The sequence below is a fragment of the Quercus lobata genome, chromosome 5, assembly GCF_001633185.2.
Source record: "Quercus lobata isolate SW786 chromosome 5, ValleyOak3.0 Primary Assembly, whole genome shotgun sequence".
NCBI lineage: Eukaryota > Viridiplantae > Streptophyta > Magnoliopsida > Fagales > Fagaceae > Quercus > Quercus lobata.
In genome coordinates this window covers 55,670,808-55,742,896 of record NC_044908.1, presented here as the reverse complement: position 1 = coordinate 55,742,896, position 72,089 = coordinate 55,670,808, and the positions used below count along the sequence as shown (strand labels likewise).

The 72,089-nt window shown below is 34.4% G+C and overlaps 2 protein-coding genes and 1 long non-coding RNA gene across 3 annotated transcripts; 1 reads left to right on the top strand and 2 right to left on the bottom strand.

Annotated features, from left to right (window-relative positions):
• Nucleotides 1–40,943: 40,943 nt before the first annotated feature.
• Nucleotides 40,944–51,567, top strand: LOC115991796 (50S ribosomal protein HLP, mitochondrial-like). The gene is made up of 4 exons (XM_031115723.1): nucleotides 40,944–41,031; nucleotides 41,176–41,228; nucleotides 48,466–48,554; nucleotides 51,040–51,567. Exons 2-4 carry the CDS (start codon nucleotides 41,195–41,197, stop codon nucleotides 51,412–51,414), a joined length of 498 nt encoding a protein of 165 aa, XP_030971583.1. The 5' UTR covers nucleotides 40,944–41,031; nucleotides 41,176–41,194; the 3' UTR covers nucleotides 51,415–51,567.
• A 4,466-nt stretch (nucleotides 51,568–56,033) lies between these two features.
• On the bottom strand, nucleotides 56,034–57,566 carry LOC115992387. The gene is made up of 2 exons (XR_004092499.1): nucleotides 57,192–57,566; nucleotides 56,034–56,131 (listed from the first exon to the last, which is right to left on the bottom strand). It is a non-coding gene; the product is annotated as an uncharacterized LOC115992387 (long non-coding RNA).
• Nucleotides 57,567–60,937: 3,371 nt separating this feature from the next.
• LOC115992385 (probable inositol transporter 2) lies at nucleotides 60,938–66,042 on the bottom strand. The gene is made up of 6 exons (XM_031116570.1): nucleotides 65,754–66,042; nucleotides 65,578–65,648; nucleotides 63,028–63,363; nucleotides 62,600–62,707; nucleotides 61,899–62,501; nucleotides 60,938–61,759 (listed from the first exon to the last, which is right to left on the bottom strand). The coding sequence occupies exons 1-6, from the start codon at nucleotides 65,884–65,886 to the stop codon at nucleotides 61,274–61,276; spliced, it is 1,737 nt and encodes a 578-aa protein (XP_030972430.1). The 5' UTR covers nucleotides 65,887–66,042; the 3' UTR covers nucleotides 60,938–61,273.
• Between the last annotated feature and the right edge of the window lie 6,047 nt (nucleotides 66,043–72,089).

Here is a 72,089-nt window from a genome sequence, read left to right as displayed (position 1 = left end):
CCGAGGACCAGGGTATCCTCGGACGGATATACGATCTCTGATGGGCCGCTGGCCCAACAGTCCTAACCCCATTCTGAACCCTAGGGGCCCATCAATCGAACGATCCCCACATTTACTAAATGTAGAAAAAGGAATTCAACCTATCCAAACTCTACAAATAAATAAATAATTGATGACATTGATCAGACAAAGTTTGAACTTACAGCATTTATTTCTAATGATTACTATTTATCATCAAATTAAAATACCAATTGATTTTTTTTATGTAGGCAAGAATCAAATCACAAATATTTTATTTAAAAAAAAGAGATTTTAAATAATTAAACTAATTGAAACTCACTGGTATAAAAACAATATATCAAATAAAATCCTTATTACAAAAGTAAAAACCTTATTTCTCTCCCACAAGGAAAAAGGAAAATTTATTTATAACTTGATGATGGCTGCATTGTAAATGTAAGTGAATATGGGGGTTCAATGTAAAGGATGATGAAAAGGAGAGTACTAAACTCCCTCCTAGTGATGTAAAAACATTTGGGTTTTCTCCACCACCCAAATGGCGAGTTGAGAACTCAGTCAGTCTCCCAACTTATCACAAACTTTTTAAAAAGGTGTTTTTGGGGGTTATTATTTTAACTTTGTTTAAAGCAAAGATTTGAGGGCATTTAGGATTTAACTAATGTGATCAGACTTATTGGTCCGTACCAGCAATGATGTGTCTCTTTGCTTCCCAACCTTATTTTATTTTATTTAGTATATAATTAATTTACTTATTACTCTATGAAAGGTACTAGCATTTGATGGGCCATGGAAGCAACAGCATAAACCCACTATGATCCCTTTACTGGCAAACAGAATGGGTACAGAGGAGACCAGTCATTTGCCCATTTTCATATATATATATGGAGCACTACTCTTGTTTAATGGTGATATATATGATGATTAAATCCAATTACTTGCGAAGGAATATCTATTTTTCATTATCAAATCTGGATAGAAGATATACTATCAAATGTTATTTCTGTACTACAAGCCAATTTTAACGGCCTCCTTTAATTCAATGCACTGTCTTTTTTTTTTTCTTCTCAAAAATAAAAACTTGGAAAATTAAAAGATATGGGGATCATTGCTGCTATTGAGTTTAGGGAAAAGTTAACTGTTATTTTAAGAACACTATTTTATGAAATAATTTTATATATTTTTTATGAAAAAAATAATAATTTTTAAAATTTTTTATAAAAATACTATCAAAATTTTCTTATAATAACTTATTACTTGAGGGTATATGTTAACTTGACCCTTATGTTTATACTCTCATTTTTTCCCTTTGGATTTGTTCTGTGCTGCTTCTGTTCAATTCTTTTTCAAGTAAAACAAAAACATAAAAAAAAAAAAAAAAAAATTGAACAAGATATCACATAAGAAAAAGACAATTTATTTATTTATTATCATGCGAAGTCTTCTACGTTCTATAATAAATGATATGGCAGGATAATTTAAGGGGGGGAAAAAGAGTAAAGAAGAGAAAGGCCAAAGACATGAAAGTTAACCAAAGCCTTGATTAAATAATATATATTATATATTTTTTTTTTTTTATAATTGAAAATAGGTTTTGATAATTTTTTTTGGGGGGGGGGGGGGAGGAGGGGGGAAGAGTAAGAAGAGAAAGGCCAAAGACATGAAAGTTAACCAAAGCCTTGATTAAATATATTTTTGTTTTTATATTTTGTTTTTAATAATTGAAAATAGGTTTTACATTATGCAAAGTTGGGTTTTTAAATAGTTTTGGGAAAAAATGTAGAGTGCATTATTTAAGAGTCTATTTGGATATCGTTTATTGCTGAAAACTGAAAATAAATATGTGAATAGTGCAGTGGGACCAAGTTTTAAAGAAAAATTTATTGAAATCCGTACTTGCGGGTCCCATGAGCAATGCACGAGACTTACAGAAAAAACGCAAACGCGCATTTTTTTTCCTTTTCAATGTGATCCAAACTCAACCTAAGTTTGACCAAAATTTATTTCAAGTCTTTAACTTTGTTTTCATCTAATCGAGTCATCTAAGTTATATGTTTATTCAATTAAGTCCTCTCCATCGACTTTCATTAATTTTAAAAAAAAAATTATGGAAAATATTTTTTAATTAAAATTTTTTGAAGAAAATAATAAAAAATTGGACAATTAACAATAGCTTTAACGGATTTTCGGCAACAATGGTTAGCTCGAAGGACCATTCAAAAGAATCAAAACTATCTTATAAGATCTTCCTTGAAGTTTTGAGTACAGAGCAAGTTTGCAAAAAAGTAACATTAAATGAGTTTGGCAACAAATCCATCTACAACTGTTTTTTCAGTATGATGGATTTTCATTCTGAATTTCAGGACATGTATCAGCATATATAGTGAGAAAAAAAATGCAAATCTAGATTAGTTATTTTGATAATTTCTAATAACTAATAAGTCAGTGTTTGATTGTGATTATTGATATTCTTATATATTTTCACATGCAATAGTAAATCTCTTACGTACTAAAAAAACAATTCAATAAATTAAGGGTCTGATATGAAGATTGAAGAGTACTTATCTTCAAACAAAAGATTCAAATATATATATAATTAATAAAATAACTCATTTAATTTTCTCAATCAATTTGAGAAAACTTTAGAAATACATCCTTTTCTTGTACTTTTTTTTGTGCTAATACATCCTTTTCTTGTACTATGTAACATATTAGATCTATAGAATGATATTTGTTATATTAAAACCATTGAAATTAGTCAATGCTGATGAGACATTACCTACACTTTATTCAAATTTCATATTCTAGCTTTCTAACCTTTGATTTAAATAGCAAAGTTGCCTAACTAACCTAAATGGTCCAAATTTTCATCATAAAGCATAAGAAAACACATGTTTGACTTTTACTTCAAGGTCAAAAAATGTTTTTTTTTTTTCAAGTTTATCTATGGTCATCTTACTTGTTAAGTCAAAGGTGTCAATTTTCTTACATTAAGTAACTATCTTTTCGTACGATACAATCCATAGACTAAATTGAACAGATTGGTATGAACCTAGGATGAGAAAAACACTAAAATATAGTACTACACAGTAGCTCCTATTATGGTGGGTTTGAAGCCAATAGCTTTCCTCATTGATAAGACTTTTTAGTTTGTGCATACTATTTTTTGTTTGTTCTAGTACATGCTACTCTCTGCATATTTCTTATTTTTGGTTGAATCCAGATCATATAGCACATATATATAGTCTTCAACTACTGCATGGTACATGCATAAAGTTTGAACATTTTAGATGGACCTAAACTATGTTCATTTATATGCTTCTTTCATGATTTTTTTTAGCATACAGGCTTTATGAAAAGGCTAACAAGGGGCTCTTCGAGAAGCACTGAAAATCAAACCACTAAAGTTTCAATCAATGTCTTATATTAGTTAATTAATTTTCTAAACAAATAGTCAAATATATGCAACACCATACAAGGCGTGCTTGCTTAAATTTCTTCCAAACGCATGACACCTGTAAAGTTCTATCATCTATGCATACATTAATTGATTAGCAATTTCCCTAAACAATTGGGCTTAATTGGGTCACTCACTCTATGGTTGGTACAAGGCAATAAAATCAAGCACTTGGTATTCATTTAAAAAAAAAAAAAAATCAAGTCCTTGGTAGATGTCACTCCATAAGTAAAAATTAAATTGAAGTGTTTGGAAAAGAAGAAAACTTTCAAGCCAGTCCAGGACTTAAAATCATCCAACATACATAACCAAATCTATTTGCTTGAATTTAGAATTTAGTACATCAAAATCGTACAATAATGGTCCCCAAATTGAGTGATAGGCCCAGAAAGATCTTTAAAATAAAATAGTGAAAAAGAAAGGAATAAAAAGGAAAAATGTGAAGAATAAGGGAAATGGGTGGGTGTACTATGATACTCATCCAAATCATAGTAATGTCTCCTACCCCAATTACCAACATAGGGTATATGAATGAGTCACCAAGAAGCGTGTTCTCTCGCAACCCCATACTCAATCACTTGCCGGGTAAAAAGAAGCCAACATTAAATTAATACCCCAATAAAACCCACTTTATTAAATCCACCAAAGTTTTTGTTTGTTTGTTTAATATATAGAAACCACTACCATAACAAGTAATTAAACTATAGGTTATAGCTATTAGGTAGCATGGCATACTATAATAGTAGAACGTGGTGTGAGGAACAAAGAAAAAGGGTAAAGAAGTTGAAAGATGAGAGGGAAAAAAAAAGTAGTATATAAGTTTGAGTAGTTCAATGCAAGTGAGAGAGAAAAAGGTTATTGAGGGGCCAAGTTGTTGGGTGACAGAGTTTGTGACATGCTCGAGAGAGAGAGAGAGAGAGAGAGAGAGAGAGTATTGGGAGGCAAGGGCACGTGTCATGGTTGAGAGAGAGAGAGTCTGGGCTGAGATATCGATATGAGTGAGTGAGTGAGTGAGTGAATGAGTGAGTGAATGGTAGTGATGACCAGAAGACCAAAGCATGTGTCGCGGTCTTCGTGAAGGGGCATCAGCCCCATAATGCTATAATGCATTATATGCTTCTGTTGTTGTTTGTTGCTTCTTGTTGTTGCTGTTGCTCGATCTACTATACTATTTACTAGTTTACTACTGTTGTTTTTTGCTTTGTTATTTGGGGTACGTGTACTTCTTTCTCCTACTACACCTTTACTTCCTCAGTACCCTTCGCCCTTTTGTTTTCTACTTTTTCATATTTCAATTTCAATTCGGTCAATCTACTGTGGTCCATGTCCAAATTGCCATTCTATCATTTTCTCCGCACTTAACCACAACTTACATGTGTCAAGTTGTGATTGAATTACTTTTTAATAATGCTATGTTTACCAACTGCGCACCCTTAGCGTGATGATTATTCTGCATGTAAAAAATTCTTGTAAGGTGAAGGAGTAAGGGCTGAGATTCAAATTTCTAAAAATGAGTTTAACATACATATATAATACATAAAAAAAATATATTAATCCAATATAATAGATCGGAGCTTAATCTTACTTTTGTGTGCAAGCCAAGTCTTCTATTATAATTTATACTACAAGCTTATTAACCATAGTTAGTGTATAGTTAGTCTTGGGTTTGGCCTACTTTATATACTCATGTTGGGTTCATTATAAAACAAGATTTGTACTTTACTCTTATAATAAAGATATAACCCTTCAAGTTTTCTTTGTAGCTATAGGTCGTCAAGCTAAACTATGTAATCCTTGTATTCTTGTATTACTCTATTTTGTGTTTTCGCTTTCACATCTATTTCAACATATTTAATAACAACAAATCTTATGACAAGCTATTATTGATTGGTAAAAAATAATAATATTAGTGTTGAGACAAATTTAAAACTAATAGCAGTTTGTCATCTAGAATCTGTTATAAAAATGTTTTGAATATAGCATCGATCTTACTTTTTACCAAATACTTACCAAGAAAGGGAAGGAGATGTTCTATATCAAAGCTCAAATTATGTCACAATCATCATGGTGAGAAGTTGAGAAATTTTTTATTGGTAAATTTTGGGGGATTACATTTTTTTATCCCAAATTTTCTCTTCAAAACTATCAACTTACACGATTGTCTGTCCTATTTGAAATGATTGTATCAATATGACCCTTGTAGTTTAAATTAAGAATTAAATTAATGAGATGAAAAGTTGGTCTAATTATGAAATTACCCTCATTGGTTGCAATGAATTTTTTTTTTTTTTTTTTAATTTAACTCTCAAAATTTGAATAGTATGGTTTGGTATGATGTATATGATATTATGATTATTGATAAACTCTCTTAAATCGGGATTCAATCAAGCAAATTAATTAATAATCTGGATGACATTAGGGTGTGAAATTTGCCCTTAAATTCTGGAATTTTAATTTTATCAATATATATTCCAAGGGCAATTAATTTACTTGGTTTTTGAATTAAATTATTTAACAAATAATGCTTGCAAAAAATTTACACTGCAACAGAGTCTTTTTTTTTTTTTTTCTTTTTTGAGAAGGTGCAACAGAGTTAAAACTATAATTTTTTTTTTTTTATCAATATATATTTCAATACCTTGTAAAATTTTTACATTGCAACTGTGGGGCGCAAACGACTTATGGGCCAGGCCCATCTACCCAGGGAGAGTCCAAAGGCTCAAGCCGAGGAGGGTTATGGCCCAAGTTCAACGAAATAGCCTTTGGGTACCGCCGAGGGTAGTTCAGTCTTCGGCAGACCCACAGTACCCCCAAAGGGAAGGGTAAAAACGGTATAGGACTGGAACATGGAAGAAAGATCTAAAATATCCAGGAAAAGCTGCTGTTATTGTCATTTAATGTTCTGAACCCGACAGGGCCGCATTCTTTGGCTCTTACAACCACCCCCAACGACTTTGGGGGATGGACTGATGGGATAAGTATCAGCCATGTAAAGATTGACCCTACACGTGGATGAAGGATAATGAATACAGGCGAGTATAAAAGGAAAACTAAGTAACTTTGGGAAGGGGCTGGGAAAAAATGGCCAAAAACGAGAGCCTCCCAGCCCACCTCCAGGAGAAGTACTCTAGGGGTGACGATCGTTTAACCTTGTATGAACGCCATGAAAAACCCATCGCCTATCGATCAAGGCCTAGCCTTTCAAACCCACGCTCTACAAATGATATTGTTAGGGCCGTTTTACGTGCGAACCCGACACTGTTACGGTCCGCCACGAATCGTGACCCTACAATTGGCGCCGTCTGTGGGAAAGGCTTGCGTGTTGGCGCAGGTGGTAGGTTGAAACAGTTCCTCTGTTATTTCTAACCGTTGGTTATAGAGTTCAGGTATAAAATCTCACTAGGGGCTACGTTTCTTGACGAGGGGCTTGGCTGAGGAGCTAATTCCCCTAAAAGCTAAAGCTCCTCGTAAAGAACAAACTAGGCGCTTGGTAACGTTAACCGTATAGATAAACTCAAGGGGCTTGGCTGAGTAGCTAACTCTCCTAAAGCTAAAGGCCAGCCAAGGCCCCGTGCAAAGAGAAAACTAGGTTTTGGACAGAACCAAGGCATTGTATGGTCCACGGACTCAAGCCTCTGGGGAAACCAACTACTTGGATGATGGAAAACTAGGTTTTGGACAGAACCAAGGCATTGTATGGTCCACGGACTCAAGCCTCTGGGGAAACCAACTACTTGGATGATGGAAAACTAGGTTTTGGACAGAACCAAGGCATTGCATAGTCCTCGGACTCAAGCCTCTGGGGAAACCAACTACTTGGATGATGGAAAACTAGGTTTTGGACAGAACCAAGGCATTGTATGGTCCACGGACTCAAGCCTCTGGGGAAACCAACTACTTGGATGATGGAAAACTAGGTTTTGGACAGAACCAAGGCATTGTATGGTCCACGGACTCAAGCCTCTGGGGAAACCAACTACTTGGATGATGGAAAACTAGGTTTTGGACAGAACCAAGGCATTGTATAGTCCTCGGACTCAAGCCTCTGGGGAAACCAACTACTTGGATGATGGAAAACTAGGTTTTGGACAGAACCAAGGCATTGTATGGTCCACGGACTCAAGCCTCTGGGGAAACCAACTACTTGGATGATGGAAAACTAGGTTTTGGACAGAACCAAGGCATTGTATGGTCCACGGACTCAGGCCTCTGGGGAAACCAACTACTTGGATGATGGAAAACTAGGTTTTGGACAGAACCAAGGCATTGTATGGTCCACGGACTCAAGCCTCTGGGGAAACCAACTACTTGGATGATGGAAAACTAGGTTTTGGACAGAACCAAGGCATTGTATGGTCCACGGACTCAGGCCTCTGGGAAACCAACCACTTGGATGATGGAAAACTAGGTTTTGGACAGAACCAAGGCATTGTATGGTCCACGGACTCAAGCCTTGGGGAAACCAACTACTGGATGTGGAAAACAGGTTGGACAGAACCAAGGCATTGCATAGTCCTCGGACTCAAGCCTGTGGGAAAACCAACCACCTGGATGTGGAAAACTAGGTTTTGGACAGAACCAAGGCATTGCATAGTCCTCGGACTCAAGCCTGTGGGAAAACCAACTACTTGGATGAGGAACCAACTATTAAAAAAAAAAAAACTATGGCACGTGAACCTCAAAATCCATCCGAGGAGGATTCCTAGTTCACAAATGGGTTAATACCTCGAATGCACGGATTCCACGGTCTGCCCTCGGGTCCTTAGTGTCAAAGGGGTTGGTCCGGTACGACGCAATTCATTACCCAAAAGCACAATCAAAGTCCCTCGCTACTTGGCTACCCTTTCAGACGAATTATTTAGAGATTATCGTTCTCGGACATTCGGTCTAGCATGCATCGCGTAGTACTCAGCGCTTATCCCGGTTAGTTCCAAGAATTTAATTTATTGAAAGTTACCATTGTTATACTTGATAATATTTGTGAGTTTAAATTAGTAGGAACCTGTGTTAAAGCATTTTTTCTGCCTGGAATATCCTTAAGGGCAAGCTTGCATTTAATATTCATGCGTAAAGTAGTTGTTACGGAGAAGAAAGATATGTATGGAGAAATAGACACATATTTCATTAAGACAAAGGAACAGTACAGTGTACAATGAAAAGCTGAAACAAGTTTACACTAAAGCTGACTACATAAGTAAAGGAAAATACAAGCGAGTGGAGATAAGGCCGTGGGGACAGCTCAGAGGAGAGGTTGGCTACTGCGCCAAGTTATTGTCTAAGGAAACTATTCCTCGACACTTCTGCATGCCCATAACTCAGGCAGCCAAAGAACCTGACCTCAGGCTAACACCATCTACAGAAAAGGTGCTAGGAGCTTGAGGTTGGGAAGCCCCCACAAAAATTTGCCTGCTACAAGGCAGACAGTGCTGATGGTGGAAATTCCTTCTTTGGACATACCGAAAAACTGGCATGACCAGAACCTGCTTCGGATTTTGACTAAAAGAGGGAAAAAGACCCTCTCCCCTATGACGAAAGGGAATGCTCCCTTGAACTTGCACCTCCTTGGCCCGTACCTCCCTACTCTGAGTCTCGGGGGGACATGACGCCTTTGTGGCGGAGGGAGCTCCTTTTTCCCAAGCCCTGCCTTAAGCATGATGAACTAAGGGAGGAATCTGAAGGATTTGTGTGTGGATAGAGCAACTTTCTCTCCTATTTATGTTAAAAGATAAGGTGGTGGCATTTAATTCACGCAGCGTCTCAAGGAACGCTACAGACAAAACGTCTCTGGCACGATTTCCAATGTCGTCTGCAGCCCTGAAGATAAAGGAGTCTCGAGAAGGCGCACCTCGAACACCGGGACGCCCGAAAAATACCGCGTGACCTAAAATTACGAAAATACCCCCTAATTTGTGGGCCCAATAGATTCGCGGCCCAAGCCCGATTCAGCACAGGGGCCCAGGGACAGAACCAAGGCATTGCATGGTCCTCGGACTCAAGCCTATGGGGGAACCAAGTACAAAAAATAAAAGTTACAAGTGTCGGACAGTACCAAGGCCGTGTATGGTCCTCGGACCCAAGCCAATGGAGAAACCAAACACGACAGAACCAAGGCATTACATAGTCCTCGGACTCAAGCCTCTGGGGAAACCAACCACCTCGATGATGGAAAACTAGGTTTTGGACAGAACCAAGGCATTGTATGGTCCACGAACTCAGGCCTCTGGGGAAACCAACTACTTGGATGATGGAAAACTAGGTTTGAATTTAGTAAGATGGGCTACTTGATAAAAACGTCAAGTCACTTCGTCCACGGCTTAAACACCATAGAAGGTTAAGGCCAATAAGGGTGTAAGGAAGGTGGTGGAACGCCCCAGCATTCAGTCGTATACGAGGGCTATTCATTTGGCAGGTGATATGTCCTCGGATGGTTATTTCTCACACGGCATCGAGCCTTCGGTTCTCTCCTCGGCTAGTTCCGGGTAAGTACTATTTTTTACGGGTCGGCCTCATTGTGCTAAGCACTTCTATCAAAGTTATGGCGATATCTATTTATTATCAAGTATTTTGGTTTTAGTCGCCATTGATTTAGATGCTATATCATTGTGCCGAGCAGTGCTTGCGAATTTATGAAAACGTAAAGACATAATATGCGAAATAAGGTAGACAACAATCTTTATTAATATGAAAAATTGCTACAACATACAAAAAGGGGCTCAAACGAGTCTATACAAAATGTGAACTGCCTAAGCAACCATTACATCTGTAGTACAGAAAAGTAAACTGTCAAGCGTCTTTTAAACTCGTCTTCAAAGTTTCTCCAATCTCCGCCTCATTGCTGCTCATACTAAGAGAGGGACTCACTTTAAAAAAGAAAATGAATGAAGAAGAAGGAAATAGTAAGGAAGAAATCAATGACGAAGATGGAGGGGATGAATAAAGAAGATGGAAGACATGAGTAAAGAAGGAGGAGAAGAGGAGAGAAGAAATGAAAAGAAAGAAAAGGAGCAAAAGAGGGAGAAACAGAAGCACTTAGCCCCCGCCTCAGCCCTGACTCCTAACACGCCGGTGCCATATTAGGTACGCTCGTGAGGAGCCGGATGGTAATGATCTTGGTTGTTCTCGACTCAGTCACGTCGAAAGTTTGACGTGACGAGTCCCTGCTTCGGATTTTGACTGAAAAAAGGATGAGGTTGATTTTGAGTCTTCGCCATCCTTGTCCCGATCGAGCCATGATGAGCTTTATCGGAACGTGGCATTTTTGGGAGGGGTGGGGCTTTTGCATCCCTTGTTGTTACGGTAAAGTGTTTTACGATTAAGTGTATAAACCAGTGGGTAAACCGAATCCTAAGGGAGGCTAAGTATTTCAGAGTCTCAGGGAGATGAAAAGGGATTCTTGATAAAAACAATAACCTCCTCTCTTCCTTCTTATATAGAGGGGGGAAGCGGGAGGCATTTAATAGGTTCAGATCTCCAAAGGGATCTGTCAACACAAACATGCCGGTTCCGTTTCTCCACCCCATCAAAATAAACCGTCGAATTAAAGTAGTCTCGTAAATAGTGATCATTCAAAGCGCGTTTTGGATACCCCAAGCGATAAGAACGCATCAAGCGCGAAATTAAGAACTGTCTCGTAGACCGGTGCACCTCTTGGGCATATGAGGAGCCGCTAGCATGTTTAATAGGCCGAATGGATTGGGCCGTAGGAAGAAGTTTGGCGTCACCAAAACCCCCCTGTCCAGCCCAGAGGTTGGACAGCCGGGTTTTGAGGGGCTAATGTGGGGCGCAAATGATTTATGGGCCAGGCCCATCTACCCAGGGAGAGTCCAAAGGCCCAAACCGAGGAGGGTTATGACCCAAGTTCAACGAAATAGCCTTTGGGTACCGCCGAGGGTAGTTCAGTCCTCGGCAGACCCACAGTACCCCCAAAAGGAAGGGTAAAAACGGTATAGAACTGGAACATGGAAGAAAGATCTAAAATATCCAGGAAAAGCTGCTGTTATTGTCATTTAATGTTCTGAACCCGACAGGGCCGCATTCTTTGGCTCTTACAACCACCCCCAACGACTTTGGGGGATGGACTGATGGGATAAGTATCAGCCATGTAAAGATTGACCCTACACGTGGATGAAGGGTAATGAACACAGGCGAGTATAAAAGGAAAACTAAGTAACTTTGGGAAGGGGCTGGGAAAAAATGGCCAAAAACGAGAGCCTCCCAGCCCACCTCCAGGAGAAGTACTCTAGGGGTGACGATCATTTAACCTTGTATGAACGCCATGAAAAACCCATCGCCTATCGATCAAGGCCTAGCCTTTCAAACCCACGCTCTACAAATGATATTGTTAAGGCCGTTTTACGTGCGAACCCGACACTGTTACGGTCCACCACGAATCGTGACCCTACAGCAACAAAGTTAAAACTATAAAATTAGTATTAGTGAAGTTGAAAGTATCCTCCTCTTTCTTAGTATGATTTCTTTTTGCAAAATGAATGTTTTATGATAGAGAGACAATAATTTAGGATACGTTTGGTACACTGAATGTAGATTACATTAAGAATAGTAATCTTTATTACTGGAAATAGAAGAGATTGTAATGAAATATATAACTATTACTATTCATAAGTTTGGACCGTTTGGTTGTTACATATGGAAAGCTTGTAAAAGATGGTGTATAAGGAAACTTTATATTTTTGGAAATATATTAATTTTAAAACCTATTATATGCACTAAGAAATAACTATTACATTCATTTTAAAGATGAATAGCTATTCTTCAATTTAAAGAATAGTTATTCTAATGTAATAACTAATCCATGTAATAAAATGCAACCGAATGACTGAATTGATATTATATATGAATAATTATTTCATTACAAGAGTTATTACAATGTACCCTTAGGACTTATCAATGCTTTGCTTCCTCTCTCTCTCTTCTTTTTTTTTTCCCAATTATTTGATTATTAAATTGATTCGTTTTATTTGTAAAAGCATCTGAAATTGAATTTAAGAATCATGTGATCCTGGCTTATAAAAGATGAATACCCTGGTTGACAAAAACGTTTTGGTCAATAAAAGAAATGGAGTTAAGACTACATCAGTGATGGAGCTATAAATTTTGTCAGAATGGGCATTTTAAAAATATATATATATAAAAAAAAAAAAGATGTTCTTTTCTTCTTCTTCTTTTTTAATAGAAAAAAAAAACTATTAATGTTATATATATATTGCTTACAAAATATATATATTAATTACATGATTTAATATAGGTTACTTTTTGATATATAACAAAAATATTTACATCAAATTAGTTTTTAGGTTGGCCTATTTTGTTTCATTCAATCAATTTATAAAATTGTGAAATATCTTTTAAATGATATTGATTAATATTAATATTCTTTAAATATTTTATACCAATATTTTTTGTTAAATAGATTGAGGATTATAGAGTTTAGTGAATATTGATATTTTTTTTGGAATATAAAAAAGCTTCTATTAAAGAGATTTACACGTCAATTTTTAGGAACATATATCTTGAACATGTTTTAATTTAATGAGTTATGTACTTATGTCTAGTATAGGACTAATAAAAGGAAAAAGAAAAAAAGAAAAAGAAAAAGAAAAAGAAGAAGAAGATAAATTAGTCATTTATATACACTAATATTATTTTAGAAAAACATATGCCTTGAATTCATTTTGGTTTAATGAGTTACATTTTTTTTTTTTGAGAGAGTAATTATTTATATAAATAAAGTACAAATTTTTTTAAAAATTCTATATACTTCTTATTTTTTATAAAAATATTTAGAGGGAGAAGGGGGATTTTCAAATGCCCACCCCCTCTGCCACTAGATTATATATGCTATTATTTTTATTATTGTGAAAAACACAAAATAATAAATAAATGAAAACTAAACCACAAGAATTTGATCTTAATTTGATTCAATCAACTCCATGGCTATATTTATAGTTAACGTCAACATCAACTGAAATTTACTATTAACGATATGGATAGTTATAAAAAAGCATGGGTGACATAACTAATTCTCATAAAGATACTCATATATTCTCACAAACAATATTCATAAACCGTTAATACAAACACACTCATAATCCCTCACAAATGCAAATAAACCCAAATTCATTACACCCAAAACAAAACTCTCAATACTAACTCACAAATGAGATACTTACAATCTCAGAGTCTCAATGTACCCAATTGTGTTATTTCATTCAAACAATAGACAAAACTCTCAACTCAAATATTTAGGCATCTTTGTACCCCAAAACTATCAAACTACTCTTTTTAAAAATAATTATTATTATAATAAAAAAGCCTCACTACAAATTTTACTAATAGTTTTCTTTTTTCTACCTACATGTATGAGGAAGTATTGGACCAAAGGTCCAAAACCACCAAACCAATGATAGCACTATCCATACATAAGACTCCAATTCTTATTCTATGGTGAACAAGAAATACCAAATTACTTATTTATAATGAATAGACTTTTCATTTACAATAGGAAAAGTGGGATAGGAAATTTGGACTCTAAAGTAAAAGAAGAATTTAAAACAATTTTCAAACACCCATGCTTACTTCTTCTGGTTTGATTGTTGGTAATTGTAATTTTCTACCATGATCTCATTGAATATGATCAAATTAAGATGTTTATGGTTGAAATTATTACTCCTTTGTTAGAGACTATTAAACAGTTAAAAATATGTAGTTTCATATTTTATTTTATTTTATTGAAAATTTTAAGTAACTCCTATTGCATTTGTCATCTGTATTATTCCCAAATTAAATATATATATTTTTTAACTTTTTGTTATTTTTAATTTCCATTTATTGTCAAAGTATATCATTCTTGAAATAACTCTTAATCTTAATTAAAGTAGAACGGTTAGTGTAAACTAAACAAGCAGAACTGTTTTACCTATGAACCACTTCATAATTTGCTAACCTTTATCTCGAGGCTGTGTATTAAACAATTGAAATTTCACAATCAATCAGATAGTCTGACTTGCAAAAAGCCAATCCAAAGTGTCAAGAAGAGCTTTTCATGGACACTCGATCGGTATATGTTTTGATGGATCTGATACTGCAGAGATTTAGATTTACCTCTAGTGACTTCTAAAATTTTATATTTTATAATGACCTTCTCGCATAGTAATGCTCTATTTTTTTAGTCACTACAGGTCATATATGATGCAAGCAATAGAAGGGCTTTTATTTAAAAAAAAAAAAATAATAATAATAATAAAACTTTATTTGTTTAAACATTGCTGGAAAAAATAGAGCATTGTGTTCAAAATGATGGGGATAAATGGATAATCCTCCTGTATTTCTCCCATCATTTTTACTATAGTGTACAAATTAATGAGTCCAAAACAGTTCGACAAATCAAAATTTAACTAAGGCCTTAACTTTATCGGAGGTATGTTATGGCCTTATGGGTAACAAAAGACAAGTCCTGTGTGCATCCAAGCTTTGTTAGAAAGTCAGTTGCTTGATTTCCTTCACTAAAGAAATGAGTTAGCTCTAAATAGGATATGGAGCTCATGAAGGATCTATAGTTTATAGGATTCCATTCTTAGTTTATTTTGGCTTTAAAATTGTTTTGATTAGATTGTAAATTGTAACCTTTAAATTTAGAGAAATTTTGATTTTGTCAGCAAAATTTAAACATTTGAAAATATGTCCATAACATATCACTTTCGCTTGAAATAACGTGACTTTAATAACAAAACTATATGTTGTTTTGAATACCTATAAAAATTTAAATTAATTTATTTCATTTTTCTATTTTTAATAAAAAAATTCACATCAGTTCATGTATAATAGAAAAAAAAAATGTGTAAAATTTACTCTGTTTTGCTTAAAAATGACCTACATCAGTCTATGTATAATTTGTGTAAATTTATAAGTTTACTACAGTAACTGTGTAAATTAATACTGACACTATTAATTTTGTATTTAGTTGTTTATTCTTTCTTTTCTTTACGAATCTCGTGGACGAATGTGTATTTAGTTGTGTCAGATCGCGAGCCATGCCATTCCACCTCAAAACCAATTGGTGATGAGGAAGGCACATTCAAATCTTTTATGGCTTTTGACATCACACTATGCATATTTGCTTTTAGAGTGATTGTATGAAGTCAAATTGTGGTCCCCTCAACAATCATTCCCTCACAATGACACTCATGTGACTTGAACCCATGATCATGGCTCAATACCATTTGTCGAACCATGAGCTGTGTCATTTCACATCAAAACCAATTGGTATTAAGGAAGGCACACTCAAATATTTTATGGTCTTCAACATCACACCATGCGATCTTGTTTTTAGAGTAGTTGTAGAGAGTCAAATTGTGGTCCCCCCAACAAGTTGTTTATTCCTTCTTTATGAATCTCAAGGATAAAGAACAGAGTGGATGATAGTTGTTATGTGTGAAGAAAGAGAAATAACTTAAAAAATCAAGAAAATTTGATATTTTAATAAAATGTAGTATAAAATAGATAATTTGATGTAGACTGTTTTGAAAAGTGAGTATATAAAATTGAAAAAATAGATTCTTATGCTAAAATAGACATAAATTTTTGCATAAGTTGATGCAAATACTTTTAGCTTAAAAAAATATACCCATATCCGCATTGGTCATATCTATCAACCAAACCCTTTTAAACACAGCCATAACCGAAACCCAAATTTCAAAGCCACCCAGAAAGAAAGAAACAAACATCACATTTCATCAAAGCAAAATAATGAAATACGACGAATCAAGAAACAATTTCACATAATCGACATCTTTGTGAATCGTTTGTCAAACACACAGATCTGAGCAAGAGGTCAATCCAAATTCCAAAGCAAGTTAACGAGATTAGCTACAGTTAAAAAGCAATTGAAATAAGTCACAAAAAAGACAAACTCAGAGTGAATTGTAATTCAATGAAAGCCATAGAGATTGTATCTGCTAGAGAGAGAGAGAGATAGAGAGCGGAACTATGTTCGCGTTCGTTTATCACTGGAATTGTTAGGAATAGTACCTTAAAATCAATTTTTAAAAATATTTTTAATAATAGTGTTCAATTTTCTATGATCATATTGGACATTTTAATTAGAAATTCATTTGATAAATAGTCAATGGGTTACATTATATGTGATTTAGGTGCGTTAATGACATTAACATCATAAAATCTAAATAACAATTCTCCTGTAGCTCATAAATTTTAATATGTAATCAATGAAGAATTTGGACAATTCATTATTTTGGTAAAACTATATAATATATCAAACATGACAATCTATCTTCATTGTGGAAGTGGAGCATTTTGAATCTTGATTAATACGTTGATGCATTTAGAATAGGGACGGAACTATGTTCAAGAAGAGGGGGGCCACAGCCCCCCCCAAATTTTTTTAAAATATTAAATAAAAGGTATATATTTAAGATTTTAGAAAATAAGTTCATGAAAAATTATATTTTCCCCTCTCAAGAAAATTATATTTTCCCCCCTTAACTTCGAATCCTAGTTCCGTCCCTGATTTAGAATACATTGAACAAGTCTATCGTGAGTTATATTCTATAGACTATTAGTACTTGAATAATTAAACTCACAACTACTAAGATCATTCATTCTCAGTCATGAGAGGATATGATGGATTCAAGCGTGCATGAAATGTGAGTTGCTTTGATATATTTAATTAGAATGATATCTTGTATGGTCAGCTTTGAGTGAGATCTTGAATGGTCAAAACCTTGATACATTTTGCTAAAAAGAAAAAAAAATTGATACATTGGGTAATTATTGAATATAGCATTGTGGGAATACTATTTCTTAATAAAGATTCCATAATCTTGGAAAGAAACAATAAATATCCACTTAATATAGATTATTAATAGAATCATACTCCATCATTTTAGTAAAGATTTACTAAAATATATACTATATGAAATTGTATTTTATGAATATAAGAATAATAAAGAAATAAAATTGAAAACTCAATCATTTTAATTGATACCCGCAAGTTTGTATTTTGTAGAGACTATTTTTTCTATTTTTTTTAGAATACTAAGTATTTTAATACACACAAGAGGAAAAGGGAGAAGATTTTAAATAAACTAACAGTGGTATATATGTAGAGACTAGAAACCAACAAACACCACCGTAATGAGTTTGACACACATAACCTAGTTAAACTCATTTTAATTGATTTTTCTTCCTTTTTTTTTTTTTTTTTTTTTGGCCAAGCACATAGGACACTTCTTAAATTTTAAACAAGAGAAGCAATTTACTGCATTAATGATTAGGGATGGCAATTTTTCCCTGCCCTGCTTAACCCACCCCTCCCCACTTCGCCCCGTGCGGGTTTTCCCATCCCTGCAAAGGCGGTGGGGTGGGGATGGGGCAAGATTTTAGCTTCATACCACGAGGCGGGGCGAGGATGGGTTTAGGCTTTTTAGACCCACCCCGTCTTGCCCCTTCCCGTCCTCGCCCCGCCACGCGTTACTAAAGGTTATAATTGTAAAATTTTCATACCCTAAAACCCTACTATTTAAACAAACATATTAATATTAGCATATTTTATTCTACCTAATGTGATTCTCTACCTTTATTTTGTTGTGTTATACTATGAGATTTTTATTTATTTATTTTTTTAATGATTGTCTTGATAACACTTGGATATATTATTCAATTTTTTCTAAAAATTGATTTGATTTGATGGGATAAATTTAGTTGTAATTTCAAGTATATTTTTATTAATGAAATATGTTTCATTAAAAAAATTGTACTAGTTGTAGGGCAAATTAACAAAAAATAGAGTTTTACGAGGTGGGACGAGGCTTCATAGGGCCCCATGGGACCCCATGGGGCGGGGATGCGGTGAGAAAGTATTCCCCGTCATGTGGGGCGGGGTGGGGATGAAGTAAGATAAAACCATGCGGGGCGGGGATGAAGACCCCATCCTTCGGCCTCGTCCCGTCCCATTGTCATCCCTATTAATGATAATATGAGAGAGTTAACAAAATATTAAAATTTTTTAAATTTATTGAAGACGTGCATTGAATACTTTCTAAGTACAATGGTATAGTAACCCGTAGGCATTACTATCAACTTCCTGTTAGAAAATGAACTACAGGTTTCTCTTCCGTGTGTACTTGAAACTCAGCATAAGTTGCTCCTATTTTCCAAAAACAAGAAAGGGTGAAATTACAATTCAATCAGTGATGTTTTGACAACACAGTGTCACATCTCTTTCTGAAGAAACCTTTGACATATGAAGCAATTTCAAAGTCCACATGAGGTTTCTAGTTTGATAAAGATGGGAACCATGGAAAACCACAAGCACTACCTCTCTCTCTCTCTCTCTCCCCCAAGATTTTTATTCTCTGCCCGTTTGGTACAAAGCGCAATCGGTTCACTCAGGTTTTGCTTTTGTTATCTGAAGTGCAACATGGTCTAATCTTTCAAATATATATTATGTTGATTATCAATCATCATTGTGAAGTAGAAGAATTATATAGGCGTAAAAGCATTATACATTGCAGCATGCGGCATGCCCTAGATAGCGTGAAGGTTCAATATTCATTGAGGGTCCAAATTCCGTAAGAAAAATCTGTTCAGTTTGACCTACATATATAGGAAGACATATAGTCACTTTCACGTAGTGTTGGTTTTGTGCTGGTAAGATTTGATAAGTTGGTAGCAGCAGCAAAAAATGTTGGTAGGATCTAGCTCCTACAATCTTTGACTTATTATATTTCCAATTGTTTTACTTTTTAATTTTAGATAGAGGCTTTATATATACATGGCCAAAAATGGTTGGCCTTCAAGTTCCACTTTGAAGGAAAAGTTTCTACCCTAAGAAAGTGAAGTGCACCACTTATACTCAGAATATATAGATGATAATCGATCAAGCTCAAAATAATATGATTTTGACTAGTAAAACAAGATATATATATATATATATATATATCATTTCTTAATTAGAGGGAATGAATCTTTGATAATAATAATCTTTGAGAAAGAGATGCTGCTTAGTTACGTAGACAAGTGGTAACACCTCTAGTAGTCTAGTCACTAGTGTCCATCTCAATCTCATTGTTATTAATTAGAGGTTTTTGGGCTCTTAGTTACGTAAAAAGTAGTCATACCTATTGTGTCAATCTCATTGTTTGTTTGAGATCTTTGGGAAATGCCTGATGTCAATCTCATAATCTCATATATATTGGAGGTCTTTCCTCTTTAGCAAGTTATATAGGATGGCTTTTATTCTCTCACGTCCATTTTTTCCACATGCACCTTTATGTTTTAAATGTGGACTATTTTGTTTCCCATTTTAAAATGCGTACATTTTCGCTTCAATTGTGAATGTATGGAATAATGGATATAAACGAATGTAAAATAATATTTAGTCAATATAGAATTCAACATGAGGATGGTGGCCTAATTAGTATTGGGTTTACCCGTTAAAAATTTGGTGGCAGTAGGTCATGAGAATTCGTCCTGCGCACAATGGGACATGCTTGCATGGAATTATTTCCACACCATTAGCCTAATGTCCATTAGTATCTTAAGTAGGCTACGTTTGGCCACGCTCAACCAGTTCCAAACAAGTAAGATGCTACTTTATGGTCATGTCCAAGTAGGAATGTCACCTTTAGTTGGCCGGCCCCTCCTACCTTTTTGGTTCCTTACTCATGCCTTGTCATATGATTTTGTTTGATGTCCATGTAACTCATTTAACATGCTTTGTTAGGCTTTGTAACCTTACTTTAGAAATTACTAGCATTGGCTGCACGTGCAAGGCACGTGTTGCCTCCAGTAGTGAGAAAATTAATATAGATTTTATGTGTGAAATCGTGAATTTTGGCTCATTCAATTTAAAAAAAAAGTCCAAGAATACAACAAAATATCACAATATTTTCACAATATCTTCATTTTTAGGATCTGAATAGATATATTTTTTATTTTATTTGAGACAAAAGCTACATTCATAACATTTTTAGAACAAATTCTAAATGACAAGTTATTATTGGTTTTAAACTGATAATATTGTTATTGTTATTCTCAAAACATTTATTTTCAGTTGTGATTGGTCACAGTAGTTACAGTGTCAGTTGAATAAACAAAAGGGTTGAATAAATTTATTTAAAAAAAAAAAAAGGACACACGAAACCAAAGCACTGTTGCATCTACAATGCACGCATAGTGCAAAAACACTGGATGTACAATGATATATATAAAAGGGAAAAAAAGTACAAATAGAAGACTAAAAAAAAAATGTATCTACTGTAGCCACTTGGTACTGTAGCTATTCAAAATTGGAAAAGAAAAAAAAAAAAAAAAGTGGCTAACCAAAATGGAACTGTAGATGAACAATGAAAAACGCTGAATGAACAGTGGAAAAATATTGTAGAAAAAAGAGCACAAATTGATAACTGGGAAAAAATAAAAGTAAAAAATAAAAAAAGCGATGAACAGTACATATTGAACAAACCAAAAGTACTGTAGCTTTTACATATTCACCTAACAATTGTCACAATATTTTCACAAAACATTTCTTTTCAGTTATAGTTGGTCACAGTTTCATATTTTATTATTTTATTTTGACTTATAAGAAATTAACACCTCAATAATTGTGAAAATATTGTGAAATTTGTTGTCTCAGTATAACAATATATATGCGGGTTCTTATAAATATTTAAAAGAAAAAAAAAGTACAAATGAAAGACTGAAGGAAAAAAAATAAAAAATAAAATAAAATAAAAAAACTCTGTAGCTACTGTATCTACCGTGCCACTTGAATAAACAAAAAGTAGGGTAGTTTTTATACATTCACCTAATAAGTGTCACAACATTTTCACAAAACATTTATTTTTAGTTGTGGTTGGTCACAGTTTCATATTTTATTATTTTATTTTGACTTATAAGAAATTGACACCTCAATAATTGTAAAAATATTATGAAATTTGTTGTGTAGTAAAACAATATATAGATAAAAAGGAAAAAAAAAAGTACAAACGGAAGACAAAAAAAGAAAAAAGAAAAAAAAGAGAGCAAAGTGCCTCACCAAAGCACTGTTACCGCTACAGTGCTTGCACAGTGTCGAAACACTGTAACGGGTATTGGCGCTTGTTGTGTCAGTATAACAATATATATGCGGATTCTTATAAATATTTAAAAGAAAAAAAAAATAGCTACTGTAGCTATAGTGCACTTGAATAGGGATGGCAACAGGTCAGGTTCGGGCTGGGTTTTTACATACCCGGACCCGACCCGCAAGTTAGGATCCACGGTCCGGACCCGGCCCGTTTATTAAACGGATTTTTTTTCTGGGGCCCAAACCCGCCCCGTCGGGCCCCGCGGGCTCCACGGGCCCCGCCCAGCTAGAGCCTTGAAAACAGTGGCTCAATCTGTGGCTTAATAAAAAATAATAATAAAAAAATTTATTGTTTTCTAAGGAAAAAGAATCACAGCAGCACAAACAACAAATCCAAGTAAATCTCAAATCAAATCCACCAAACCCATTCAAATTTCCTATTCACAAACCAAATACATTTGAAATCAAACTATTTTTTTTGGGTTAAAAATGACAATATCATTAAACTAAACAACTACATCCAAATCAGTACAAAGTCCGTTGAAATAAACTCCATTACAGTCATCCTCTAAGGTCTTAAGCAAGTCCACAGGCAGACTGGAAAACAAAAGGAAACCCGCCTCTTGATCAACACCTATTCTAGCTAAAATCAAACTATTCACAGAAACCAAATACATTTGAAATCAAAATCTAAAACAGGCACATGCAAGGAACATCAAATCTTAACAACCAAATCTAAATCTACCATCCAAGAATCAAAATCAAAATTTCAAGATGATGAATGAGCATCACCACCACTGTGACGAAGCCGAATCCGAATCCGACAAGGCCCAAACCCTAGCCTCCTCACTGCCCAAGCTCTCCGCCTCCTCTCGCGGCGTACCCTCCGGCAAAGACTTTCACTTCTTCAACAACTTCGACGACTTCAAGAACCCCATCCGTGAAATCTCCAACAAATCAACGTCGATGCTCCACACTATAAACGATAATGCTCAGGTTTGGAGACAACAAGAAGGACTGCCCAAAGCTGCTGCTGCTTTCCCTGAAGTAGACATGGCCAACAACTACGGTTGGGAGAGGAGAGGAGAGGAAAGGAGAGTGAGTGAGAGTGAGTGAGAGTGGGAGGGGCGGCTAGGGTAGTTGGCTGAGTGAAATGAGAGAATAATTTAGGGTTTATAAGTTTATATATATACACTAGGGTTTTTTTTGGGTAATTTCAGTTTTAAGCGGGTCAGGCCGGGTCCGGGTTCGGGTCGGGTTTTGTAAAAACCCAGCCCCGACCCGGACCCGCTTCAGGTTTTTTTTTTAAACCCAGACCCGACCCTATTTTTAATCGGATCGGGTAAAACCCGGCCCATTAGGGTCAGATCGGACCGGGTATTCGCGGGTCGGGCAAAAATTGCCATCCCTACACTTGAACAAACCAAAAGTACGGTAGCTTTTATACATTCACCTAACAAGTGTCACAACATTTTCACAAAATATTTATTTTTAGTTGTGGTTGGTTACAGTTTCATATTTTATTATTTTATTTTGACTTATAAGACATTGACACCTCATTAATTATAAAAATATTGTAAAATTTGTTGTGTAGTAAAACAATATATATAAAAGGAAAAAAAAGTACAAACGGAAGACAAAAAAAAAAAAAAAAAAGTGCCTCACCAAAGCACTGTTACAGCTATAGTGCTTGCACAGTATAAACACTCTAAGTGCATAGTGCCGAAACACTGTAACAAGTATTGTCTCTTTTTTTCACAAAATATTTATTTTTAGTTGTGGTTGGTCACAGTTTCATATTTTATTATTTTATTTTGACTTATAAGAAATTGATACCTTAATAATTGTAAAAATATTATGAAATTTGTTGTGTAGTAAAACAATATATATAAAAGGAAAAAAAAAAAGTACAAATGGGAGACGAAAAAAAAAAATCCTCACCAAAGCAATGTTACCGCTACATTATTTGCACAGTGTAAACACTCTGAATGCACAGTACCAAAGCACTGTAGCGGGTATTGGCTCTTTTTATATGTAAGAGAAATGGTTTACTTATTGGGTCAGTAACGGAAATGAGACCAGAGCTCTTAAACTCACAATTCCAGCTGTTCTGGCCCATCAATTTGTTGTAAAGATTCATGACGAGTGAGGCGTGGTGCATTAGTGTATCGGGTAAAAAGCATGGGCCATCTTTTTATATAAGCCTACAGTCCACGGTCCACCTAATTAACAATAAATTTTATGAAGAATTCATAAGATGGCAAATTAAGATGAGTTTCCTCAGTCAAAAACAAATCAAATAGGACCTTCAGGTTAAATGGTGTGGGACGTTGGTCTTGGGTTTATTGGTACCTACGCATTTGCAAGTTAACCCCCAAAAATACGGAATTGGCCAGGTTCTACATTTCCAAATTTAAAGGGGAATGAAGAATGTAAGAGTCATAATTTAAAGTTGAGTAAATCTAAGGTTTAGAATCTAGATTGTGGCACTTCATTTAAAAACTTATAACTCGAGTTTAGTTTAACCATAGTTAAATTTAATTACATTAAATTTTAAATGAGTTGGTACAATCTAGACCTTAGATTTACTTTACTTTAAATCATAATATTTAAATGGACACTCTCCATTTTACTTTGAAATGAAGAGATCCTAAGATCCTTATCCAATATGGATTTGGCGAAGTTCTAATTTCTAAACGATAAACAAAGGGAGAGTAAATTGCGTAACTTTGTTGAGCTCAGAACGACAGAAATCTTTTATTAAATGCCAAATATAGTCATACAAAATAAACTTGTGCATACACTAGCGTAGTTGGGACATTCACTACAAGCAATGTAGTCCCAAATAAAACACCCCAGAGAGCCATTAAGACCAAAAGAAAATAGCGCCATGCCCAACACCTCTATATTCATAAACGTTGGAGTTGTGACTCCATAAGCCACTGATATTCCTCCAAACAGCACATTGCATTCTCAAAAATTACCTTCGGTTGGACCTGTACATGCTCAAAATAGAATTTATTTCTTGCATTCCATATAGCCCATGGCCATGCCCTGGTTGCCCATTTTTCCAAGTCCAGTTTACTGAGTTTCTGTTGCATCTGATTAAAGAGAAGGAAAAAAATCACTTGGCTCATTTTTGCTTTTTTGGATTCTCCCTTTGAACAAAGCCCACACGTTCTGTGCAAATGGGCACTCCCAGAGCAGATGGCTGTTTGTCTCAGGTTGTTGGTGGCAAATTTCACATGTTGACTCAACTCTAATCCATCTCTGGTGAAGGTTCTCGCGCATCGGTAAGCAGTTGGAATATGCCCTCCAGATTAAAGTACGCACTTTTGGTGGTACATTTAGCTTCCAAATTCTCCTCCATGTGGACCTGGACAGATGAGTGCTCAGCTTGGTGGGGATTTTTCAACCTCAAAGCCACTTGGTAAGCAGTTCGAACTGAGAAGGAATGAGTTCTATTCTCCTTCCAAATCAGCTTATCCGGGGAGTTTAACTGATTGAGTGGCACTGCCAAAATATCTTCTGATGAGGATAAAACTAGTTAGATAAGGGTGACGGGCAAGCTTGACAAAGCTGACGAGAGGGAACTGTACCGTCAGCATGTCTTCAAGGCTGACAGGGGAGTAAAGGAAGAGCACACATGTAACCGGGCATCCTGAAGCTGACGGAAGTAAAATTAGACTGACAGGAGTAATTAGGCAGACGGGAGTAAACTTGGGCAGACGGGGTTATCCTAAACTGACGGCGTGGGTCTACAAGTTGATTGAACTGCCCGTTTACGTATATAAGTAAAATAACTTGCTCTCCGCGTTTCAAGGAACCTAAAGACTCCTATATGGAAAGAATCCCGTAAAATACGCCCAATAAGACTCCTATAAGGAAAAGACTTCTACTCCAAGGAAGAGAGGTCAACCATCTACTACTATAAAAACCCAAGCACCCTTATAAAACACGGTACGCATAATTTACCCTCTCTAGCACTCTAGAGCAGTGAGAATAGTTCTAACTTGACCTTCGGAGGGTGTTTGGCCGGTACCACACCGGTACTCTCTGCTAGGTTCTTCCTTTTCGTTGTGCAGGTGCCGTTTGATCGTACGAGGAACGTGTGACTCACTGGTGATACTATTTTCGGCTTCATCATCTTCACATGCCCAACGATCAAATAGTGCATGGATCCCTCTGTCCCACTGGCGAGTATCCTCATCGATTAACTCCCTCACTTTCATCTCCCTTGTGGGGGCATTCACAAAAACAGGTGCATTTGGCAGCCAAGCGTAACTCATGACTCCTATGCTTTTGCAATCTCTAACCTGCCACTGTGAGCCAGCTTTAATGAGATCCCTTGCTTCCAGTAGAGAGCGCAATATGAATGATGGATTATTTCCCAGTTCAGCTTCTATGAAAGAGCAGCTTGGGAAGTACCTCGATTTATATACCCTATAAAAGAGAGAGCTTGTGTTACATATTAACCTTCAGGCTTGCTTTGCTAACATTGCCAAGTTAAAAGCATGAAGATCTCGAAAGCCCATTCCTCCTCTCTTTTTTTGAGTGCATAATTTACTCCAATGAATCTAGTGAATTTTTCGCTCTTCATGCTTTTGACCCCACCAATATTTTGCTAAAAGGGAATTAATATTATCACATATTGTCCTTGATGGCTTTAACAGACTCATAGAATAAGTAGGAATAGTCTGTGCCACAGTTTTATTAAGATCTCCCGTCCCACCTTTGAAATAAATTTCTCCTTTCATCCCAGCACTCTTTTGGAGATTTTCTCTTGAAGCTCTTTAAAGGTCCCCACCTTTGACTTCCCACTAGGCATCGGCAAACCAAGATACTTCTCACATTCATTCATAATTCTTCCCCCCAGCATTTGTTGAATCTCCAGCTTCACCTCTTACCTCATATTCTTATTGAAAAATAAGGATGTTTTTTGCCTGTTAATTGCCTAACCTAAAGCTGCTTCATATCTACCCAATATGTCCATCAATCTTTGACACTCCTCTATTGTAGCTTGGCAGAATAAAAGGCTATCATCCGCGAACAAAAGGTGAGAGATACGTACTCCATGTTGGCTTGACAATATTCCTTTGAGTGCATGATTTTCCTCAGCCTTTTTCAATAAAGCTGACAAACCTTCAGCATGGAGAAGAAACAAATATGGTGATAATGGATCACCTTGCTTGATTCCCCGTGTGGGATTCACAAAACCTCTTGGTTCTCCATTGATGAGGACTGAGTAAGAAGCTGTAGTGATTGTCTCCATAGCCAAGCTAACCCACCTACGATCCAGGCCAAGTTTAAGCATAATCCTCTCCAAAAAGGACCACTCCACTTGGTCATATGCTTTACTGATATCCAATTTCACTACCATTTGTCCCACCTTGCCTCTACGTTTATTTCTCATCCTATGAAGCAGTTCATATGCTATTGTTGTGTTGTCAGTGCTAAGCCGATCAGGAACAAAGGCACTTTGAGCATCAGAGATGACCATAGGCAGCACTTGCTTCAATCTGTTTGCTATAACTTTTGAGAGAATTCTGGAGATCACATTGCCTAAACTGATTGGTCTATAATTTGCCATCTGCTTTGGGTCATTCTTCTTAGGGATTAGTACAATATGAGTATAGTTCATTTTATGCAACATAGGCCTAGAGTTTAAAACTGAAAGAATTGCCTCACTAACTTCAGGTCCAACAATGTTCCAATATTTCTGAAAGAAAAAAGGAGACATACCATCCGGTCCTGGAGCTTTTGAAGGATGCATTTGGAAAAGGGCTCTTCTGACCTCATTTGGTGTACATCTCTATAGTAAAGAGTTGTTCATCTCTGGGGTGATATGTCTATCTACCGAATCTAGGACATTCTCCATACTTGTGGGATTTGCTATGGCAAACAACTCTTGAAAGTATTGCTATGCTACCTAGGCTATGTGGTCATTAGATGAGCGTCATACACCTTCCTTGTCTTGAACACCAGAAATATGATTCTTTTGTCGACGTTGACTAGCCCTTTGATGAAAGAATTTTGTATTCTTATCATCAGTAGGTAGCCAAATAGATCTGGATCTCTGTCGCCAAAAAAGTTCATCTTGGTGGAGGATGGTATTGGTTTCTATCTTCAGAGCATTGATTGTTTGCAGATGTTCAACCTTGTTTTGCATGGAGAACTCATCTAGTACGGCTTGCTTTTCTTGGAGCCTTGATTTAGTATTTCCAAAAGTGATTCTACTCCAATCTACCAAAGCTGTTCTACATTTCTTTATCTTCTCAAAGAGTCTGAACATTGGGCTCCCATTAAGAACTTCCATTCCCCAAGCCTCCTGGATTACTTCCTCACATTCTAGATGAGAGACCCATTTTTCTTCAAATCTCCTTGGTAGCTTCTTCCTTCTCCCCGGGTTGGTAGGTTTAGATGTAGTTATTAATAATGGGACATGATTTGAATATGATGCTTGGATATGAGTAACCTTCGCATAGGGAAAGAGATCTCTCCATGCCAAAGTTGCACATGCCCTATCTAGCCTCTCCAGCACAAAATCCTCACCCAATCGACCATTATCCCATGTGAAAATATTTCCACTGAAACCCAAGTCAACAAGTTCAGAGTGCAATAGAGTCTCCCTAAACTCTTGCATTTGCCTAAGTGGTTTAGGAAGTCCTCCCTGCCTTTCCTCTAAGCTTAAAATCTCATTGAAGTCACCACAGCAAAACCACGGTGCTGAGCTTCTAGAGTGAAGATGTTTGAGTAGACGCCATGATTCCTGTTTTCTCTGCTCCTCTAGCCAGGAAAAAAAACTAGTGAGACGCCATGGAGAAATTACATTCATGATCATAGCATCAATATGATTTGGTGAGAAAGTTTGTATATGTAGATCTATCTCTTCCATCCATAAGAGAGCTAACCTACCCCTTCTTTATGAACAAGGTACAACTAACATGCACCGGTATGGTAAATCAGCTTGGATCCAATGCATCTCTTCCACAGTTCTTTTTGTCTCCATCAGAAACAAAACTTTGGAAGCTTTTTCCCTCACTAAATTGCGTAACTTAAACCAAGATATAGATGGCAAATAAGCAAAAAAAGTTGAAAGGGTTCATCTATTTATCTATCTATACTATACTAGCCTCTGAGATCTTCTATTTTTTTTGGATAAACGTTAATAATTTGCATCTATTATAATTTAGAAATATATATATATTTTTTCAAACAAATAAAATGGTAAACTTTAGAGATAAGTAGTAACTATAATTTCTTTTTTGAACGTGAAGGAAAAAAATCCTAAATTTTAGGAGTTCTCTTTTTGAATTCAAAATGATATTTGTTATTTGACATTTATGACCCTATTTTTGAATGAAGTTACCCTTCATTAATGAGGGTATTTTTTAAGCACATAAAAATCCAGTTGAAAGAGGGTAATCCTCTTATATCTAGTATAGAATATAGTATAGCTATAAGAGGATTATTCTCTTTCAACTGGACTTTTATATAGTACAAAAATACTTAGAAATAAAGTCATAAATGTCAAATAACAAATTTTACTTATCATTAAAAAAGTGAACTCCTAAAATTTAGGATATTTTTTCCTTCATGTTTATCCCTAAAATTTAGCATTCTTTATTCTTTTTTCATTTGAATTAAAGAAAAACACCCCCAATTTAAAATTAAAAAAAAAAAAAAAGAGAAATCCTAAAATTTAGCCTTCATTTCTCTCATGTTCATCTTATTTTTCCTACCCAAACTTTTCTCTATATCACTACACCACTTTCAAACACACGTTCAAAAAAGAAATTATTCCTTATCTCTCATGTTTATCTTTTTATTCCCTAAAATTTAGCATTTTTTATTCTTTTTTCATCTAAATAAAAGAAAAACACCCCCAATTTAAAAAAAAAAAAAAAAAAAAAAAAAAAAAAAAAAATAGGCTTGACTTGATTGTGTTTCTGCTATCATACCTTTGGAGTTGCTCATCTTCTTGTTTATGGGCCACTTAAGTTGATGCAGTACAATTTTGATGCAATATTTACAGCTCATGTCCATGCTTATGAGATTATAGGTTTTCTTGTCTTCTTCACTTAAGTTGAGTGGTTGGTTAGAGATTCAAGTGGCCCATTCATAAAACTATTAATATACATATATATTAACATATGCAATTGTGTTGGCAAATTTGTATTAGATGGCACAAGAAACTTAGGATGCTGACGACAAAATGTGGCCTCCCCACATTGAACAAATTTTCATTGACATTATGGTTGATGAACAACAAAAGAAGAATATGGAACATGGTGTCTTTAAAGGTACAACTTGGCTATCAATTATAAAAACCCTAAATGAGCAAACTGGGAAGAGTTTCCTCCCTAAGTAAGTGAAAGATAAGCATAATAGGCTTAAGCAAAAATAGAGAAAGTGGGGCCAGCTTTTGAGGCATACTGGGTTAGGGTGGGATGAAACAACCTAAACGGTTACTGCTTCTGAGGAGGTGTGGGCTAATGTGGTTGCAATATGTTATATTTACTACCCTAATTCTTTGCATATTTGTTTGTAATTTTCTATTTCATATTAGCAGGATTTTAATGTATATATTGTCATTTCAAGGGGATCCTAAAGCACCTGCATTACGGAAGAAAGTGTGTCTTAATTATGACAAGCAGAGGCAACTTTTTGCCCTTAATACTACAACCGGTTCCCTTCAAATTTCCTCAAACACGCCAACCCCAAATAGTGATGAAGAGCATGCCCTGGAGGAGGAACCTGCCAATGAGGCACGTCATACCAAGTTGGGTAATGATGATTGCTACAATCCCAAAATGGAGGGCATATCCCAAGACGATCCCCCTGTTTCTAAGCAAACCCAACGTGTGGACAAACGTCCCACCGAAGAGCCTATTACCAAGGGGAAGAAGGTTGCAAAGAAAGTGGATAGGGCTAATGAGATGACCATGGCTCTTCAAAAGCACACTGCATTGGGAAGGGAAATGTTTTCCAACAAAAAGGGAAAGTCTAGTGGTAGCTTTGAACATGTTGCACAATCTGCCGGTAGTGGTGATCCTTGCTCACTTGGGAGAGCTTTAGAAATGCTAAACCAGTATGAAGATCTTGATGATGACACCTATGTTAACATCGCTGAGGTTCTCCAAAAGAAAGAGAAAAGGGTGTTGTTCATGGGTATGCCAGAGCATAGGAGGAGGAGGAGGTGGATGGAGCACCATGCTCAGCAGCCGGATAATTAATGGGGATTGCTTTGGTAATGTTTTCTTATTGTGATTTCGATGTGAATCACTTGGTTGTAGTTTTTAAGTGGTATTTAAGGACTTTATGTGTATGTTTGGACAATGTTCAACGTTTGGTTTTATTTCTCTTATTCAGTTGAACACTTTTATTTAATGTAGTTTTATTGTAATGTTAAGTGTTGTGAACTATACATGTGAATTTGATGTTATTTAAAATAGCATGTGAGTTTTGTTACTTGGTGCTCTATAGTTGACATTATTAACATAAAGTACTGTGTGTGTAGTAATTGTTGTTATGTATTCGGTGTTTTTTTTATAGTATTATATTTTTTTATAATATTTGTTATTTAGTTCATGTTACTTACATTGTAAGGTGAGTTCAACTAACATTATTGCAATTTCTTTAGTACTTTATATTAATTGGTCCGTTTATATATTGCAATATCTTTAGTTCTAATGCTTTGGTTTTTGCAGGGTATGGGGTATAATAGTCTCCCCTAGTGATCCTTTCTGGCAGTATGATTTCGATGATGCTTATTTTAACTCCAACGATGATGACATGAACATTGGTGGATGTGATGATGACATGGACAGTGGTTTCAATGGTGATGACATGGATATCAGTGATTGTGATGATGACATTACCATTGGTGCAGACACAGACTCAAAGTATGACGATGAAGAGGAAAAGTTTTGGTTTGTATTTCCACTAATTGGCGAGATGGTGGCATATTTCCAGCGGCATTAAGACAAGCGCCCACAACGTACTAACATTTTGAGTGGAAGCGATTATATGGCTAAAGTGAGAGATGACAATCCTACCAATTGTCATGACATGTTCCGCATGACACTAGATCTATTCTATCACTTGGTTGATGAGTTGAAACATTATGGGTACTTGAAAGAAGGGAAGGGGCATGTTGACGTGTAGGAGTTAGTGGCCATATTCTTGTACATCGTCGGCCATAATAATCAGATGCGACCTGTGGCAGATAGATTTCAGCATTCCACTAAAATTGTGGACTGCAAGTTCCGTAGGGTGTTGCAGGCTGTCCACGCATATGGCCAATATTTAATCAAGCTCGATCTGAATGTACTACCTTGGCCTTCCAGAGCATTTGCAGAGGAACAACAAGTACTACCCTTGGTTTGATGTAAATGATTTCATAATATAAGTTCTTCCAAAATGGTTATTCACATATATTACTGTATAATATTTCAACTAATTGGCACTATTCATTGTAGAGAAGTATAGGAGCTATCAATGAAACACATATTAGTGCTCGGCCTTCAACAGAAAGACTCCAGCCTCACAAGAGTCGCAAAAGCACTGTTACAACCAACATCATGTGTGCATGTGACCATGACATGCGACTTACGTATGTCCATTCTAGTTGGAAGGGAAGTGCCAACGACTCAAGGATGTTTGAAGAAACTATTAAAGACTTGAAGCATGGATTCTCATGGCCACCAGAAGGTATGCGTCTTTAACTTAAATTCTGCATCATATGTATTGTAGCATTTAAATTTTCACTGCTACAAGCAAGCAGCAGTTACAAAACTGATCTGTGACCAAGCCGTGCCCTTAGGCTTTAAAGATTGAACTTTAAACTGTTGAATAAGATTGAAAAGCAAGCTACTAATGCATATTCATTCTTTAGTTTGGACAATAGATTACTGGGAATAAGACACTTGTAGAGAATTGCATGTGTAATTCCATAAGGAGCTAGATGTGGTTCAGTGGTCAGTTAACATTTGAAATGCATATGCCAAAAAGGTTAGGATTGTGCAGCAACTAGACAACAGTTGTTGCCCTTGGGTATTTATCATTCAATTCCTTGGGCACATTAATTGGTCATTGGTGTCAAGTAGAGGCTGTCTCATTAAAAGTATTTAAAGGATACTTTTTTTTTTTTTTTTTGCACTAGAAGTGGGCAATTGAACTGCATAGTTTGACTTTCATTTATTCTTAGGGAGTTGGGGCTGTTTTTATCCATTGCTATTTTTTTAGCCTATTTTTGCAGTGTTTTGGATGCACATTAATTTAAATAATGTTTTTGTTTATAGTTCTCCATTCTTTAAAAGAAAAAAAAAATCTTAGACAAGTACAAACTACAAACATACAATTGAGTAATGCAAACCTTTAGAAGGGCCTGGGATCCCAATTGTGAGGTATTGGAAGCTTGCAATCCATTGTCAATTAAGGAACTAGAATCTTGAGGTTTTACTAGAGATCCCTATTGACATGAATAAAACATATTAAGTTAACTAGTATTTATCTAATAAAAATAGCTTCAAATCTATATCAAACAAAACTAAAGTAAAAGAATTAATCTTATGCAATACATATACAAAATCAAATTGTATATATTCTTAATCCCATACCACAGAGACAATTAAATTCTTAAGTATCCATATCCATGGTAGTTTCTAGTTCCTTAAATGATTATAAATGCCACATAGAACCTGAGGTCAGCTGCTTGTTTTCCAATGCAGCAGTTCCTCAACCTCCTCTAGTCCCTGAACATAGTGGGTGTCTTTCCTTGACATCTGATTCAAGGCTTCTAATGGTTATACCAAATGGAACTATTATTACATTGAAACTATTTTCCTTTGCATCATCTTCATTTGATTTATTTTATGTTGTTGAATGCCAGAGTATGTCTCCCTTTTTTTGCATTGTTTGATTTGCATATTTGGGGGTCTTTTCACTTCCTATTCTCTTTCTCTAAATTAACGGGCTCTTTCATATGAGATACTAATTCTAAAATTGTCTTGTGGCTGTCTTATGGCTGAACCACCTGTTGCTACAATCGGAATGGGTCACATTTTTATCAGACAAACCATCTGTTGTTGGCTGTCTTGTGGATAGCAATATGTGTAATTTTTATTATTATTGATTTAGATATGCTATTCTTGTAGGTTCCTATTACTTGGTTGATTTGGGATACCCCATTGGTGTATTGTTTCTTCCATCACATAAGGCCACCTAATATCATGCCCAAGAATTCAGGAGGAGTAGTAGACAACCGAGATCGGGGAAAGAGTTGTTTAACTACAGACACTCTTCATTGCACATGGTAATTGAGAGGGCTTTTGGAGTCCTGAAGGCTCGTTTTTCCATCTTGAGTTGCATGATGAAGTATAAGTAATATCGTCAGCATTTGGTTATTTCTGCGTGTTGTGTATTACATAATTTTATATACATCAATAATTGAAGAGATGTAATGTTTAACACATGTGAGAACTTTGACATTGATAGAGATGATATACAAACTGGAAATAATGGGGATTCTCTTAAGTCGAGTGCAAGTGCCAAAATGAGGCATGTGAGGGAGATGTCTGATGCATCGAAGAAAGTAATAGGTGAGTTCAAGGATGATATGACTGACCGCATATGGGAGGAGTACGTGCGACACTGAGGTTGATGATTGACATGTCTAAGGATTCACCCTTTTTGTTGGGACTTTTGTATAAAGCTAGTACCCATTCCTTTGACTTTTTGTTGGGACTTTTGTATAGGTCTAGGTACCATGACTAGAAGTCACTTAGCATGATACATGATGCATTCTTTTGGACATTATGATGCATTCTTTTGGACATTATGATGCATTTTTTTTGTAAATTTAGATTAACTATGGACATGCTTATAATGTTAATAACCTATTGACATTTCTGATGTAATTCCTTTTGGCAATTTTAAAGTAGTTGTATCTAATACCTATTGGTAATGTAAGTACAGTTAGACATGCTTATATGCAATTGTATGTAATACCTTTTCGCAATGGAATATTTTTCAAGGACCATTAGGCAGGTTGTTATTGCATCTTCATTGTCAAAGCCTTGTTGACAATATCTTTTGTATGGTGGAGTATTTTGGTGGGCTGTTAGGACTATATATCTTGTTGTCAGTATATGTTATTGGCACTGGAACTATATATATAGGTTATATTATGTTAGATGAGAACTCATTAGGCAGGTTGTATTATTATATATTCATTGTCAAAGGCTTGTTGATAATGTCTTTTGTAACTTATGAACTAATCTTGTAGTTTGACAATGGAAGTTAGAAATCTGTTGGTATTTTGTATATTTGGTTGCAAATCTTGATACTCTAATAATAATTGACCAAATTTTTAGTTGGCTACAAACCTTGATACTCTAGTTATGTTTGGCTGCAAATCTGTGAGGTTGTAGGCAGTTTTAGTCTTCTATGAGGGGCTTGGACTCTGCTAAATAAGAGTATCTTGGAACCTGTAGATTGTTGGAGTCTTTGGAATGGGGCTTGATATCTAAGTCATGTATTTCCCATATTATATGACTTGGAATATTCCTCTGTTTTTATGAGCTTCTTCTTGTTTATGTTTACTTGAGAGTTGTTAAAGGGATATGAGAACAATTTGATAATTGGGTTGGCAGCTTATTGGTGGGACACTATCAGTAAATTAGTGGTTAAAGCTAATGGATACAAGTTTTTAGGTGGTATTAGAGTTCTACATAACTTTACAGTAATGGATGCTTGAACTTGCAATTTATTAGTTGTTGTAATCATCAAACAAGGAAGAAGGTAGAAATTGGAATTACTGTATCCAGCTGAACCTGCATATTTTTTACACAAAGTTTGTGATCTTAATGAACACAATGAGAAACAAGGATGCCATATTTTGGCTGTTGTAAAATTTCCATTTCTTGTATTGTTTTCATACATAAAAAATTCTATGCAATCTTTCTGTCATCCTTAACTGCAAATGGGCTATACTTATTACCTTGAACTATTTTTTTCCTACTTGGTAAACTAAGAAAAACTACTCAATATGATTTTTATATCACTAGGAAACTCTTAAATATGGGGCTTGATAGCTAGGATACCTTTTTTAACCAAACTGAAATTAACAAGGAGAAAAATATTCATAAAAGAGTCATTATATTAAATTAAAATGTCAAGTGTTATAACAGATTGTTGGAGTCATGTGTCCAAACTCAATGGGTTGCATATTGCCTATTACATACACCACACTGTCATGGTAGACACAATTGAGTTCTTCCAACATCCCCAAACCTAGTACTAAATAAGTAGAATACAATAAACAACACCAATGAGAGAGCTAAAACTTGTTTATACGTGTTCATATTCTCTTCAGCAATCATTTGTGCAACCTTACATTTTTCTGCCTTTCACTTTGCAACTCTTTCCCTTTCTCGTACTTCTTCAAGCGATGCACGTGCTTCCTTCTCACCCTCAGCAGCAAGCATTGCCTCATTCTCTAGCCTCCTAAAATTTGCTATCACGATAGGTGTTGTTTCCGCGCCACGCTTGCAGGTGTTGCTGTCCAATCATCTAAAAAATTTACAATGTCGGTCATCATCCTACAGTGTACATGACAATATCAATACAGGCAAAATGAAGGAATTTATGACATATCACAAACAATGTAACTAAACGCAAATGTAAACTCACCGGCGTCCATTCCCTACAACCATAAAACCTTCTACCAAAGTTATGAAGCAACAATGATGTCCTAACCACACAACGATCCATGTCACATAGATGGTCATTACAGTTGGAGTAGTAGTTACTTCCTTCCAACATTAGTTCAAACACCACAGCCCCTACACATGGTACAAAATGAGCAGTATTTTAATTTCCCATTACCATGTGCATGTGAGTACTGTAAAAGTAAACCAATCTGCTCCTTATTGCAGCTCAAAATTTTCATATGGTGAAAGTGAACGATGGAAGAAAATAGATTATGTAAGAATATAGAACTGCAGATTCCTTTCAAATGCTCAAAACAACCAATGTCATTACAGCAAGCATCTCAGCCAAACTAACTCCATTAATGCAAAATGTTATGAAAATTATTCACCAGAGTGCTACATGTTAATACAAAGAACTACTCTCCCAGATAACAATTATAGTAAAAACAAACAAAACCACAGAGGTAGAATCACACGAGAACAATCCAAACAAACTAAGAGCATAGTCACAAGAAACCAAATACCCACATTCCTGACCTCAGAGCATAGTCACCAAAAGCTAAACAAACTCAACCCTCCACAAACAAAATTAAAACACAATTTTCAGTAGTCATGAAGTCATACATCGGGAAAAAAGAGATGTGTGGAAAATAATAAAGCAAGTAGAGATATGAGTTTTGGAACCCATTCATGAATTTCAGTGTTCCTTTCGGGGCAAAGAAAGAAAACAAAATGAAGACAAACAGAGCAAGAGAAACAGAGCACTACAACTGAGAAACGAAAAAAAAAAAAAAAACTCATTGATAATCTTTGATTTTTGCTAGAGATGGTTTTCGACTTTTGCTAGAGAAGAATAGAAGCTTTGAACTTTGCTTTCGATGGGTCTACGATCTAGATGACAAGATGGGTCTCTCTGTTTTCTGGAGATAGGTATTTAGGGAGATAAGTATTCGTGCTAGAGATGGAAGATGCAGTGTGTTGGAGATTAAGGAGATGGGTATTTGATGGAATTTGTTTGAGATGGGGAGTGTGTGGGAGGTGCTGGAGATAGATTCGGAGAGTGCTGGAGATTTGGGGAGAAGGGTATTTGTTGAAATGCTAGAGTCAGAGTGTGTGGGAGAGAAGGAAATTGTTTTTAAACAATTTTTATATGGGTTGAGAGGACACACAGGTTACCGTTCTGAGTATTTGGCTGGGTGTGGGCTCCACTAAAAAAGGGAAAAAGTGAAGAGGAACAAAATCTCAGTTATGAACCAAAACAAAGAATTTTGAGTTTTGGGTTGTTGGTGAAATAGAGTTTGAGATATGAGTTTTGAGTGATGAATTTTGAGTAATGAGTTAGCCCCAATCCAAACAGCCTCTGATTTTTTTATCGCCAAAATTGATGTTTCAGAGTCTCCTTCAAAGATAGAACTACTCAAGCCGAGCTCTTGAACCTCTTCGTGCTGCAATTTGTTTCCAAGACAACAATAGATGATGGCAGAGGGATGATCTTGGATAGAGCCGCCAGAATTTTGCCAGAGGAATTTCGAACCATGACTTCGATACCTGTTGCTTTCAAATCTTCAAACATAGCTCCATCAAAGTTTGTTTTCAGCGTGCTTTGGTCAGGCGGTTTCCAGATTGTTTGATTTGGTGGCTACTTGATGACAGATTTGCCACGGAGTTGCTAAAACTCCTGAAGGTACTGCTGTGCCAAGTCCAAGAGTTTGTCCAGTGGCACCATTGCCTCCTTAACTCGGATTTTGTTTCGGCGAGTCCATAGAAACCAACAAAATGTGATGAATAGCTCTGCTCCTTATGGATTTAGGCTTCGCTTGGGAGTTCATAAAAAAAGGAAAGGAATGGAATGGAATAATAATAAGGGAATGGAAAGAAGTGGAATGGAATGGAATGTATTTAAGTAAGGGAAAGGAATAGAAAATAATGGAATGGAATGGAATTAAGTAACCTTGATTGGATGTTTTAAAATAAAGAAATGAAAATGAATGGAATGTAAGTAATCTTGTTTGGGAGCAACATGGAGGGAATGAAATATAATTATTTTATGACAATATTACTATTAGACCCATATTTTAAAATAAAGAGTTGAATATACAGGGGTATTTTGGGAGTTTTAGTAAAAAAATCATTAAATTTAATTTCATTCCCTCTAATTACTCTCAATTTCGGGGGGAATGAAAATTTAAGGTTTTAAGGGAATAGAGAGGAATGAGTGTTTCCTCCTACCCATTCCATTCCATCCTACTTAAACTCCCAAACAAGGGAATGAACTTTCTATTCCCTCCTTTAAAACTCCCAAACAAGGGAAGGGAAGAATATTCTAAAATGATTCTTTTTATTCCTTTCCATTTCCTCCTCCCAAACGAAGCCTAAATGGGGTTGACACTACATGTAACTCCTCAAACCATTTTCCCCAAGCTAGACTGAGATTTTCACAATTCCACAAAGCATGAACCACAGTTTCGTGCTCTCTGTTGCAGTTGGAACAAGTGGATCATTGAACCACCTTTCTCTTTGCTAGATTATCCAAAGTAGGAATAGAATTGGGGCAAGCTCACCATGCAAAAGTTTTAATCTTATTTAGTACCTTTAACTTGCACAAACCATTCTAGAATTTTCTATTTTCCCCACTGTCTGAAGCTGAAGTCATCTCTCTGTTTTCCATATCTCGAAGTAGTTGGTAACCTGTCTTATAGAGAGAGTGTGCTAATTTTTAGGAAAAAGGTTTCTCTAGTAATTTTTTATTATTATTATTATTATTATTTATTTTTATTTTTTTAATAATTTTTTTGAATTACAATTTTAACCCAATTTTTTATTTTTTAAGAATAAGGATTATCTAATTAGATCAGGGGTATTTTTGACATTTTTTGAAGTTATAACTAACTTTCTGAATCCTCTTAATTTATAGAGATAATGAAACAGGTATCATAAAGAAAGACCATGTAATTCAATATTGTAAAGCATACACCATAGCTAGAAATTAAATACACAAGATTTGTAGTTCAATATTGTACTAAGTGTACACCATAGATAGAAAGTAAATTCACAAGTTTTTTTAGGGATAAGTATAGCCATCGATTAAAGAGTTGCTCCTCTTAGAGCATCACCACCACCTCAAACTCCAATTTAGTGCCTAAACATTGGTACAGCCAAAGGCGATTTTTTTTTTTTTGCCTTCTTGCTTAAGTGAACTACCAAGACTAGCAGTTCACTATAACAAGAAGGTATAAAAAAAATTATCACTTAGTTGGGTTTGGTGGTAGAGAGGAAGAGAGAGTAACTGAGAAAGAAATTGATAAGAAAATGAATAGTGTTTAGTTGATGGTAAAAATAAGATCATTGATGTAAGGTGTGTTGTGAAATTGTGTGTTAAAATAAATAAAGTAGCTTTTTGAGGTGTTAAATGCTAAAATATTTAGCTCCACTTATGTGGATTCTCTAAAGAGCTAAAAGAGTGAAATTATGTGAGGGATTGTGATTTCGGGTTAGTTTTTTTTGTTTTGATAAAATCCAAGTGAATGGATAAGATCAAGTAAATGTCTATCAAATTGCATGGTTCAACTGATGATATTGTACCATTTAGATTTATGGTTTTACATTTAGAGTTATCACTTATTTTATTTATTTTTAAATATACAATAAAATAACTTCTCATTTTATTGATAAAAATTTATAATTTACATTCATTTGAATATAATAAGAATATTACATGGCCTTGATCCTAAATAATCTTTAAAATAAATTTAAATTCCTTGAAGTCCTAGTTTTATTCTAAAAGGTGAAAATTACATTGGATAGGACTTTGTATATGAAGCATCGATTTAAAGTTGAATACTAAGTTACGAGGTAGGGCGGTGTTAGACATCCACCTTTATTGGTGAACCAATCTTCTAAAATATAGTGATCACCATCATGTCATGTCATCCAAAACATGTCACAAAAAAAGAAAGGGCACGTCATTTGGGTATTTTTTTTTTTTTTTTTTTAATTTTAAGTTTTGAAGCATATGCAAAGGGGATGAGCATCTGAACATTCATCAAATATGAACATGTTTTTGGTTGATTTGAGAGTATTAAAGACAAAACACTCAAAAGTTCAAGAAATTGTACATTTATGCACAATGCTTGATGATCGATTTAGGCTTGGACATATGATCCTAACACATATATAATTTCGTGTTTAGGATGAATTGGGCAAAGTTTTGATATGTTTTTTGGGGCTCTAGAAATTAGAGGATTTAGCAAAAAGGGGTTAGGTTTGTGTCAAATGAAAGGATCACCAATCATCGTAATAACCTGGCCTAAAAGTTCTCTAAATCTCTAGGAAATTATGTACTTTAAACTATGAAAACCCTTGTTAGAGGGTAAAAGGTCTTGGTTGATGACCTTGGATGAGTTTGGGACTGTCAAAATCGAAAAATATGAAAAATTGTTGAGTTGAACAAGTGCCAAATTGAGAAAATTTCTTCAACCCATTACATAGAGATTAATATAATCATCCCTATGTATTTTTAGTCACATAATTAATTTAAGGAATTATATAATATAATTTGTTTAAATAATATACATTTTCCTTAAACAAAGCACAAAAATACACGTGCTCATTAATTAGATTGCAGATAAGCCCTCGTTTAGGGTTTTAAACATTATTATTAACTGTCTCTACCTTTCCCAGTTCCCTTTGCCACCACCACTCTCCTCAACCTCGTGCTCTTCAGAGTTCAGTCTCGGGTTAGTGCTCTCTCTAGCATTGTCGTTTTCCTTTTCCTCATCCATTTGGGTTTTCAAAGAACAATAAGGCTCGCCATTTTTGTTTGAGAAAGAAAGGCACAGTTTATGGGGTTTTTGATTTCCATACAATTTGTATATTTGCAGGGCAGAGATAAATCCAGAGATGGCTGCAAGTCTCGCTTCCAAATGGTCTCGTGGTATGTCAATGTGATCTTTATTACCCTCTTTTTTTCAAGTGCTCTATTCAGTTTAAACAGTGACATTGGTGGATGATAGTACTTAAATATGAGGTTTTTGTTCCTTGATTTGAAATGATGATTGTAATTACATAAATGTTCATTCAAATGTGTTAAACCTCTTTTCCCTTTTCTGGGTATTAATTTTTTTATTTATTTATAATTTTTGGAAAGTAGGAAGAACTGGTTGTTAAAGATTCTGGCTGTTTCAGTAGTGATGACATTGCATGATAGTTGCTTTTGGAATGTGTAAAATGAGTTTGATCAGCTGGGTTAATGGGATGCTGAATCTTGACATTGTTAAATCTCTCTATCATGTTGTTGGGTTCTTCTTGAGTGTGGTTTGTGTCATTCAAGCTTTGTTTCAATGGAATTTGTTTGAGCACAAACCAATTTTTTCCCACTCGAGGTGATACAAAGTCGCTCAAGAGGATGAATATTTGACTTTGTGCTAGAGAGGATATGGACTTTTATGTGAAATGCACAAGTTAACAATGAGAACAAGCATTAAAGCCTAGATTATGATGCAGGAATTAGGATTGATGTTTAGGGGTTTTAGGTTAGAAAATATGGATCTTGATGGCTGTTTGAGGCCAAAACGGGGGATAAAACAAAAAACAAGGTAAATAAAACACTAGGCAATCACACCTAGGTCTTTATAAGCAATCACACCTAGGTAGGAGAAGGCAATCACACCCTTGAAGCTTAAAATAAGCTGCTGAATTTTATTAATCAATCACTATATATATTATTGACTACAATAAAGCCTTTATATAGAGACTATTGTTAAACCCTTTCCTAGAAGGACTAGGATTCTAAATAATCTATTCCTAGAATGACTAGGAATACTAATAACCAAAAAATGACTTAATAACTTCTAAACCTAATAGGAAAAAGACTCAAAACATAAAATAAGACTCATGGGTCTCTAGGATGGATACGGATTAGGTACAATATATCAGTGCATTGGACACGATACGATATAGACACACGTCTAAAACTGTGCACTGGACAGAAGCTTAACCCCTCTAGGACAGCCCATTCCAGAAAATCTTAAAATTACCAGACTACCCCAATTTTTAAAACTTAATACTAAGACTCAATAATAACCAAAATAACTTATGAAAGATGTCAAGAAAGTCCCAAATTAAAACTAGACCACAAATCTTGAATCTTGTCATATTTAATCATGTCTTTCCTTGAACCCTTTCTTGCCAATGCCTAAGTTACAAAGCCTGCTCAAAGTGTAATGATGCACTTTCAATAATCAAGATACAAAAAATTTACAAGGATAGAGTTCTCACAAGCCTACAAGCCTACATATAATTCTGATACAGTGAGATATGATTCTCTGGATTTGTATGTTTGAGTGTGCGTGTCTTGTGTGAGAACATCATACTTATACTTGAGGCTTTAGCAGTTAATCTTGTCCTCATTGCCATGTGTCATGTTTTCATTAGCTTTTAATCCCTAGATCCTAGGTGAAAGCACTCTAATAACTATGTTGAGGTAACTGCCTTCTCATGTGGTACTCATATGAAGTATCTTGGTCTTCCGGCGGTTGTTGGGAGAAATAAAAGGGCGAGCCTCAATTTCATCAAAGAGAGAGTTTGGAATAAGCTTCAAGGTTGGAAGGAAAAACTCCTTTCTCAAGCGGGTAGGCAGGTGCTCCTAAAAGCGGTAGTTCAAGCTATACCCACCTTTGCGATGGGTTGCTTCAAACTCCCATCCGGACTTCTAAACAATATTGAGATGATGATTAGGAAATTTTGGTGGGGTCAACAGGGAAACCAACGTAAGATTCATTGGAAGAATTGGGAAACTTTGTGCAAACTAAAGGCATTAGGAGGTATGGGCTTCAAGGATTTGGAAAATTTTAATGAGGCTATGCTCGCAAAGCAAGTGTGGAGGCTATTAGTAGATCACTCTTCCCTCTTTTATCGGGTTTTTAGTGCCAAGTACTTCCCAAGTGGGTCAATTTTCGATGAAAGGTAGTTTCAAGGTCGTATGCATGGCAAAGCATTGTCAAGGCTAGTAAGCTTGTCCAATCAGGCTTGCTATGGCGAGTGGGGAATGGCACAAAGATCAATATCTACAATGATAGGTGGCTGCCTGGGGAGGCTTCGGCTTGTGTGGTTTCACCAAAAATTGAGGAGGCGAAAAATTGGGTAGTTGCAAATCTGCTAGAGCTGGAGGGAGGAGGTTGGAATGAGCAGCTTGTGGATGACCTCTTTCTGCCCTTTGAAGCTCAAAGAATTAAGAGCATTCCTTTGTGTTACGGACCAAGATGACTGCTTATCATGGCCAAGGTGCAGGTCAGGGTCATACTCAGTCAAAACAGGTTACCAGCTGCTGTGCGAAAAGGAAATGAGCTCACAGCCTTCTAGCTCCGACTCTGATGGGGTAAGAAGTTTTTGGAAATTCATCTGGCACTTGAAGGTTCCTAACAAGGTGAAGGTGTTCACTTGGCGGGCTTGCTCAAGAGCGCTTCCAACAAAGGAAAATCTGAAAAAAAGGAAAGTGGTAGATTCCTCCGTGTGTGATCAGTGTGGATATTTGAATGAAGATGAGGTCCATGCCATTTGGGACTGTGTGTAGGTCCATGAGGTGTGGGAGTATTCCTGTGCTGATGTGAGGAATAAGTACCGGTCTGTGAAGAATATGTGGGACCTCGTAAGTATTATGAAGGCTGAAGGTAAAAATATGGAGGTGTTTGTGATGTTGGTTGGCTTATTTGGATGCGGAGAAACAAGTTGCGCTCAAATGAAGCTACTCAGCCATGTTCGAAAATCGGTCAGTTAGCCTCATCCCTGTTGGCTGAGTTTCAGCAAGGAAAACAGGGGCGGGTTGCAGAGAAGCAAGTTGGCCTGGTGCGATGGCAGCCTCCGGCAGAGAACTCCATTAAAGCTAACTATGATGGGGCGGTATTCGGGGAGGAGCAGGCAGCCGGTATCAGAGTGGTGCTACGCGACAGTGAAGGGCAGGTGCTGGCGGCTTTGTCAGAAAAGGTTAGGCTGCCAGCAACAGTTGAGGCCCTTGAGATGATGGCGACACGAAGATCAGCTCTGTTTGCAAGGGAACTTGGTTTTAGCTGGGTTTGTTTTGAAGGGGATGCGGAGTTAGTGGTGCAATGCTTGCAGTCGGGGTCGGCATCAAACGCATTGACAGGCCACTTAGTAAAAGACTTTATGTCTATAAGGGGGTATTTTCAGTCCTCCTCTATCATCCATGTAAGGCGGCAGGGCAATCATGTAGCCCATGCGCTAGCTAGGGATGCTAGGTTTTCTTTTCCTTTAAGAGTTTGGATGGAGGAAGTGCCTCTAAATATTTTCAGCTTTGTTGTAAAAGATTTGCAGTAATTATGTTAATTTCTCCCTTCCTGAGTAGGGAGGTTTCTAAAAAAAAAAAAAAAAAAAAAAAAAAATGTTGTACTCATATTCGCTTTACATATAAATCTGCTTAAGATGATAGTCTTTGCTCGAGGTAACTAGCACTGACTAATTTTCAACGACTTGGAAAACTTATGAAATCAGTTAATAACTTGGAAAACTTATTTAAAATAACATAATATTTTCCACATTGTGTACTAATATTTGGCCTAACGCATGCCCCCACATGTGGTTGGTGTATTCCTAGGCCAATCATCTTTGGGTCACTTTGCCAATTCCTATCAGTTTCAGGTCTTCGTTCCAGTCTTACTTTTCTACAACCCAAACACTAAATTTCACTTTCCTCTTTTTTACCAACTTGACAATTTCAATGGCTTGTGTCAAACAAGCTGCTTCTAACCCAGAACAAATTCCTTCCTTGAGCAATCCTGCTTCGAGTGAACCCATTAAGGATTGCAATGTGGCTGCTCAGATCATGAAAACCATTTCTGCTGACCAGAAAGTTTTCACCCCCTATGTCTTGCTTCTTGAAATTAGGGGGAAGGTTCTTCCTCATTCTTGAGCTTTGACACTTCAAGCTATGGTCTTGGGGTAGCGATTCTAGGCGAATTTCCAGGGGATTTGGTTGACCATTTCCTTTGTTTTACTGTTGCCTATCAATCTTGAGGTATTTCTTGGGAGTGATTGGAATGGTAGCGTCAAGCTCAAGACTTGGACTCCAGAAGTGAAGGTGTGGGCTTTGGGTGACTTGAATGGACACACAGCTGAGAAACAAATGGACTCGCCTTGGTATTCGCAAGGCCATTTTACTCTCGAAGTATGATCCCCAAGTTAATCCAGTGTTGCTCTCATCGTTAGTTCTGTTTTAGTCCCCTGTGACCAATTTTTTCCACTTTTCTGAAGGTTTCATGAGTCATGACACTCACTATCAAAGATGTCTTTGCCCTGACGTGCCTTCCTTCTTATGGTATGTCTGCACACTTAACTTCTTTTAAGTTTTCGCATTCATTCACCTGCCCAAAAGAAGCAATTGCACTTTTATTTGAACTTATTTGTTGCAAAATAAGTTCATGGCTTGGGCTTCATTTTGTACAATGAAGAGCGTTCGTGTTACCTCCTGTGGCTCTGTAGATCCTTGTTCAAAATTACTTCGAGGAGGCTTATTTCTTCCTATGTGCCAATTGCTTGAGCTCTAGCACAAGGAATTTGAGTAGACATGGGCCCTATGTTTTTGGCTGATGTTTACAGAGCTATGGTATTGGCTTGTGCTTCTCCATGTAATACCCTAGGGGGTCATTTATGGTTTGTTCAGTTTTGTGCATAAACCTATTTCCAATAACTTGCGCCTGTCCTGAGGCCTTTCTCCAAAGATGAGTCCAACTCTTATGGACAGCATTGGTCTGAAGCCAGATATGACGAGCTCTAGGACATTCCATCATTCAAACAGTGGTTTGATAATTCTTCAAATATGGTAGAACCCACAATATTGTAGACTTTAAGCCTTTCAATGAAATGAAATTTAGGCTCTTGGAATTTAAGACGCTATCTTCTATGGCAGATGATGATAAGACTCGAGCCATATATGCCGACATTCTCCAAACATGAGACTTGTTTTTGGCTTGAGTACTTTTCTAGAGATACATAACCCTTCTCTTGTTGCACGCCAACTAGGCTTTGAGCAACTAGTATCTTTTCCCGGAGTCTATACTGAAAATAACCCATGGCACCCAAGAAAAAGCTTGAGGAAAGAAGAGATCACTTCTTTTGTGAAGAAGAGTAAAGATTTGGCAAAGAAGTTCATTTTTCACTGTTTTACACATTGCTCGTGCACTTCTACCAAGTTTCAAGATTGATGGGATGAATATATGGCAGCTAGGAATGATATAGACTCAATGGTTGAATCTCTTAAAACCCTTTGCCCAACTTTTCTTTTTGATAATGCACCAGATATTAAGTAAATTTTATTATTCAATGTTTACTATATATTTTCTAGGCTTTATTAAAATACCAAACTTTTATATATCAGCCAATCCTTCAAATGTCACTGGCAAAAGCAAATGGGTCAAGTATAAAGCTGGGAAGGTTGAGAGTTTTGAAGTAAGTAGCTCTGACCCTTTAGATCAAATGATTGAGGAAGCATATATTTCTGTTTCTCGTAAGATAAATCCGGGTTATTTAGAATCTATGGCCATATTATTTCTGCTTCAGGTGAAATAATTAAACGTGTGCAGAGAGTTAATTCAAGGGCCAAACTTCAACAAACCTCGAGCTCCTCAAGGCCTGGTTTCTCAACTTAAATCTGTCAAAGAGAGACCTGAACTCCAAGGGAAAAGGAAGGTTATAGTTGCCTCTGATGTGGTAGAGGAAGAATCTCCTGAGCCTCCTTTGGCCACAAAAAATCTAGATCAACCTCTATCCAAATCAGAGAACCATCTGACCAGGCTCAAGCAATTAGTGAAGATATTCCTGAGGCTATCCCATCACAAGTTCAACAACCAATGTGCTGGTAGATAGCTTGCTCAAATAGAAAGGAGATCCAAGCTCAGGGAGGATGAATTTAAACTTAGAGGAGAAGTTGAGGCAGCAAAGCAAGAAGTGGAGGAACGGGCTCGAGACCTTGCTGCTGCTAAAGCCTAGAAACAATGGCTTCTTGATCAACTCAAAGCCCTACAGGATACCCATGGGGACCAGGTTGGTCCTGGCGTTTTTAAATTCCTTGAAAAATCAGAGATTGAAGAAGAAGAAGAAGAAGAAGAAGAAGAAGAAAAAGAGGAGGAGGAGGAGGAAGAGGACAGTGAGTAGGCTGCCCGACCCGGTCCCCTCCATATCGCTCCATATGGATATGATATTATTTCTAAGTGGGTTGGGTGGGTTCAACTATTGAAGTGGCGGGTGGGGTTGGGCGGTGGGTTGAGTTTTTTTTAAACCACCTAGACCTTGTCCAACCCGCCTCTATGTATATAGTTATCTCTTGTGAGTTTATATCTCATATCATTTTTTTTTATTAACTCCATGATTTATACATGTTAATAGTTTTTATTTTTGTTGAAGTCCTACAATGGTTTATAGGATTTAGAGGAATTACTTTTTAAATTTATTCGCAAGCCTACTTGTGTACAAGCCTACAAATATTTCTGATACAATGAGAGATGATTCTTTGGGATTTTTATGTGTGAGTGTGTTTGTCTTGCGTGAAAACATCTTTCGCTATTTATACTTGAGACTTTGATAGTTAATCTTGTCATCATTACCATGTGTCACGTTTTCATTAGCCTTTAATCCCACGATCCCAGTTGAAAGCACTTTGATAACTGCCTCGAGGTAACTACCTTCTCATGTGGTACTCACGTACTCTTTCCATAAACCACTCAAAATGACAGTTTTCGCTTGAGGTAACTACCACCAACTAATTTCCAATGATGTGATGCCACTTGTCATTCCCTTAGGGCTTCAGTCCATTGTTAATCACTTATTAACATGGCAAACTTATTTAAAATAAATTAATATTTACCACATCTTGTACTAATACGTGTACTATTGATAAAATTAAATATTTGGCCTAGTAGAATTGACAAAGCTTAAGTTTGTTCCTTGGACTAAAATAATTGAATCTGAACTTAATCATGCCTAATTGAACTTGCTTCTCCCTCGTTCTGCCATGATGACCATGATAGTTGATTATAATGAGCTGCAATTACTTATTGGTTCCTAATATTTCCCAACATTTCCTTGTTAATTTATTTTCTTGACTTTGGGGGTTTTTTATTTATTTATTATTATTTTAAACTGTTTGGCTCACTGCATATTAGTGGGCCGTTCATTTTTGGGGGGCCTTGACCACAAATTGTCTGGTTTTCTGAGCACATCACATGAGGCATGCAGCAATTCCTTCTCTCAGGTCAGTGTCTTCTTCTGTTATTGTTGTTTTTTATTTTGTAAGATTGTAGTTGAGATATTTGAAGATTTTTCACTATTAGTGACTTTTTGGTTCAAATGGCTCTTCCAGCCTTTGTAAGAACTAGCCATGGTCCTGCGTGACGTGCAGATAATGCTTTAAGCTGTTATGTGAAAAACTTATATAAAATATCCAAAATATTTTAAAGTAATAACATGAAATAATGTTGCAATAACATAAAGAGATTTTTGTTAAATTAATGATGTAATACAAAATTAAGGGGATGGAGAATTAAACTATAGAGAAAAAGTTACATAAATTAGAAATTAGTTATTATGTGGTGTAATATCTTTTCAAAAAAAAATGTAGTGTAATAAGTTGATTGTTTGTTTAATCATTTATTTTTTTGCTGAAATTTTTAATCATAATTTTTGTTTCTACATTGGCTTGGATTTAGCATAAAAAATTTGTAATTACTTGTAAATGTTTATTTATTATTTATTTTTTTGAGAAAAATGTAAATGTTTAGTTGGCTTATGGAAATATAATCTAAAATTTATGATGTCATGTTTATGTTATTGAAGTATGATAGTGGTAAGTTAAACACTTAATGAAAATTGTGATATCCTATTAATAGAATTTTATTATAATCCAAATATGTAAAGAAGTTGAGGAGTAAAGCTAAATGAAAAATTACTCTTACAAAGCGCCACATGATAGAATCGCATGGTCTCTCACGTAATGTTTTTTCTTTCTTATATATATATTTTTAAAAGCCATATAAAATTCTTATATATATAATTAGTGCATACTTATAGATAATTAATGTATTTTCACTTCATTGACACATTTAGGCTCCGTTTGGGAGTTCATAAGGGAAGGGAATAGAATGGAATGAAATAATCATAAGGGAATAGAAAGGAACGGAATGGAATGGAATGTATTTAAGCAAGAGAAAGGAATGGAAAAGAATGAAATGGAATTAAGTAACCTTGATTGGATACTTTAAAATAAAGGAATGAAAATGAATGGAATGTAAATAATCTTGTTTGGGAGCAACATGGAGGAAATGGAATGGATTCATTTTATAACAATATTACTATTAAACCCCTATTTTAAAATAAATAATTGAATATACAGAGGTATTTTGGGAGTTTTAGTAAAAAAATCATTGAATCTAATTCCATTCCATCCCATTCCTCCCAATTTGAGGGGGAATGAAAATTTGAGATTTTAAGGCAATAGTGAGGAATGAGTGTTCCCTCCTACTCATTCCATTCCATTCCCTTCCACTTAAACTCCCAAATAAGGGAATGAGTTTTCCATTCCCTCCATCAAAACTTCCAAACAAGGGGAAGGGAAGAATATTATAAAATTATTCTTTTTATTCTTTTCCATTCTATTCCATTCCCTTCTCCCAAATGAGGCCTATGAATTAAAAGTTTTACATAAATGTAAACTTTGATAAGGTGGAAGCCTAAATGAGAGAAGCTTAACAAATGTGCCACTTAGCAGAACCTTATGCTCTCCCACATGAGGTCTCTGCTTTTATATATATATTGATGATGGAGTGTTAGATGATATCTCTAGTTCAAGTCTTATGGAGTGCATAAGTTACTAACAAATTGAAAAATAATTGTTTTAAGATTTTGATTTGCTTCCTGTGCAATATTCTTTGAAATTTTTTATTAGTTGGGTGTCCAAAATTTAAAGCTATTCTTGTTATATTGCAAAGTAAGAGATAAATTGAAGTGGAGCTTTTGATAGGCTGGGATGGAGTAACTTTCTTGCTGTTGCTAATCTTAATGGTTTGGAAGAGGCATTATTACCTTGTTGACTTCAATAAATTTTTGGTTTTTTAGACCGTCATTTTTTTTTTGAAATTTTTCCATCAAATATATATGAGGAATCAAACCTTTTGACAGTCGAAAAATATGCTCTTAGAATTGTAAATAGGACAAGCATGTTTACTCCTCTTTAGAGAAATAATTTTCTTCTTCCGAATCATAGTGGAATTCCTACCTAGATTCCTTGAATTCAATGTAAAATTATGACAGGGCTAGAGAACATAAATTCACAAAGCTTCTAGTAATAGCTAGGTAATGCAGGGTCATATCTGAATGTCTGCTGTGTGTGTGTTTTTGTGTGTGTATGTTTTTTATTTATTATACCTGACCTATTTACCATGTACAACTTATTTTTAAGAGAATATAGAATTTAGGTTAGTTATCAAGTTGACTTGTTTAGAGACCAATTAGCATCATTCTATGCCTTGAAAGGAAGAATTGCTTTAATCATCTCCCTTAAAATGCTGGAAGGAAGCTATTATACGTTTTGTTTCAAAGAACAAAGGCTCATAACACCTTATTGTGGAGCAATTCATATGATCTTGACAAAGGGTTTAGAAGTCCATTTTGCTCAGATCTATTGTTGGAGGTCCATTGTTCTTACCTTAATCAACTTAATCTTTCTCTTTGCAATTTTACAGCAACGAAGGACTTTCATTCAGATGAGGACTGTTCTCAAAGTTGTGGACAACTCGGGGGCAAAAAAGGTGATGTGCATACAAGCTTTGAACGGGAAGAAAGGTGCAAGATTGGGAGATACAATAGTTGCATCAGTCAAGGAAGCCCATCCAAATGGAAAAGTCAAGAAAGGAAAGGTTGTGTATGGTGTGGTTGTGCGTGCTGCCATGCAACGCGGTCGTTGCGATTGTAGTGAGGTGAAGTTTGATGATAATGTTGTGGTACTTGTTGACAAGCAAGGCCAGCCTATTGGCACCAGAGTTTTTGGGCCTGTCCCTCATGAGTTGAGGAAGAAAAAGCATGTCAAGATTCTTACTTCGGCCAAGCATATTGCATGAAGAATCGAGTACACTGGACTCCCAAGTGCAGGATTGTTAACATAGGCATAGTTTTGATAAATCTAGCATATTCTTTTGGTTGGACTCTTGAAATTTGCCTAAATTTATCTGCAATTATTAATGAGAAGAAAGGCTGATTTTGCATCCCATCAACTTTGGATAGTGAGTTAATATCCAAGAGACATATTCTTGTGTAGTGTATCATAAACAATCAATAATGGCTGATTTTGCATCCCATCAAAATGTGATTTTCAACTACTTTAGGCTACTACTCTCTCAACTGATGACTAATTGTCAAAATATCTGCAGATCTTGAAAGGCAGATGTTTGGTTCTTCAATGGGTACAAATACAATGCTGGAACATCATGAAAATCACTTTTTTTTTCTCGGTTTTTTGTTTTGTTTGTTTTTTTTCCCTGCCTCCTTTAAATATAAGGACAGCTTGAAATTTAACTGCTGTGTTGCAGCAGAAACATTTGTTTTTGCCAAACTTGAAGATGTGTAATCTTCCATTCCTCAATCTGGTTAATCTTCCATTTCTTGAAACTTTGGTATTACAGGCAACCAATGTCAATGACGCCTTCAAAGACGTTTTGAACTCTACTCTAAGAGCCTACCTATTATTAATTGGATCAAGAAGTCCCATTGTTGTAAGGAACTGCCAAGATACCAATGTGTGTACATTTGTACTTCGAGGTGCCAAAATGTTATCCAAAGTACAATACATATTCTCCATATGTTATACTGTACCATCATTTTTCTGCCATTAGCCAGTCCCCAGTAGAGAAGTAGTGAGGGAGCAATAGAATAAAACAACTAGGTAAAACAAAATGAATATGACTTGAAGGACCCTAGGATTCACAAGCTAGCAGGTGCTGGATTATTTTTATTAAAACCAAACTAAAATTCATTGCAATTTGTTGCAAGATGCTTCACGATATGTCACTTGAGAACATATTCAAAAGTTCCTACACAGTTCTTATTTTAACAAATGTTTGATCAAATTTCCCACTACCTGTGAGATTAAAATTTGTACGGTGCTCATACTGAAATCTTTTTGTTCATGGAAGGAGAATTGAAAGGGCTACCAAAACCGTTCAAATTTGAGAAAATGTGACCAGGGATGAGAACTAGTACTCTTGTCTTGTGGTTGAAAATACTTGGGGTTCATACCTTGGAGGCTCTCCCATTTTTATGGCGGGAAAGAAGATCAAAGAAACAAAGGAGTTGAACAAATGGAATAGAGAATGGTTTGGCAATGTACAATCGAGGATTAGAGAAATGAGAGCAGCTTTGGAAAAATATCCAAACCCAGCAACCTTCAGAACATAATGTGGACTGTTTTCGTGTATACATAGCTAGATTGTTGGACTGTGTTTATCATCAGAATTTTATATGTTGTGACATTGCAAATTGTACCGTACAGATTTTTTGGTTTAATGTGATTAGACTTAAATGTATGCCAAATTGGACTTTCAAAGACCTGAAATTCCTGAAAACATAGGGGAGATTGTGAAGTCTACTATTTCTAAAGAAATTACCAACTCACATTGGATTCAATAGTGAATATCATAGTGGTTTTTATGAAATATCTTTTTTGTTTTTTGTTTTTTTGTTTTTTGAAAAACCACTTGTATAGTTGTATTTCTTTATCACTATGTTTATGTAAAACATATAAAATATGTGCATGGTTGTAGGTTTTTCATTTATTTTATGTTACACATTTTATAACTTAAATCTTGTTTACTTTTTTTTTTTTCTTTGGTAGTTTTTCTAAAACTCTCTCTCTCAAGTCTGAAAGCTCTTCCTTTAAACTATTGTTCTTAGTTCAACATGTAATGTTGTAAGGGTAAAATTCCCAAGTCAAACAACGGGCCTTGGGCCCTATACAGAGTCCAACTACGACCAAAGGGAAAATGGGCCGCCAAAGCAACTGTCAACCCAACCCTAATAAGCCCAAACTTATTTAAAGGAGACGTCCGAGGAGGAGTGTCTCCTCGGAAGCGCCAAATATGAGCCCAACATGCATCCTATCCATAATAAGGAGTCATTCCAAACAAATATTGGTTATAAGGATGAGAATAAGTTACGTCGGGAGTTGGCGTAAAAGACACCCTTTACGCCCGCCAATCCTAAAACGACATGTCAGCAAAAACATTTAGACTCAATACACTTTATTACACGCAATTATAACCCAATTAAAACCCCAAATATTCCTCAAACACGTTCAAAGCTTCTTCTCTGAATGGAAAACCAAAGGCAGACTCTCCTCCTCGTCCTCACACCGGAGCTCCATTTCGCCACAGTCATCACCGGAGTTCAAACCAATCTGATTGTGGTTCTTCAATTTTTTTTCCAAGCTAGTCTGGGTTCTTATGAATTGTGTTTCAGTTCCAAATCATGATTTTTGTGGGCTTCCTTTTTAAGTTATGAAACTTTTTTTTTTGAGGTTTCCTATGTATTTGGATCCCCAGTATTGCTCTGCCGTTTCTCTTTTGAAAGGATTCATTTAATTAGTTGAATTGTTCTTTTTGTTAATATTACATACATACCATTCATTTTCCTATAATATGTAACATGGGAAATGGGATTTTTTTACTCTCTTTTATGTCTTAAAAATGTGAGATGAGATTTACTTAAACCAGATTATGCCTTTGTATGGAAACCAAGAACAACAAGATTCAGTTATATCTTCTTTTGTGTGGCTGCGCTTTTTCTAATCGGCTTTCTATATTAGCTATGAATGAGCTACCCTATTCTCTCCCTAACGAAGCTTTTGTTTTAATTTCAATTGGCGATGTGGAGTCAGTGTCATAGGTCCCAAATTGTTTTGATCAAGATATGGCCAATCCAATAATTTGGAAAGTTTGTTCTTTTGTTCTTCCCTAATAGGCTTTTTATTCATGACAAAATGAAAAACTGATTTGAAATGGCCAAGTTGTGAATTTCTGAGGTCCATTAGTTAGCCATATAGGTTGATTAAGTGTATTAAGTACTGTATGAATTCTTATCATGCATCCAAATGGGAAGTTTTAGTTTTGAAGGTACTTATAAACAAAAAAGTTTTAGTTTTGAAGGCAGGTGACCTACCCTGCAGTTGTCATCCTGGATAATATATAATTATGTTATCTCATGTTCATACTAATAATATCTTTATGTGTCATAATGTTTTTAGCTCTAAACTCTATTTTTTGGGTGAACTATTTAGTCATAAACCTGCATTCGTTATACTAAGTAGCATTGAAATTTACATGAGAATGAATGACTAAAAGGAAGCACTGATTAAAACAGAGTTTCTAATGCTCTTTTTTGGGTTTTTTTTTTTTTGGGGAAGGGTGGGAAGTTTGGTAGTTGTGCCCTTTGCATTACATAGCCAACAGAGTTTTTGTTAATGGTTAGAACGAGTGTTCTCAAGATGTATATGACTTTTCATTCTTCTTTTTATTTTTTTATTTTTAATTTTTAAATGACTTCTCAAGATTCAAGTGGGTTTATAAGTGTTTTTATTGTCTGAATTTTTTTTGCTAATGTTACTGCAACTTATTCTGTTTTTCTTTTTTTCCCAGCTATGATACAGACAGATGGTTTTGAATATTTAAAGGAAAACTGCCCTACTATCTTGATTGAAATCTTGGAGTATGTGGCTAGAGTTAGTGAACACTTTGTCATCCAACACCAGCATGGAAATGAAGCCTAAAAATCCTGTATTTTGGAGAACTGAATCAGCAAAAGTCACTTCCTAGATTTGGTTTTCTATTTATATAGATATGGAGGGGATAAAACCCTCAAATGAGGAAATTATATACTTTTAACTTTCTGTAGTTCTTGCTCTTTTCACAGCAAAACCTTGTATTTTGGAGAACAACTGAATTTATAAATCATGCAAATGGTATGTTGCAAGTGGCAATTGGCTTATTACAGAAGTTGTGTAAATAATACCTATACCTTTGGCATCACAATCTAATCTTCTAGAGATCTTTCTAGTGGCAATTATTTCTCTATTGAATCTTATTGAATCTTAAGATGTCACTAAGATAGACTTCCACTAATTAGAATGTTAATTTGTTGAAGGAATCACCTAGTTTACAAGAAGGTGAATAGAACTTGAAAATTTTATCAACACATCTCAAATTTTTTTTAATAATTTCTTCCATTTTATATAAAACCTGACACAATTCAATATTTAAAGGAACTTGAGATTGTTAAATACTTAACACAACAATTGAAAGTTTTTAATTCCATTATTTAATCTGAAATAAAACCTATCACACAGGTTTGGAAACATATTAGGAAAAAAAAAAAGTCTCAATTCTGTTTAAAGGTCTCTAATTCAAAATACATTCATTTGAAATAAAACCTGTCATGATATATTCTTCAAAAAGAGGATCATAGGATTGGAAATACATTTAAAATAAAGCCTGTCATGGTTCGGTATACAAAAGATGATCATAGGATTGGAAATACATTTAAGTAAAACCTATCACAATTCTTTCTAAAAGTTACTAATTAACAATACATTCATATCAAAGTTTCTGGAAGTTTTAATGATTCAGTTGTTCCTTCAAAATACAGGATGTTTAGGCTTCATATCCACATCGGCATAGGATGACAGATTGTTCACCAACTCTAGCCATATACTCCAAGAATTCAGTCAAGCCAGTAGGGAAGTTTTCTTTTAAGTATTCAAAACCATCTATCTGCAATTCTGCATCACAACTGGGAAAAAAGAAAAATAATCAGAGCTGGGGAAAAAATTGAGAATAAGCTGCAGCCAACATTAGCTGAAAAATCTAGACAATAAAAACACTAAGTCTTGAGAAGTCAATACAAAACGAAGGGTACAACTACACAACAAAGCAATAGAAATATCAAACCTCATGGTGAACATTAAGTCATAATGCTTGCTGTCATCTATCTAGTCTGATTTTTTTTTTTTTTTTAATCAATCCTAGTTTGAAATTCTCACCAACAGATCTGGAACATCTATAAAGATTACCATTTTTAAAAAAAAAAAGTAAACTCTGTCCAAGTGGTATCAAGTATGTCATTAGCATCTGCCAATGTACTTCAAATTCTGTTATGACTTCAGCTTGTAAAAATCGTAATTTTTTTATTAGCATATCTTTTGACTGAATTGAAATTTGAGCACAATGGGATTGACCATAAGTTTATTGCTTTGAAATTAAACAAGAATTAGCAATTGGTTAATTTCTTTAATTTTTTTCCACCTCATAGGGAAAATTAGTAACATCATTTTAATCCTTATGCACTTCTATTATATACAACCCTCACTCTAATTGCTTCTTAAAAATACTACTCCAAACAAAAGTCTATAAGTTCTCTTTGAATTTTCTAAATTAGTAGTATAAATATGGACGTAATTATTTAAATTTTTTTATAAAAAATAGAGAGAAGTCCTGAATCTTATTCTCATCATTCTAGTTCTTGTTCTTTTAATGTGAAAAATCCTATTCTCCTTCATATCACTAAAGAACCACAATCAGATGGGATTGAACCTACCACTTAAGATTTAAGAATCCAATCAAAACCTACTTAAGATTTATAATTTTTTCTGAAAACATGAAGAAAAATTGACCACATTCATATTCAATCCATCTCCCTACCATTGAACCTACCACTTAAGATTTAAGAATCTAATAAGAAAAACAGAAAAACCCATACCAAATCAAGTGATTGACGTCCAAAAAAAAACCAATCCCATTGATATTTCGAAATTAAAAATAGGGGAAAACCACCAAATCATGAGAAAACAAACCTTGAGATTGTGACACTAGACTAACGGCGGATTCGGCATCTTTTTCAAGCTCTAAAAATAACTCTGGTGATCCGTTGTGGGGAGGAGGAGGAGAGTCTGCCCTTGGTTTGCCGTTTGAAGAAGAAGCTTTGAACGTGTTTGAGGAACATTTGGGGTTTTAATTGGGTTATAATGGCATGTAATAAGGTGTATTGAGTTTAAATGTTTTGGCTGATGTGTCGCTTCAGGATTGGCTAATTGGCTGGCGTAAAAGACACCTTTTACGCCAGCTCCGAACCAAACTTATTCTCTATAAGGATAAGCCTCACAAAGCAGGGAGAAGAACAAAAGTATAGGATGTCCAGGGAGAGACCACAACTGCCGCATTAAATACAAGGAAGCTACTTTTCTAGCCGCATTAATGTGGAGAAGACAGGCGAACAGTGTTACATTGGTCAATGCAACTCACAGAAAGATAAGGTGGATGTCCGATGGGACAGGCACTCAAGTGAAGGTCCAGATGATTAATAAGTGTAAGGCTCTTATCAATTTAAGGAGGCTATATAAGGGAAGGAAATCCCCATGAAGAAGGGATCGGAAAATTTAGAGGGAAAAAAGAGAGAGAGAGAGATTAAAGAATTCTGTAGTCTTTAATCAGAGTAAGAGGTGTTCTCATACGTCTCCTCGGACCGGTATCCTGTGGACATAAATGAGATATTCTTATGATTCAGACTGTTGCATGGCATACAATTAACTAACGTTCACTTCGTTCAGCCCTAGTTCTGTAACCCGTTCTCTACAAATTCATTGTCTAGGGTCCTTTAGGCCAGAACCACTTACTTGCTGGGCCTGGGCCCCAAAAACCGCCCCTACAAATGTCTTCTTAACTTTTTCTTTTTTTATTTTTTTCAAAGAAGAAAATCCATCTTTATATTAATTAAGAAGTTGGTAAATCAGCATTAACAGAATTACCTTGTCTTAATGTCTTCTTACATGAATATTGTACTTATATTACAACATTAAACAAAAGAAAATTTAATATAATCATTTACTTTGGCAAAATTTGTACCATCAAATTGTAAACTTCATAGTTATTATATACCTTTTATTTTCCCTTTTAAACATATCTATTTTAACATAATTGAACATTGCAAAAAATAAAAATAAAAAACTTTAAGTATTTTCATGTATTCAAGGCCTTTTATTTGTAATGTTTTGTTCTATGAAAATAATTTTTAAATTTTGCTTTATACATTGACAACCAAACAAACTTTAGTTCTTAAATCTTTGTTTAAGAACTAAATGACATTGGATTTCAATGTTTAAGACAACCAAACAAACTTTAGTATTTCAATGTTTTTAGGACAATGTCATTTACATGATCCTGGTTCTTTTCACATCTACCTATTAAGTATAACCTCATAAAGCTCATCAACAATAAAATTAAATTAAAAAAAAAAAAAAAAACTCTGGCATAAAGCATGTGAAGAATTTAATATTATTTAATTTACCGTAAATAAGTTAGGAGAGTCATATATTTAAAATTTCTACCACTTTTTTTAAATCCCTAAAACTAAAATTTATATAGAAAATTTCTGAATATATAAGCATTAACAATTTAACATGTAGAAATGATTTATAAGCTTGTTTCAAAAGTTCATGGAATCATCTTAAGCAAATCCTTCCTCATTCTGATTTTGAAATATAAGTGCCTAACTCTCAAGGAGAATCACGCTTAATGTTCTAGTGGCATCCAAACATTAAAATACAAAGAAAGAATTGGTAAAATCTACTATAAGTAAAAGCAAATGGTTGAGAAGAATAAGATTTTCTTGCAAAATCGTAAACTAAAAATGAGTTCTGATTCAAAGTGCTTCTCCTTAGTAATTGAGTGCATTATGTAATTTTATATTGGGGATTAATGATGAATCAAAAGTCTTGTAATTTAATTGGTTGACATCTTCTGATATTTTTAAGAGATCTAAGATTTGAATATGAAATATCTCCTCTCAAACCATTAATGTGTTATATATATATATATATATATATATGAAATGAGTTCAAGTTACACCTGGTGTAACTCTACAAGAGTTAAACATTTTTTAAGTTATAGATTTCCAAAAAATCTAACGATTAAAAAAGAAACACAATTTTTTCAACTCATCATTAAATATTTACCTAATTAATAGCATCTTTATTAACTCTCTCCTAATTAATTACTTCTTGTCTCTCTTTTTCTCTCTCTTTATTTCACTGTAATTCATTTTTCCTCTATCACTTTCCTCGTCCACTTTCACAAAATGTTCAAGAAAAAACATTAACACCAGGAGCAGCAATTATAAGCATCAGATAATTACTACCATATCATCAATTTGATTGTAATTTTAATCTCTTTTATTCTTCTTGAATGAGAGAGTAAGTCTTAAGAACTACCACAAACTATGGCTTTGGAGGGGCACCAACACTCTCTGAACCAGTAATCTTCGTTAGATCTATTTGCCCATTAAAACTAATCCACTTTACAAACTGAAACTCAGGAACAACAACACAATTACAATTAATTTTCTATTACTTTTCTAATTCAAAGTTTGTTTTCAAATTTTCTCTTCCATTTTTTTCTTCTTTGGGTTTCAAGAGTTATGGGTGTCAAATATTACCTAGCGGAAAAAAGAAAAAAGAAGCTCTAGATGAAACTACATTGAGATAAAAAAAATTTTAAAAAAAAAGTAAGGTGGGGAAGACAATAGGTCCAATCTGAAAGTGGCGCAAGAGAATAGAGAGAGGAACAAAGAATTAGAAAGAAAAAGGAAAACAAAGAAAGACATTGCAGACTTGTACAAGGAAAGAAAGAGTAGTAGTGGTAGTCTGGTAGAAGAAGATGTAGGGTGAAAGAGTATTGTAAATATATGCCCAAAAAAGAATATATATATATATATATATATATATAAATAATGTTTTAAACAATAAGTACAGAAAGAGAAACAAAGCTACTATTAATTAAGTGAATAATGTGTAAATTAATTAGCATTTAATGCTATTTTTTTGACTATTAGATCTTTTGGAAATCTATGACTTAAAAAGGGTGTAACTTTTGTAGAGTTATATTGGGTGTAACTTGAACCTATCTCTATATGTATATATATATGGGTCTGGCTTGTATCCAGTGAAAGTTTTCATTGGACATGTGTCCACTCTTGGACACATGTCCAAATCTTGCCGTGTCCAGTGAAAATTTTCACTGGACACAAGCCTTGCCCTATATATTTATATATAATTTTATAATTTTATATCCTAGAATATAATAACATTATATACTAAAATTTATTAGATTGCAAATGTCTAAAAAGTTAATATGAAATACAACATGTAATTCTTGGCTTGCCCTAGTAGCAAAGAATAGGTCTATATATTTATTTCAGTTACGTAAAGATATGATCTACTTTAGGTATTCAATGCAATAGGAGCTTGTTTTGGCGCAAACGTTATCAACACAAGAATTTTAAGTGTGGGTATATAGATGCAAATCGGGACAAAATTTAGGTACAATATCTTAGATATTGTTTCTTAGGTTCTCTATTTAAGATTTAGCCATGTGATGTGACTATTTAACTAAAAAAATACATTTCCATCGTATGAGAAAAAATTTCACATGACAAAATTTTAAGAGGAGAACATGAAGAAGAACATCTAAATATTGTACTTAAGTCTTGCCCATACAATAAATAACTAATATAACATGAGGAAGTATTTTGGGTGGACAGAGGTCCATTGGTTTTGTTGGGTGTGTCATTCATAAGCAGTAGACAATAGCTAAATAGTATGCACAAGGAAACTTCTTTATTCTATATACAAGATGAAATTTCGACCCCATACAACACTTTGGCCAATGAAAAGTAAAATTATAGATATCCTTCTTCCAACACACTGCAATTTTTTTTTTTTTTTTTGGAGAGAGAAACACACTACAATTGACCAAAGTAATTTACGGTATTTCAGTGTACCATTAGAAACTATAATGACCAATTTCCCGGTTTAGCAAAAATAAAAATATTGGCCAATTACCAGGATTCCCTACTCAAAGCTCAACAAAATAGAACTTCTTTTCAGGGAATTTCGATATTCTTCTCCGAATTATCAGAGCGTTTCTTCCAAAACTTTAAGTGAATAGCTCTATTCTCCAGCATCTTCTCTATCTCCTCAATTGGTAGGCCCTTTGTTTCTGGGACACAAATCAAAACAAAGACTACGCCTATAACAGCAATGACCCCAAACATGAGGAAAGTCCAGGGAGTCCCAATAGCTTTTGTTAATGATAAGAAGGACTGGGATACAACAAGGTTTGAGCTCCAGTTTACTGTGGCAGCAATTCCACCACAAATGCCTCTATACCTTAGTGGATAGATCTCGGAGTTGACAAGCCATGGGACACTTCCCATTCCAGGAGAGAAAAATATGATGTAAAGAGCCAACCCACAAAGTGCAAGCCATCCAGTTTTGCTTGGACATCCCCTAGTGTACCAAAGCCTATCATCTCCCTGGCAGATGTCTTTCAGTGTGTCATTTGAGATCACACACTCCCCTGGCAATAACTGTAAGATGGATAACAATGCCAAAGTTAAGTGAGAATAAATAAAATGAAAAAAGTGAACCATAAAGAGGTAGTAGCACTGTTATTTAGAATTTGAGAAAATACTTTCTAGAGGGATACACAATGAAATTTACATCTACCTTATCAGTGGCTGAGGCACAGAACCCACATGTTGGAGATGAAGCTGCCAAACAATCCATACAATGCCAACTATTAGCATTTGCAGCCGAACTATAATCTGGGCAGGTGTAATCTTGGAGATTAGAGGTTATAGTCGGTGTCACTTCTGGTGAATGTGTTGTGGTATGGTAAAAGATTCCACATAGAACCGCAAGTGCAATTACCACACCAGACAAACTGACAATAGCAAGTTTCCTTCTCCCAGTCCGGTCAATCAAGTAGATGCTCACGATGGAGCCCGCAGCATTGAGGCCAGAAGTGACGAGTGAGAGGAGGAGTGCAGTTTGATTAGATGCAATTCCAGCCAACTGAATTATGGTGGGGCTATAGTACATGACTGTGTTTATGCCCACAAACTGCTGGAAGATCTGAAGACCAACTCCTGCAATTAGTCCTCTTCTTACTGTTTTGGTTCTCCATAGTTCTTTATAGGTTATCTTTCCAGCAGATCCTGTTTCCTTAATCTCTGCTTCTACAGAGTCATGTAGATCTTGCATCTCTGTTTCCAACTGATGGGCTGGGTATATTTTCGCCAGTAAAGCTTTTGCCTCTTCTACTCTACCCTGTTAATTCAAAAGACGTGCTTAACAATCTTTGATTCGAACAAAGCATATATTCGATTATATAAGACTATGAAACAACTAGTTTATGAGAGAGGAACCTTGCGGTATAGCCAACGGGGTGACTCTGGAAGATACATCATCAGGACAAACTGCACCACAGCAGGAACTGCTGCAACTCCAAGCATCCAGCGCCATGTTCCTGGAGCCTATACAGAAAAACACGCAAGTTAACATCTTTTTCAGCTGCCTAGAGTACAAGCATTACAATATATGAAAATGAAAAACTGATTGTAGAGTGCAAAATAACTGTTGAAATAGCAAAATTATACTGTTTTGTTAACACAATTACAATAACAAAGGAAAAGTTCAGTATAATTAGTAGCCCAAATTTTTATGCGTCTCCAAATAGAACAACTACCACTAGTGTTTTGAAATGCTATATTGAACTCAATGCAAGTTGGTGAAATGTGAATGAGTATCCAAGCACTCCTAAACTTTAAAATTACAACTACATTTGCTTGCTTACCTCGGTAAAGGCCAAGTTGATAAGGTAGGAAAGGAACTGGCCCCCGGTTATAAGAAATGAATTGGTACTAACGAGGGCGCCGCGTATTTTGGCTGGGGAAGTTTCAGAAATGTACAAAGGGGATGTCATTGATGCCATTCCAACGCCAAATCCAACAAAAATACGTCCAACAATTAGAAGAGGTGGGCCATTGGCAGCAGCCATGATCACAGCTCCAATAAAGAACGAAACGTCTCCTATGAGAAGTGCAGGTTTCCTTCCATAGCGATCATTCAACCATCCACCAATAGCAGCTCCAACAATTGCACCTGCAAGTGCCATGCTCACTATAGTTTCCTATACACATGTATTGTCACCAAACACAGTTAATAACTTAAAATACATTTTAGTTTCACAAATTAGTAATAATATGGATTTTTAATTTTGAACCTGTTAAGTACACACAAATAAATAAATAACTAATCGATAACTCATACAATGATGCAATGCTGCACCAGAAAACTTAACAAAATATGATTTTTTTTTCTTCCCTTTTTAACAATTTTTTTTGTCAAAATATGAAATTCAATAATTAAGGTAATTAATTAATATTAGCGTAGTTCTTTTAAAAAAAAAATTTATATAGAACTAGTATAGTTATTTATTATGATTACATTTGTATATGGAACTATATATTCTAATGTTTAAATAAGATATGATTTGATAAAATTTTAAAGGAGGGTTTAAATATGGAATATAATTTATATCTAATTAAAAAAATATAATAAAATAATGACGTGTAAAATATTGAAACCTCAAAAACTTACATGGCATATTATTATGATGTTAGCAAAAAGTTTTTTTTTTTTAGAAACAAAGTTCGTGTTCTGTTTTATATATATTTTTAGATAACTATATATTAGTATATTACTACAAATCCCCTAACCCGCCACCCCCAATATATATACACACCATGATTTGAGATTAAATTTCTTGGTTCGAATCAATAAAGATTATATAAAAGAAAAAAGCAACTTTGAATTTTTTTAAACATTTTAATAGGAATTATTAGATGGGAATAGTTAATGGAAGGGTATTGGTTAAGGAAATATTTTTAGAAAATTTTTATAAGAAAAAAAAAGTAATTAATATTTTTGATAACTTTTTATATTTCTCCTAAAAGTTGTATCAGAATTTTCTTAAAATAATTCATTAACAAATGTTTTAGAAACATTCATTAACCAAACCCTTATCACATCATTGAATCTTGTGAATTCACTTCTGTCCCTTGTTTAATAAGGTTGGAGATGCCACAGAGTCCAAAATCATTGTGAGTAAATTTAAGGTTTTTAGAATTCAGAAAAAAAATTTAAATTGAAATTAGTCAAATTTTAACAGAATACTGCAGATTAATTAGTAAATATTGGTTATTAAAAAAATGTATTATTGTGTAAAAATTGAATGACTAATTTTATAGATTCATGGATAGAAATTAAGCCGAATGGACCTTCACAGTTGTGAAGGGCCTGTGAAAGCCCATAAAAAATAAAGCTGAGCTGACCCAAATATTCTAGGTCCAATTTCTTCTTGTTTTATTAGAAAAGCAAGAGTCTTGTTTGATTAAGTGAAGTCAAGACTAAAAGTGTCATGCTCAATAATGTTTTGACACTTGTCAACATACTGACCACATAACAAACGACGCTTGTCAAACTAACACTAGTTTATTCTTTTTTTAGATATATACAATAAAATTTTCTATTTTAATTTGTGGCGATCCGTTGATCGGTTTTAGGGTAGGTGGAATTTAATCCTTAAATCTCTTATATTGTTACCTAGATCTTTTTTTTTTTTTTTTTTTTTTTTTTTTTTTTTTTTTTTTTATCTATGGATTCTTATCCATAATAAAGAACAAAAAAAATAAAAAAATAAAAAAAAAGTAATTGAACGAAAAAGACTTATCTAAAAAAGAAGGAAAAAAGATTTGCTTGGGACTTTTTTTTTTTTTTTTTTTTGAGAATCATTTGCTTGGGACTTGAATAGAGACTTCTCCAATTTTAATGTTACCCAAAAAAAACACAGACTTCTCCAATTTTTTTATATATTTAATAATGACTAAATTTTGGTCACACGCCTCGAACACGACAAGTAAGGAAAAAAGCATTAGTCCAAACAACATTTCAAACATCCATGAAAATTATTATATTGGGTGTTTTTTATATTTTAAAAAAAAAGATTTCTTAATTTTTTTTTATCCACTTTTTTTAGTTTTTTTTCACGAATTCAGGTTTACATATGTGCCAAATTAAGAATGGAAAAGTTAGAAAAAAACGTAAGTTCTACATCAATAATAATAATAATGAACTTGTTAAGGGTAATTTAGCCATTGTAAAGGTAAATAAATAAATAAATATTTATTATATGTATATATATTAGGAAAAACAAATAGGAACATTTATTTATCATATATGAGAGGCTTTTAGAAACTGAATAAAATTAACAAGGAGAAGATGAAGACATATTCAAAGACATGCATAGATTATGTGATATATATTTGGTAGTAGATAAAATCACCTGCAGGTAGGTCTTTCGATCCACCTCGTCGAAATCATCTCTAATGTAAAGAAGAGCTCCTGATATCACTCCTACACACCAAAAAAAAAAAAAAAAATCATGTTTAGAATATACACAAACACATACATAGATACCCAAAAAGAGAGAGAGAAAGAGAGAATTATATTTATATATACCAGTGTCATAGCCGAAGAGAAGGCCACCAATCCCAGCAGAGAGAGCTAAGCGAAGAATATAAGGGTTTTTCCATGTTAGAGCAAAGCATTCTTTAAAAGCTGATGTATCGGCCGTAGCTATCCCTCCTTCCATTTTCCCTTCTTCCTCTTCTTCTTCCTTGTGATGACTGTCTTTTTAAGAAAGACGCAGTATTCTTTTTCTCATAGAAAAGAAAAAGAACCAGAAAGATATAAGGAAAAAAAAACAGAGTTAAACTAGAAGAGAGAGAGACACTGTGTGTATGAAAAGAGGTGAGGCTCGTGTCTTTAAATATAACATGAGAGCTGGATTGAGGTACGTGCGTATTTTGTTTTGTGTTGTGCCATGTGTGAGAGGGAGAGAGAGAGAGATTGATTCGGAAAATGAAAAGGGTTTAGAAGGCAAAAGAATTGGATGACGATGATTTTCAAATATTGGAGACGATAATATTCAAAATTGGATAAGAAAGAACCAAATAATACTTGGCACTAATCCAAACCAAATTTTTTAAAAAAAAATTACTAATATTAGCAAAAATTAAAAATTAAAAATTACTACTAATATTAGCAAAAACAAAGAAAATTGATGATGATGATTTTCAAATATTGGATAAGATTATATTCAGAATTGGATAAGGGCTATTAAAAGAACCAATTAATACTTGACACTAATCCAAACCAATTTTTTTTTTAAAAAAATTACTAATATTAGCAAAAACAGAAAATTTAAAGATTACTACTAATATTAGCAAAAACAGAAAAGAAAGAAATTTATTACATTATTTATATAAAGTAATAAAAAAGAAAAAAGAAGAAAAAACAGAAAAGATTGTTTGGCAAAAGTCAAGACTACCAACTATGGAGTATGTTTTAGACTTGTAGAAGCACATGGTTACGCACGGGAGGTGATGATAGCGATTCTATATAAATGAGGTTTAGTTTATTTTTAGTATTTTTTAACTGAATTTTTTTTATTTTAACAAGAAATTGTTACATCACTCACTAATTAAATAAAATGTAGAGATTAAAACATACTACCACTTATCATTATGTATTTAAAATAAAAGAAAATATTCAATTAAAAAAGTATTAGATCTAAGTCAAACCCATATAAATAGCATTAGCCAATCACTCCCCAATTATCTAGCGCATGTGAGGACTTTACAAGTACAGATTTCTCTATCCTTGATGATGTCATAAAGTTCCAAGTTTTTATTTTATGTGGATTTTGCTAATGTGTGTCTTAAGGGCACACATTAAGCTATCTAATTTTGGAAACATTTTTTCAGGAATTGAAAAAACTGTCAATACTTTTTCAATTTTCAAGAAAATGTTTCTAAAAATGGATAGCTTAATATGTGGGGCACACATTAACTGGACCCATTTTATTTTATGGAATTCAATCATTCATTCATTCATGGAATCTTCTAAGCCATTCCTAAAAGATTATAAACAAAAATAAAATTAAAATTAATTCTTTTTTGAGACAGCGTGTATTAGTATTTTTAGCGAAAATGTTTTTTAGAAAGTGAGCTATTTTTAAAAAAAATATATTTTTAATAAAATTATCTTATTTTTCTATGTTTAATAGCAATTTTAAATAAGTTGATAAATAATTTCTAATTTCACTTATTTAGTTTGTTGAGAGATAGATTTGTTTTACAAAAAAATTTAATGGAAAACAATCTCTTAAAATAAGCCATATTTTTTGTTTCTGTTGATTAAAAATAGTTTTCCTTTAATTTATTTTTTCTGATGCTACCAAACACAAAAAAAACACGGAAAACTATCTTTATATCAAAACAAAGTTTGGCTTATCTCTAGTGTTTTTTTAATTGGAATTAGTTAAAAAAGTACTAGAGATAAGCCAAATTCATAAAAAAACGGAGCTATAACATATAGTACATTTTCCCTAACCTTCTAATAAATAAAAAGAAAAGAGAAAAAAGAAAGTATATTATTCATAAAATAGCATATATATATATATATATATATATATAAGACTATATACATTAAGACAAAATAGTAATCCTTCTCAAAAATAAAAAAAGACAGAACAGTAATAACATGTGAGAGAAACCAAAAAATAAAAAAAATTAGGGGTGGGAGAAGAAAAGAAAAGATAGAAAACATAATTTCATGTGCTGAATTAGGTCACTAGACCAATCACTTGACTAACAATTATTTTTCTTTTTCTTTTTCTTTTTTCATACCAAATTTTGACAGTTTAAAATACTATATATTTTTGCTAAGAGCCTTGTCATTTCATTGGTTGAGGCATTTTTTATATTTATGGAGAAAACATTCTCAAAGTTTCGTATCCTCGTTTTCCTATTATAACTATCAAACTATATATGTCTTTGAGTGTAATATGTGTGACATTCCTTGATTAATTAAAGTGTGCTATTTTCCATGACTGTTTGGGCATAAGTTTTTAGATATTTAGTGTAGTCCATAGGGAGTATTGTATGTGATTTAGGTATGAGAATGAGATTCACATAGAGAAAATCTAAATCATAAGTTCCTTGTAAACTCATTACCCCTAATTTGTGGTCGGTGATGAAATAAAGCAATTTATCTGCAAAGACCGTAACATGTCAATTATGATGATCTATCTTGATCATGCAAGTGGAGACTTTTTATTGATATATTAGTATGTCTTAAGTGTTTGAGACATACTAAAATGGACCACTATGAGATTTTTGCGTTCTACCAACTATTGTTACTTGAACCAATAATCTCACAATAATTGCTGGTTACTATGATATACCGAAGTGAGATTTTGCACTGTCAAAACATTAGTAATCACATGTAGCATGTTGGGAACATTATTCTCAATCCATTCAATTAAAGACATGAAACATCCTCTTAAGATAGATTTAATAAAAATTTATTATGTAAATTGTTAGGCCTGACTATTTTAGTAAAGAGTTACTAAAATTTATTTTTAATTGAATTAACATAAAGCCACATTATTAAAAGCCCATGTAGGGTGGCCCATTAGCTAATCCAAGTATAAAATGGATTGGTTTAGTTGAGAAAACCCTAAACTCTTATGTACTACACTTTTAAGGTAGGAAGGACAATTTAAACCCGCCTCCCACAAGTACGTACCTCACCTGCCTTTAATGGAGGGGTTTTACTTTCCCTTCACAACAAATAAGGCGGAAATGAGGGTTAACAATTTTTCCGATACTCACTTTGCACTTGCCCTATTTATATTTAAACTATTAAACAATATTTTTTGTTGGTTTTTTTAAAAGGCATATATATGTGTTTGTATCTTTCAAACTTTAAATTAATGATTTATTTTATATTATATTTTTGAATTTATATTTTTTATTTGTTGTATTATTATATTTGAATTGTTTTTGTGTTTCTTAATGCTTGAATGGTTGTATGGTTATGCTTTGAGAATGTTTTGTAATGTTAGAACTTTTTTTTTTCCCTTAATAAAAGAGAATATTTTATGAGTTTTAATTTATGTATTTAAAATAAAGTATTAATAAATTATATATATTAAAAAATTGAGAGTGGTGGGATGGGTACCTATGAGTATCTACTAGAATGGGGAGGGGTAAAAAACCAGCCCTAAAGTGAGATTGGGGTGGGCACGGAAATAGGAAACCCGCCCTAGTTTAAAGCAAGGGAGAGGAATTGTTCTCTCACATATTAGACATACACAACTAGGGGATTCTATTCTCAAGGAAGAGAGCCCACTCTCTTAGGTAATCATGTGTTCATTGAAGTAAAGATCAAGGAGATCTTTAGGCCATAAGTTGCCGTATTTTTTTAGATTTTATTTGAAAAGGTTGTTGCATCAATATTTAGCCAAAGATTTAAGGCTTCTTGGTGAGAATGTCAAAGTAAATGCACTAAAACAATGATTCTCTAATGGGAAAATTCATAATTGCATGTGCACACCATTTGGACAAGTTGATACCTCCCTAGGTATTAAGTGCTTTGGGGGGGGGGGGGGGGAGCGTGAGTTTGAGCTGTGAGGACAACTTGTTTACTAGTATATGTAATTAAATATTTGTAACCAGTGTATTAGCCTGAGTATTCTTGAAATGTTTTCATTAAAAAAAAAAAAAAGTGTATACTTCAAATATTTCATGTTGATTCACTGAAACTACCACAACATTAAAATTATGAGGATTTTAAATGCATCTTCTCCACCAGAATGAAAGCTTTTTAATTTTAATTTTTTATTATTTAAAATGTATGTTTCCCATTCAGTATTTTATCAATCGTAACTTGTTTCATATGTTTTTTCTCCCTAGCTAATAAAATATACAAAATTTGGAATAAAAAAATCAACCACACGATCCACATGACATATTGTTCCCTCCTATGTGAGAATGATTTCCGGAGCTCAAATTTGTTTTTCTCGTGGAAAAAAAATAGTCATTAACAAATTACCAAATAACTACTGTATTATAGTGATCAGTGAAGGGCATGATGCTGATAATAAGGGAATCAATTTTGTATTGGAGATCCTTTCATACTGTATTATAGTGATTAGTGAGAAGCATGGGGGCAGATAAGCTGTCTAAAAAATGACCTGAATTGTTCTCTTTTTTAAAAGTCAAATAATAAGAAGAAACGTAACAACCAGAGAAATAAGTGACATGCATATATTTTGTTAGCCGCATGTTTTAATTGAGGCCTTGAGGGAATGGAGAATTCTAAAAGGTATAAATCTTTGATCTGATGGTATTTTATCCCATTAGTCACTAAGACAATTACTTTTCATCTGAATATATAATGCGTTTGTTTGAATATATTGGCAACTAAGCAATCGTTGAGGCACTTTATCATGTAAAAAATGAAAATAAAATGATGGCCCAAATGAAAAGACAGACTCTATAATCATGGTTTAATCGAACCTAATATGTGACAGAAAAGACTAGCCAATTTGCGATTTGTATCTCTTTGGTGGGTGGGTGTATCAAACATCTTGCAATATTCGATTGGTACTTACATTAGTGGCGGAGCCACTTTTATAGCCATGGCGCCCAAAAACGTATCTATTTTTTTTTAGCATATATATTTGAAAGCTATCCCAAATATTTTTTTAATGGCCACTTGGATAATATGTATTTAGCATTATAGTTGGATGTTTGATATTTGGGACCAAAAGTTAAAATTTTTAAAATTTGGGTTTTGAATAAGAGGGTATTGTTTAGTTCTAACTAAAAAATTGTTGTGAATTTCAGTTAGTTCAACTTGTTAAGTTTTTAATGGTTGAATAAGCAATCTAGGTTTTAATCCCCATCTATACCAACATTCGATTGATTTCTTTGTCTGTTGATAAAAAACACAATCATTAGAAATAGATACCATATGTTGAAACTCTATAATCTATAATAAAAAATTTAGAAAAAACTAAAAGATTGTTTTTGGGTATTTATTTATTTTTTTGTCTATGTGTTTGGGTGTTTATTTAAGAAAAAACATACTTGGCAACACTAATCATTTTTATAAAAAGAAGAATATTTTAAAAATAATGATAATAAATATGACTTTTATTTTTGCGTTTATGCTATTTCCTTTATAGAATGGTTGTACTTCTATATATATTTCTAGTTTTTACTGGAATTATGAAACAATTATTTTTAGTTGTGAATATTATTTAAAAATGTTTCTCAATAAATTAAAGATGATTTTTAATGGATCTTTGATTTGTATATTGAAAGTAAAATTGTTGAGACATTTAATAGAGAATCAATCGTAGATAATTTTTGCAATCTAAAGAATGTTAAATTTCATATTTTGATAAATCACAAATGATTGAGTAAAACAATATTTGGAAAAAATAATTTTATATATTTTATTTTGTTAATGTTGAATAGATGTTATTCTTTTCATATATTAATTTAATTTTCAATTATATTTTTTTTAATTCTTATTTTTTTTTTTTCGTAATTGGACCCTCTAAAAAAAAGAAAAGAAAAGCCTCATCTCATGAAATGCTTGAATATTCCCATAGAAGCACAATAATCTGCACACACATATAGATATATTATGAGTGCGATTAACAAATGCCTCAATGCATTAATTAAGATCAAGTATTTTATTATAATGGATAAGCTTTTTTGGCGGAGTTGAACAATATTCAATTTACGGTTTTTGTTAAATGATGCCTTTGTGCATCTATTAAGGAGGAATCTAATGTCTCATACTGTATTAAAAAATAACAAAAACAAGTAAACCTATGTATTTTTTAATATATTATGCGCAACCGCACCTAAAAAATTACTTATAATAATAATAAAAAAACTCAATCGTAATCACTTTGTTTAGACACTCATTAAT

Excerpts from the sequence above, each read along its gene's own strand:
- LOC115991796 (XM_031115723.1), top strand. The coding sequence starts at position 41,195 with ATGGCTGCAAGTCTCGCTTCCAAATGGTCTCGTG. Across the intron at positions 41,229-48,465 it reads CGCTTCCAAATGGTCTCGTG|TGGGCCGTTCATTTTTGGGG; the intron begins GTATGTCAATGT and ends ACTGCATATTAG. Across the intron at positions 48,555-51,039 it reads GCAGCAATTCCTTCTCTCAG|CAACGAAGGACTTTCATTCA; the intron begins GTCAGTGTCTTC and ends GCAATTTTACAG.
- LOC115992385 (XM_031116570.1), bottom strand. The coding sequence starts at position 65,886 with ATGGAAGGAGGGATAGCTACGGCCGATACATCAGCTTTTAAAGAATGC. Across the intron at positions 62,502-62,599 it reads CCCGTTGGCTATACCGCAAG|GGTAGAGTAGAAGAGGCAAA; the intron begins GTTCCTCTCTCA and ends TTGAATTAACAG. Across the intron at positions 61,760-61,898 it reads GTGCCTCAGCCACTGATAAG|TTATTGCCAGGGGAGTGTGT; the intron begins GTAGATGTAAAT and ends TCCATCTTACAG.